Source organism: Nyctereutes procyonoides, unplaced genomic scaffold, assembly GCF_905146905.1.
Source record: "Nyctereutes procyonoides isolate TBG_1078 unplaced genomic scaffold, NYPRO_anot_genome, whole genome shotgun sequence".
NCBI classification, from domain to species: Eukaryota; Metazoa; Chordata; class Mammalia; order Carnivora; family Canidae; genus Nyctereutes; species Nyctereutes procyonoides.
In genome coordinates, this window is record NW_026575124.1 from 3,665,065 (window position 1) to 3,734,774 (window position 69,710).

At 47.6% G+C, this 69,710-nt stretch overlaps 4 protein-coding genes across 4 annotated transcripts; 1 reads left to right on the forward strand and 3 right to left on the reverse strand.

Moving 5' to 3' along the window:
* Positions 1-5,655: 5,655 nt before the first annotated feature.
* LOC129517256 (keratin, type II cytoskeletal 3-like) lies at positions 5,656-11,643 on the reverse strand. The gene is made up of 9 exons (XM_055336929.1): positions 11,242-11,643; positions 10,904-11,124; positions 9,773-9,833; positions 9,158-9,253; positions 8,510-8,674; positions 8,037-8,162; positions 7,121-7,341; positions 6,359-6,393; positions 5,656-6,018 (listed from the first exon to the last, which is right to left on the reverse strand). The coding sequence occupies exons 1-9, from the start codon at positions 11,641-11,643 to the stop codon at positions 5,753-5,755; spliced, it is 1,593 nt and encodes a 530-aa protein (XP_055192904.1). The 3' UTR covers positions 5,656-5,752.
* An 8,859-nt stretch (positions 11,644-20,502) lies between these two features.
* Positions 20,503-20,913, forward strand: LOC129517257 (ADP-ribosylation factor-like protein 2-binding protein). The gene has a single exon (XM_055336930.1). The coding sequence runs from the start codon at positions 20,503-20,505 to the stop codon at positions 20,911-20,913; it is 411 nt and encodes a 136-aa protein (XP_055192905.1).
* Positions 20,914-26,704: 5,791 nt separating this feature from the next.
* KRT76 (keratin 76) lies at positions 26,705-35,449 on the reverse strand. Its single transcript, XM_055337109.1, has 11 exons — positions 35,110-35,449; positions 34,775-35,001; positions 33,269-33,489; positions 31,837-31,897; positions 31,058-31,153; positions 30,256-30,420; positions 30,024-30,149; positions 29,165-29,385; positions 27,585-27,619; positions 27,111-27,165; positions 26,705-26,972 (listed from the first exon to the last, which is right to left on the reverse strand). The coding sequence occupies exons 1-11, from the start codon at positions 35,447-35,449 to the stop codon at positions 26,705-26,707; spliced, it is 1,815 nt and encodes a 604-aa protein (XP_055193084.1).
* A 12,220-nt stretch (positions 35,450-47,669) lies between these two features.
* KRT3 (keratin 3) lies at positions 47,670-53,712 on the reverse strand. Its single transcript, XM_055336999.1, has 9 exons — positions 53,038-53,712; positions 51,755-51,975; positions 51,140-51,200; positions 50,732-50,827; positions 50,273-50,437; positions 49,719-49,844; positions 49,181-49,401; positions 48,806-48,840; positions 47,670-48,329 (listed from the first exon to the last, which is right to left on the reverse strand). The coding sequence occupies exons 1-9, from the start codon at positions 53,710-53,712 to the stop codon at positions 47,992-47,994; spliced, it is 1,938 nt and encodes a 645-aa protein (XP_055192974.1). The 3' UTR covers positions 47,670-47,991.
* Between the last annotated feature and the right edge of the window lie 15,998 nt (positions 53,713-69,710).

A 69,710-nucleotide genomic window follows, 5' to 3' on the forward strand; every position in this document is an offset into this window, starting at 1 on the left:
AACAAAAAATGGCTGTTGCCTGCTCTGGCCTCTCAGACTGCCGGGTCACAGTCCAGCAAGGGAGGCAGACATATCAATACAAAATACCGCAAAAGACAGAGGTCTGTTCAGGGCCTGCTGGTGACACAGATGAGGGGCAGACATGGAGATGGAGATCTATCCACAAGAGCAGATGCCAGAACTGAAGGAAGATGGGGTCTCAGAGAGTATGCCAGCCAAAGGCAAGCATGTGCAAAGGACCCAAGGCTGGAATAGCTCAGAGTATTTAAGAAAATTGAAGCATTTTGCTCACTGGTACAGGTAGTACACAAAAGACGGTGGTGTCCGGGGACAGTGTTGGAGAAATAGGCTGAACCCCTTCGAGAAAGCCTGATATGTCATATGAAGATGTCAGATTGCATCCTCAGGCAGTGGGGAGCATTAAAGGACTTCATGGGGGAACAATAAGGTAAGATTTGTTCTTTAAATGTAATCCAGATGCCCTCAATCCTCCAATCTCCTTTCCTTTAATAATCAACCAAATGTCCAACCCCTGTTCAGTTCTGCAGGGGTTCAGTACCTCCCTATTCTCCACACGTCTTAGAGCCCTGAGCCAGATCTTCCCCAGTCCCCCACACATCTTCTTCCTACCTGTTGGTCCCAGTCCCCGAGACTACTATCCTGCCCCCAGTCCACTCTGGCCCACAGCTGCCCTCTAGCCCTCTTCCTTTGCCAATGATGTACAGTAATGAGAGACAGTGTGGTACGGTCCAGGAATGACTCCGCTTCTTTATATGGCATCCTTGTGATAGAAATGTCATCACCATCCCCTGAAAAATACTTCCCCTGGGAAATGCATCCCTAAATGGCCCCTACATGCGATCTCTTGACATTGCTGCAGGGACCCCTGTTCCTCCCAGAGCCCTCCTCACCCACCTCTTCTCTCCATGGTGCAGCTCTGTCCTTCTCTCCTGGACCTCCCTTGAAAATTCAAAATCCCTCTAACTTTATATGCAGGGTAACAAATGCCCATTTTTCTCACCCTCCCGAGACTTCAGGGGCAGAGGGAGGGAGTGGATCTTGCCTTTCAGAAACAAAGAATCAATGTATTCTTCAAAACAAAGAACCATACCGATACAGATGTCTTAGAATAGCTGAAGTTTAGAAATACTCGCCATTTGCTCTGGAGAATACAATTTAACTGCAATGCTCATATAATGCAAAATGGCACAGCTAGTTTTAAAAACAGTTTGGCAATTTTTTATAAAGTTAAACACACACTTACCCTATGACCAGAAATCCCATTGCTGGGAATTTACCCTAGAGAAATAAAAGCTTACGTTCACACGAAAACATGTACATGAATGCTTATCGCATCTCCATTTATAATCACAAAAAAATTGGTAACAATTCAAATATCCTTCAAGACTTGAGGAGATAAACAAACCATAGCACATCAATTCCATGGAATACTCTTGGCAATAAAAAGAAGCAAACTGTTGATACAACAAATTGGATGAATCTCAAAGGCATTATGCTGAGGGAAAGAAGTCAATCTCAAAAGTTTACCTGCTATGTGATTTGTTTAGATGAGATTCTCAGAAAGACTAAACTGTAGTGACAGAGAACAAATCAGTGGTTGCCCATGCTTAGAGGTGGAGGGAATGTGGCACTATACAAAAATAAGATGAGGGAGTTTTGTGGGACGATGAAAGTGTTCTATACCCTGGCTGTGGTGGTGGCTTCATGAATCTATACATGCATAACTGTGTTAAAATTTATAGAATAGTTCACCCTAAAAGGTCCATTTTAATGGGTTATCATGAAATGTAAAGACAAAGGAAAGAGGAACATGTTGAACAATATCACAGCAGAAGGGTGGAGGTGGGGGGGGGCCACTAACTAAGTAGGACACTAAATCCACAAGACAACTGACCAAGTTTCTTCAACAAATAAATTACAAGGAATAAAAAAGAGGGCTATGAACTAATTGTGATGCATGAACATTATTTGAATATTGAACCCTGATCCAAATAGATGATTTTACTGAAAACATTCACAAGACATTATAGGAAATGTGAACCCAGACTTGATTTTTTTTAAATTTTTAATTTGAATATAGTTGACACACTGGACTGGATTTTTTTATCATATTAAAGAATTAATGTTTATCCTGTTAAGGGTGATAACATTAATATGGTTATATTGTTTAAAGAGTCCTTATCTTTTAGAGAAACTTTAAAAATATGTATGAATAAAATGGTATTCTGTTTGGGACCTGCTTCAACATAATCTGGAGGGGTAAAAGGAGTGAGAAGAATAGAAATGAAACAGAATAATGAGTTAATTGTTGAGCTAGGTGATGGATACAGAAGCATGCATTCATTGCATTATTCTATTCTTGTATTTATTTGAAACTTTCTATAATTAAAAGATTTATCAAAACCTACTTCCCTTAAGATTAAATATAACATCTTTCCCTTCTATTAAAAATAAGTCATTTTTCCTTTATAGCAGCTTCTCTTTCTAGTACACCCAAGCAAGGACAGCTTTGCATATAGCTCACATTCACAACTGGCCTGAACATGGTTGGAGTAATAAATTGGATGGCATGATGGGCAATCCAAAAATAATTTGACAGGTTAGAGCTTGTGCCAAATCTAACAAGAAAGATTTAACAGAGATTAATGTAAAATAAAACCCTACAGATGTATTCAAGCAAAGCAGCTGTGTGGTTCAGCACCGGGAGACAGTTTCCTAATGGCTTGTATAAAATGGCAGCAGCTCAGGATGAGTCAGCGGCAGGAAGGAGCTGCCAAACTCACCTACAAGGTTGGAGGGTACACAACAAGAAACCCCATGACCACCCTTTTCCTGGGCTAGTCTAGTCAGGCCACGTCTGGAAGTTTGGGTTGGGTTCCAGATGTCCAGATGATGCGATGTCTATGGGAAAGCACCCAGGATGCAGGGGGTGCCCCAAAGCAGAGTAGGAAATGGAGGTATTCCACTCAGAGAAGAAATCCAAGGAAGGGAAAAACCATCCTCAAACATTTGTAGATTGTCATGCACAAGAGGACTCAGAATTGTTCCCGATGGTCACAGAGGGGAAAAAAATACTTGGACCGATGAGCGGAATTTACAAGGTAAATGAAGGAGGGGTTAGCTTCCATGGGAGAGAGTGGGCTGCTGACTGCAGAAAGGTGTTTTAGAGAAGACTTCAATATCTAAATGGGGATTCTTTTTCAGGGCCCCTGACGTCATTTCTAGCCTTGAGAGTCTGATTCTTTAGAAATTAATTAACAAAAGTAATCCTTGAAATAATGGTGAAAAAAAAAGAAATAATAATGGTGATAGCTCCCATTTATTGAGTACCTTTCTTTTTCTAGGAACTGTGCTGAGCTCTGGCATGCCTTGTATTATTTAATCAGTCCATCAGTCAACAAGTAAACATTTTTTAGTATTATATAACTTACAAACAATATATGACATAGTTCCTCTCTTTAAAGAGCTTATAATCTACTTGCTAATCAAAATCTGCATACATGTTGCACAATATATGAGTATTTTCATTTTACAGAATACTTTCACGTACATTGTTTCATGTATGCTTTGAAACATCCCTGAGAGGCCGATGTTATTTTTATTACCATAATACTAACAGCTAATATTTTAAATCACTCTCTTCCTCTGTGAGTGCCCAGTTTCCAATGTGCTCATCATAAGCCTAGCTCCAATCGAGAGAAGACTGTCTTCTCAATTTTCTTTATTTGTATTTCCATACCAATAATAAGGGAGTTAAATTAAAAATAATAATCCAGGGGCACCTGCATGGCTCAGTCGGTTAAGTGTAGAACTCTTGATTTCAGCTCAGGTCATCCCAAGGTCATGGGATCAAGTCTCGAGATGGGCTCAGCACTAAGCATGGAGTCTGCTTGAGATTCTCTTTCTCCCTCTGTCTCTGCCCTTCTTCCCCCCTCTCACTCCCACTCTCTCTCATAATCATCATCATCAATGTGTTTAAAAAGGAAGCAAGTATTCTAATCATCCAATGAAAAATATTCTCCAGCAACTGAGACAAAAAAGTAAACATGCAAAATTATGTAAGTTTTATTATCCATAGAGATCTTGAGAGCACCTGGGTGGCTCCGTCAATTGGGTGCCTGCCTTCGACTCAGGTCATGATCCTGAGGGTCCTGGGATCAAGCCCCATGTCAGGCTCCCTGCTCGGTGGGGGAGCCTGCTTCTCCCTCTGCTCTTCCCCCTGCTTGTGCTTGTGCTCTCACTCTCTCTCTCTCTCTCTCTCAAATAAATTAAATATTTTTTTAAAATAAAAAGAAAAGACCTTGAGACTTTTTTTGTTGTTGTTCTTGGTTTTAAAGGTAATAAAACAAAATGGACAAGTCTGGGTCTTTTTTAAAGTTGAGTTTTGAAACAAATGTTTACTTGATCTTAAGCAGAAAATCTGTGAGCACATGCGGTAGTCGGAACTAAAGGTGGGACTGAGAAGTCAAGTTTGGAGTGAGTGATGACAAGTGTCAGCCTCTTAAAATAGAAGAGTCCCCCAGGTATCTGGACCAGATTTCAGAACCAAGGACAGAGCAGGGATCTGCATAAAGTAAGCCTCTGCCTTCAAAGACCAAAGATCACCCCCCAAATCTATCACAAAGGAAAAAAAAAAAACAGAATCACACATGTGGTTACAGGTATGGACTCTAGGGCCCAACTACTCGTGTTCAAACCCCGGCTGTACCACTTGCTAACTGCAACCGTTGGCATAGTGTGATCTTTATGTCTCTGTGGTCCTTTTTCTCATCTGTTAAGTGAGGTTATCATGCCTACCTCATAGGATCATTGTGAAGATTAGATTATTTATGTGTGAAGTTCTCAAAACAATGTCTGAGCGGGTGAAAATTATTAAATAAAACTTGGCTTCATTTATTGATTTTCCAGAGCCTTGAGATCTCAGGATGTGAGAGGGAAAGAGAAGCAGAATGCTGCAGAGTCTTGCTGGGAAAAGGGGCAAATGCCCCCGAGCCATAAGGAATGAGGACATAGGGGGAGCTTCTGACCATGTTCTCCCACCACTGTGGTCCAAAACCCCCAAGGGAGGAGATAAAGAAAGGCTGCCCCCTGAGGTGACCCAGGCTGGGCAGTGCAATTACTTGGCTATCACTGAGCCATTTGGAATTCTTGGCAAGGATGACTGATGCCAGTATGAGAAGTGTTCCAGCCCCAGGGTGTGGCTTGACCAGATATAGATACAGAAAGAGTGAAGCACAGCATGGCAGTTGGGCAAATTGTGAAGTCTGGCCCAGTTGGCTTAACCCCAAAAACTCCCTCGGCACCCTCATTCTCTCCTCATCTCTCACTCACTCCATGCACAGCTGCTAACATAACTTCCTGCAGGCCACATTTTGAGTGTGTTGCCTTCTGATTCAGCAAACGTCATGAGTTCCTATTATTCTGCAAAACTCAGAGTCAAATAGTCAAATCCATCATCACATATTGCAGTTTAATGAAGAAAAAGAAACAGAGAGCCGAGAGGAGGCAAGGCAAAGTTTATATACAAGGGGACAATAGGTAGTAGTGGAATGTGTGATGGGCTCAGGGACAAACTCCTAACTTGACAATGTCTACCTGGGCCCCTTCTTGATTTTGAGCCTCCAAGCGGGTGACAGTATAGTATCACCAACCCTGGGGAGAGAGGAGTGATTGTAGAGAGATGTAGCTAAAGGCAGGGGAAATTTTTATAGTCGTGCATCAGGGCCCAGTCTCAGTATTTGATGCAGGCACGCTGGTCGCTGCTGGCGGTGACCTGCACAATCTTAGCCAAGGAGGAGGAAGAGCTGCCCAGTCTGGGACTCTGATCCATGGAGGTGCTTGTGCTTCTGGACTGGTTGCCTTTCCTCCCGTTGGTGGACTCACTGTCTCCTCGGATGCCCCGGCCACCTCTGTTGCCCCGGATGCCATTGTTGCTTCTGCTGCTGCTGCTGCCCCCAGGACTAATGTTCTTGCTGCTGGATGTATGGTTGACCACAACTGCAATGAGAATGGGCTGCTCAGTGTCCCCCGTCTGTCTAAATGCCCATTGCATGCATTCCTGTCTGAAGAATGAGTGGCAGAGAAAATCAAAAAAGAGAAGGAGAAACCCCCTTCTCATGGGAGGGAGTTCTTTGTCTGAAGGCAAATCCAGGACATACACTCCACAGGACATTAGATAAGTCCTACCCAAATCTGGCTCCCCTTTCGCCCCCCACCCTTTCTTTTACCCTGGCAATCAGGCTGTAAAAAAAAAAAACCAATTTGTGGGTAGAAGAGCTGAAGCAAAGCCATGAGAAATCATCTCACACAATGGAAATGGAGTGCTTATGATACTCACAGATGCACACTGGGCTCTGACACTCCCCAGACATCCTGTGTAGGAAAACAAAATAAATATCATGGAAACCTCATGGTGGTTCCTCTCAGCATCTCTGTTCAGAATTATCCCCTGGGATGTCAGAGTACAATAATATGAGCTGCAGCATCAGGGATTGAAGTTACCCATGAGAAGGGCTTCCAGGGGATGCTAGGATGAGGATGCAGAGAAGCAGAGAGATAATGTATCTCTGGATACTTGATTCTGCTATCACCTTGGCCTGGGTTCCCCTCACTGGAAAAACTGGAATAATATACTCATCAGTTTATCAAAAAGAGTAAATTAAACCATAAAGAATATCTGGCACAGTGCCTGGCCTATACCAAAAGTGATGCAACTCTTTTCTGTGCCAGAGATGGAGAGGCAAAGAAGAGTCACCGATGCAGAGGTTAAGTGGAAACCGGTTTGGACAATAGGAGGAGCAAGCTACTAGGACCCACTAGTATTCATCTGTATCCTCCACCATATCAGGATTGGCTGACAATGGCCTTTGGGGTGCACTACCTGCCTGTTGGGAAGCTCTAAGCTTTCAGCTCTAACAAATAAAGTTGGTGTCCCTGAGCCCAAAGGGGAGAGTGCTAGGTAGTATCATTCTGTTAATCAAGCATTTGTTGAGAGCCTCTTTGTCCCCTGCCACTGTGTCTAACCAAGGACCATACATACAATCCTTTGAAACTTGATTCTCAAATTGTCCTCCTTGCCTTGACCAGAGCCCCTACCCACCTGCACTCCTCGCCATCTAACATCTTCTGGTAGGTGGCAATCTCCACATCTAATGCCAATTTGATGTTCATCAGCTCCTGATAGTCACGCAGGAGATAGGCCAAGTTCTTCTGGGCTTGCTTCAGGGCTTTCTTGAGCTCTGCCAACTTGGCCTGGGCATCTTTGAGGGTCTGTTCACCCTGTTGCTCAGTGTCAACAATTGTTTCCTGCAAGTTGGTATTCTGAAGTGGGAGAAGAAAGAAGGATCGAATCTCTAAAATTACCTGGGCACATGGCAGGTGAGCATAGGTCTCCATCTGTCTCCTTAATGAAAACTCCTAACCTATGTGCTTCATAGTATAGCTACACTATTCTAGGAAATTCCAATGGTCATTTGAATCTTTGCCCAGAGATATTGATCACCTGCTTCCCGACCTCTTTTTTTTAAGATTTTTATTTATTTATTCATGAGAGACACAGAGAGAGAGAGAGACAGAGGCAGAGATATAGGCAGAAGGAGAAGCAGGCTCCATGCAGGGAGCCCGACGTGGGACTCAATCCTGGGTTTCCAGGATCCGGCCCTGGGCTGACGGCGGTGCTAAACCACTGAGCCACCCAGGCTGCCTGCTTCCGGACCTCTTAAAAAAGATTAACTCATGGTATGAGATCCCAAAAACTCAGTCGCACATATTTCATGGAGTCTTGAGGCCACAACCAATGACAGGAGGGAAGACCATTCTACCTTGAAGATGATGGGTGGGAGTAAAGATAACATACAGAAGTCATCACTCTGTATGGTATTACCTGGGGAGTTCCACTGTAGGTTCCAATGGCGACCAGAAAGACTCCAGCTTGCTAGGTTCAGGTGCCCCACTGGCATCTCAGAGCACCACTGTCATCAGAGTTACAATCTCAGGCTTTGGGGAGCCATACCTACCTGCTTCTTGATGCTCTCGATCTTGGCCTGCAGCCTCTGGACCATCCTGTTGAGCTCTGCAATCTCATTCTTGGTGCTCCTCAGGTCATCACCATACATGCTGGCTGTAGTCTGCAGCTCCCCAAGCTGGTGGGTAAGAAGCAGACAGGGAGAAATTATCCCTAACCCTCGAATACATGCGTCTGAAAAGGAGAATAGAAGTGCAGTCAATCCAGAAAGTCCTAAAATAGCATGGAGGTCCGTCAGGCATTTGGAATGGAAAGGATCGCTTAACTAAAAATAACAGTTGCCCTTAAACATATCAGGCAGTGGAATGAAAAACATTGCAAGTTATAGGTATTTGTGAAAGATAATTCAGTGGGTTCCCACTGAACAAAATGTGCATTATCTGGGATGGTGACAGGAGGGGCTAGCGGTGAAGGAGCCCTGGAAAAAGCTTGTGAGTCTAGACAGATCCAGGGACCCATATTTACCTTGACCTGATATAGCCCCTCAGCCTCAGCCTTGCTCCTCTGGGTGATCTCCTCATACTGGGCCTTGACCTCGGTGATGATGCTGTCCAGGTCCAGATGCCGGTTGTTGTCCATGGACAAGATGACAGACATATCACTGGACTCCGACAGGGCCTGGTTGTACTCCTGCACACACACAGGGACACACCATTGGGCAGTGTCACCACCTCTCTAGGATGCCCTAAACCTTCCAAGCACTGGCTCAGGAAAATTGTGGGGTCTAGAAAACCAAGTCTTACTGTAGGGAAAGGAAGAGGACAAGACAGTGATCCAGAAACCAGGCAGCAAAAAAATTCCCAGCAGGCAGTGAGGGATTGTCCTTAACTCTCCTTTTACAGATTTCCCTTGGGATTCTATGCACATGGAAATTCTAAAGGCATGAACTGCAGATTCTGAAAACCCGGGGCCATGGGAAGGAGAAGAGAGAGAGAGCATAAGCAATATAAGTTAAGGAGGTGTAAAATCGAAGAAATGAAGAAGAAATAGGTATTAAAATGGGAAAGTGCTGCCAAATAGATCTCACAAAGGAGACTGAACCCCCAGAATCAAGCAAGTTTTGATACCCCACATCACGGCTTCCACCCTAGAGGAAAATATAAAGGTCCTTACAGCTTCAAAGAGGGCTCTCAGAAAGTTTACTTCACTGATCAGACTTTCCATTTTTATTTCCAAGTCTACTTTGGTTGTGTAGGAAGTATCCACATCCTGAAAGTAAAAAACAGAGAATCCACCTTCTTAGCTTCAATATTATTCTCATTAGTCACCATTGCATTTAATAATGACATTGATATCATGTTTACATAGTTGAGGGAGTAAAAATCACCTAGAGCAGAATTTATACACGCAGTAGGAAGTTTTGATAATTGAGTTCACTTGTTAGAAAAGGTCATTATTATCCATTTTTGCAGCTTGAATAATTATGATGGTCGTTATTAGTAGTTGGCAATAAACTATAAACTGTAGGGTCTGGCTCCAAGCAGTTTTGCAACTGTTGAGCCAAACACGCTGGAGAAATGTCTTAGCTACAGGGAAAACAAAAGATAGAAAACCCTTCGGGCATAGGCCCCAATGCCAGGTTGGCACTGTCCCAGGTTCTGGCCATCCTTCCTGCTCCAGGCAAAGTGTTATCCAGTCTCACATCCCTGGAAAGATGCTACCTTTCCCCCTTTCCCTTGTGCCGTCTCCTTCCTGTGCTGGCTTGTTCTCCCCCACTGGCCTGCTCACCTTCTTCAGAACCATGAAGTCATTCTCAGCCTCTGAGCGCTTGTTAAGCTCATCCTCATACCTACGAAAAAGGAAAGAGGTCATGCCTGAGGGTGGCTGAGCCAAGGGTACGGGCACGTGTGCCCAGGGAAAGGAGGTGGTACGTAACCTGGGGCAGAGCTGCAGGTGACTATTCCCTGGATACGATCAGGGATAAAGCTGGTTGAGTGGCGTGCTTTATTACCATGGTGGGCCTTTAAAAGCACGCCGGCACCCCATTTCTGACACTCCAGGATATTGGAAATAGGAGATAAAAGATGTGGAGCATCTGCCTTCGGCTCAGGGCATGATCCTCGGTCAGGGGATTGAGTCCTGCATCAGGATATCCCCGGGGAGCCCTGCTTCTCCCTCTGCCTGTGTCTCTGTCTCTCTCTGTCTCTCTCTCTGTGTCTCTCATGAATAAATAAATAAAATATTTATCTTAAAAAAAAAGGAGATAAGAGATGTGATGGAATTGGCTCATAACTCCTGGTATCCTTGGGCAGCACACAGGTCTCTGGATTCTCCACTGCAGGGAATCAGTCCGGTCCTCATGAGCAAAAGTCTGTGCTCACTCCCAAGGCTACCTCCCACCTATACCCGAAGGTCCCAGCTGTTCCCTTCTCCATCTGTGTCCTACCTCCCCTTGAATCTCCCTCATCACCGAGCCCAAACACATTGTCTAACTGGCAATATACTGGCATCACCTGAGGCTCTGTAGAAGCTACCAATGCCTGGCTCCCATGCCCGGAAATTCTCATGCAATGAGTCATGAGTGCAACCTGGACATTCAGAATTCATAAAGCTCCCAAAGTGGTTCTGGTAAGCAGCAAAGTATGAGATCCATTGTTGTTAAATGCCAAAGTGCCTCATATCTGCCTCTGTTGGAAGAGGGCCCCCGAGATGCCCACGCTGTCACAGATCTTATTCTCCTTGGCACCAACAAGGAGAGCAGATCCTCCTTTCATCGGACCCATAACCTGACACCCCATCCTGTGTCATCCTTGAGGACATGCACCAACAATTTCCCAGCTGGAAAGCCTCCACACCTCCTGACCTCCCCCACGATCACCTAGACCCAGTGGCTGTTTCCACAGCACCTCCATCACTCACTTCCTCTTGTACTCCTCCGCAAGCACCTGCATCATGCTGAGCTCTTCATCCAGCTGACCCCGCTCACTCAGCAGCCTGTCCAGGTGGGCCTGGAGGCAGCTAATATAGGACTCAAAGAAGGGCTGCAGGTTGTTGGCAGTGGCCCTGGAGGTGGCTGACTGCTCCTGGAGGAGGCACCACTTGGCCTCCAACACCTTGTTCTGCTGCTCCAGGAACCGTACCTGTGGTCAATCAGGGGGCAGGGGTCATGGCCTACCCAGCCTCTGGCTCACGAGCAGACACATTGCCCCAACCTAGGCCTCATGTTCCCAGGCCCCCTCCTCACCGTGGGCCCTCACCTTGTCGATGAAGGAGGCAAACTTGTCATTGAGAGTCTTGAGCTGCTCCTTCTCTTGGGTCTTCACCTCCCTGATCTGTGGGTCGATCCCCATGTTCAGGGGCTGAAGGAGGCTCTGGTTGATGGCCACCTCCTGGATGCTGAGGGGAAAGCCCCCTGAACCTCCAAGGCCCTGAGCTCCACCAGGAATGCCTCCAAAACCACCACATCTCCCCCAACTGCTAAAGTAGCCTCCTCCAGAGCCACCTCTCATGCCCCTTCCTCCAACCCCACACAGGCTCCCTCCAAGGGCACCCGAGCAACTCCAGGCTGAGCTCCCAGTCTGGGAGGCACCTCTGGCCACACTGAACTTGCTCCCCACGACGCTGTGCAGGCTCTGGCTGCCGAAGGCACCCCCTACCATGGCACAGGCTGTGGAGGCACTGCGTCCCCCAGAGCACGAGGCTGACTGGGACCTGCCTGGGCTGATACAGCTCTGCCCAGACACCACAACAGCAGAGCAGCCCCTAGAACCTTTGGTGGCCTGGGACAGCCTGCTGGACTGCGGGCTCATCATTTTCTCTGGCCACAGAAAGATGTCCTGGTTGAAGCCTCTGAGGAAAGGGTATCTTCTGACATAGGCAGAGAGGTGGCCTCTTTTATAGGTCCCAGTGAACTGGTTCATTAATTGGATGATTTCCAGGGTTTCATTCTATGGCTACAACTAATCTCCATACCAATTTCCTTCACTGTAATCCCGGAGTCTCCATTTCAAGTCTTTCCTGTAATTAGCCTCTTGTAGACTTTGTGCACTACCGAACCGGGGCCCTCCCTTAATGAATGAGCTTGGTTCCTGCCAGGCACGGCCCAGTCCCAGGGCCTCAGGCACCGGCCTCTCAGGAGGCAGCTGGTTCTATTAGGTGACTCTGTGGCTTTTTCATTCCCCCAAAACCCTGGGCGTCCACTGGTGTCCCTATGCTGTCTGCCTCCCAGAACCAACGAGGCTGGCACAGACTCCTGTATTTGGGAGAGACAGAATGGAAAATGGGCTCCCTCCTAACTGTAGCACCTCCAAGTCTCACAGTGTGTACCCATGGAACTCACCAGAGAGCCTCTGCTGGCTTGTCCCAAGCTCTGAGACACAAGCAGCCCCTCTCCGATCCCAGTCACCGGGGGTCGATGTCAGGCCAGATGTTCCAGACTGACTCAGAGGCCTGAGTGAATGGACTAGATACTAGAGACATTTATCTGAGCATTGTTCACCATTGGGGTGACCAAGAGAGCTCTAGTGCCCCATCTCCCTGTGTTTCCTGCATGGTTTTATTGCTCCTGTTCAACTCACTGCCTTGGTGTCCCCCACATCCTCTATTTCACTCCCATACCACGTCTCTTCCCCTTTTAAATATGCCTCCTCAGTCCCCTTTTCCAGGAAGTCTCCCCCTTTCAGGCTCCTGTGGGTCCTACTGCCTGAATTCCCTTCCTTCCTCTTCCCTGCATGAAGGCTGCAGCCCAGACCCTTGGACAATAGGCGCCATGAGGACCAGGTCTTATCTGTCTGCTCCAACCCAGTGCCTCCATCATCTAGCACAGAGCCTGGCCTATGGTGGGCTCATAAGTTTTGTAGGATGAATGGTTGCCCAACTTGTCCTAGTTCTGGTATTGCCCTTCTATGCTGGTCCCTGTGTGTGTGTGTCCCACCTCCATTATCACACCGGACAAGAAAGGCTTGTCCCCTAGGACAATTCCTCCCACCCAGACTGTCTCTTATCCCAAGCTTAGGACAGAGCCCTGTACCTACGAGCTCAGGATAATGTTTTAAGACACAGAGTGATAAATTAGCTGCATTTGTGTGGATGACTTCCCTCTTTGCTATAAATGCTACCGGTGTATCAAGCCCATTTTAAGTGTACAGGAAATGCAATGAGAAAGCCCATGGGTAGGAGAAGGGACTCAACTGATCAGAAGGCCTTGAACCTCCCTTGAACTCCCACAGTCTCTTACCCCTCTTAAGCGCCCTCACATCCCACCTTAGATGCTGTGGTGGCAGCCTGACTCCCTTGAGGGCCTGGGAGAGAGGTTGCATTGTCCTCAATATAAATAAACAGAAGAGAGATGATTTCATTAAGAACTCCACACTTGTGGTAATAGCAACAGCCATCCTAGCTACAAGGAGAGATCAGTTTCTAGTGAACACGGGCCAAGGAAAAGGACACACTACAGTGGGAGTGATGTGGAAGGCCTTCCCAACAGAAAGGTTAGGAGAGCTGGAGCACTCCGGGCTGCTGTGGCATCTCCTCTGGAGGGAAAGGATGTCATGATTGAGTGTCAGGCACAAGTCCACTACCATCTGACCCTGAGTGAGGGACTTGAGTACATTCTAGTTACATGTGATGTAAGGAAGGAAGAAAAGAAGGAAAGGTGGGAAGGAGGGAGGGAAGGAGAAAGGGAAGGAAAGAGGGAGGCAAGCCCAGGTGTACTAGAGTTTACAGAGCTCTTCCAGAGCTTACACTGGGCTTGAAACGCACATTTATTCACACCTGAGAATCTGCATGGACCTAACACCATGCCTTGCCTCTGAAGACAGCACCATGAGAATACCTCATGGGATGTCAAGTCAGTTCTCAAAGATTTGTGGGAAACATACTCATTGCAAGGCACCCAGGACAACATGAGAGCTAAAGTTTAAGCAAAAGCAGGTCTATTCCTGCATTATATTGAGCATCTATTAGGTGATAGTACAAGGAGCTCAGAGGAAGGAGATGTGGTCTATACACCTATGTGCTCTATATACCTGTCAACACTCTCACTCAGAACACGAGACAAGCAGGGACAGAGCCAGTAATAGCCACATGTCTACTGCAGTTACAGGAGGGGGCGGAAATGGGAACTGTGGCAGGAAGTTAGCCATGGAAGGCTTCCCAGAGGGAGCATCATGAGCCAAATTGATGAAGAAAGCAAGCAGTACCACATGTTGTGATGAAGAGACTTGCAGGAACCAGGCTGTGCAGCAAACATAGCTTTGTTCAAAACAAGGTACTCAGAAGCTACAGAGGGAGCATGTTACATACACAGATGCAGGGGCGTGTGCCAGCCTGACCCATTGTGTGGGAAGAAATTATGCTGGTCATGGAAACCTGGCAAACTGTGGTGGGTCATGGAATTGGATGTGGTTCACTTCTCCCCCAGAGACTCACCGGAGCCTCTAGTCTCTCCTTGCTCCCTTCCACCCCTACATTGCTGCCAACATGATGTTATGCAAACACCACTTTCAACATGTCACTCTCCCATCCAGAAAATGACTAGGCTTCCTGTTATAGAAGAATGAGCTTCTCTCTTGACCTCCAATGCCCTTCCACATCTGCCCCCTGTTCCTCCCTCCCTCCCCAGCGTCCCACTTTAATGTTAAAGCCTTACCATTCCCTCCGAGCCAATTTCTTGCTATTGTTTGGTAGGAGGTTGGGCCAAACCACTTCTTTTTTTTTTATTTTTTTTTTTATGATAGTCATACAGAGAGAGGGGGGAGGGGAGAGAGAGAGGCAGAGACACAGGCAGAGGGAGAAGCAGGCTCCATGCACTGGGAGCCCGACGTGGGATTCGATCCCGGGTCTCCAGGACCGTGCCCTGGGCCAAAGGCAGGTGGCAAACCACTGCGCCACCCAGGGATCCGGGCCAAACCACTTCTGAGGTTTTTCCTACCCTTCGAGTTCTGGGATCCCATGATGCTCCCTGACTTTCCTTCACCATCATCCTTGGAGAGTTCTGCCTCTGAGAGTGCGACCCACCCCATATCCCTGCCTGAGGAGTGCCTAATCTTCCCAATTACACTCATCTTCTTCCTCCTCCACCTCGGCCACCCACTCAGGGCCATGCCCTGGATCATCACAAGGAACAATTCCCTCTTCGAAGCTTAAACCCCAAATCCCCACTCTCTGGCCATAACCTTTCATCCTTCAGCTTATTTTTGCCTACCTCTCACTACACCTGCTCTTGAGTCTTTTAAAGACTCCCGTTGTCTTCATCCCTTCATTTTCTCCTAGTCTGTTAGTGCTCTCCTGGCCTCTTTTCCTGTTCTTCCCAACCTAAGTATTACTCATTCATCCAACAAATATTTCTTGAGCATCTATTTTGTGCCAGCCATTGACCCGGTGGTAGGGAGTGGCGAACAAAATTAATGCTGTCCCATCCCTCATGGGAAGAGTTTAGTGACCATCTGTCTGAACAACCTTCTCACCAGCATCCTTGATTTCCTTATGTTGCTAATTCTTCCATCATCAGCCTAAAAATGTCCCATGTCTAGGACAAAGCTACAACCTTCCTTCCCCTTCCTATCACAAAGGCTGAGCACTACTGGGGGAATCTGGGGGACAACAGAGTCCTGATCTCCACTTTGGCTAGGTGTTCAATCCCTCCCTTGTCCTGTCAGCTTCTTGTCCATGCCCTTGACTTCTGTCCCAAACTTCCGCTACTCCCCTCCAGCCCCTTCTCAGTCCCCATCTCCCGCCTGCAGAAGAAGATAACTTGACTTCCTACTTCCCTGAGAAAATTCAAGTTGTCAGACGTGATCTCCTTTGGTCATCTCTTCTGTGCCTTCACTCTTAGCTGCCTACACACCCACCTTATTTTTCTTCCTCTTGTACAGGGCTACACGACAACCTCCCCACCTGCCTCCTCTAGGTCTTTACTCAGTCAGTTACCCTCCTCCCCACCAGGTCCTCAATCTCTCCTCTATGCTCAAATCTTCCCCATCCTTAAAGTCCTTCTCTTGACCCCATGACACCTTCTCACTGTTATCCTGTCTGTCTCTTCCCCCTTCTCACCTCAAGATCTCAGTTAATCCAAATTCAGTGTCTATTTCCCCATCACTGGTCAACTCCTAAACCCTTGGAATCTTTCTCTGTACATAATCCCTGTATTATGAGCACCACACTCCTGAGAGTACATTGATTGCTAGCTTCCTAAAAATACCTTTATGGCCTCTTTCTCCCAGATATCCCTACTACAGTTGAAACATGGTGTTATCGTGTTGCTACATATAAAGCATTCGTTTCAGTGTCACTTCACTAACTTTATATTAAAGTTGATATCTATATAATATAATAACTATACTATTATTTTTAATATCTTCATTCCTTAAAGGGTTACAATCCACATAAATAGGTTCCCAGTCTTCATTCTCATGTAACTTGGCAACTCTTCTTTGCTTGTGGTGGATAAACCATGGATAGAGCCAATGTGTCAGGATTATGGATAAAGCATTCCTTGCTGAAGAGAGCACACACCCATCCTTTGCCGGCTGAAGTGAATCTAAAGCCGTAAGATTCCGTGGGACCCTGAGTCACTGGAGAGCAGGTGTTATTACTGTCTTATTCTAGAAAGACAGTGCCAACCCTGGAAATGGAAAGGTACAGAGGCAGGCCAGCTGCAGAGACTACAAACCAAGGAGTCAACAAGAATTAGAGATATTCCCCCCCCTCCCCAGATCTCAGAGCTCAGACACAAAAGCACCAAGGCTTCCATGTACATTTGTGTGGGTTGTATCCTATACAAGAGTTCCAGGTCAAGAGTAAAAAGGCCAAAATCAGACCCATACTCTGGTCACCTATCTATGTGCTATGGCAGGGGCTATTAGCCAGAAATCGGCTAATAGGAGTCCAGAGTGCAGGCATCTTTTACTTTACACAAAGTGCTGTCCTCTGCCAAACCTGTGGAGTTGTATCTGCACAGAGTGGACACCTTTTTCCAATTCACAAAAAGACCAGATAGGCCAAGGAGACCTTGGAACATCAGAGTTGGGCATCATGAGTTTTTGGGGCAAAAAAAAAAAATCTACTGCTAGAAAACCTTTTCTTCCCTTGTATCCTACTGGTCTTTGAGTCAGTCAAGCCATGTTGTAGTAAAAGTACCTGAGTTTGAATTATGACCTCCAGCTCCTAGTTACGTGACTTTCATAAGTTGCTTAACATGCTACACCTTGGTTTCCATCAATAAGACAAGGATAACAATATGATCTCTCTCATAGTGTGGTTGTAAGGATTATTTTTTTTCAAGATTTTATTTATTCATGAGAGACACAGAGAGAGAGAGAGAGAGGCAGAGACACAGGCAGAGGGAGAAGCAGGCTCCATGCAGGGAGCCCAACGCAGGACTCAATCCTGGGTCTCCAGGATCACACCCTGGGCTGAAGGCGGTGCTAAACCACTGAGCCACCTGGGCTGCCCTGTAAGAATTATTTTAGATCAGGTCCTAATGAATAATAGGCATTTGGTACATATTAACTCTTAACTAATGGTGTCTTCCTCTGTACAATAACAGAAAATCATCGCTTGCATATCAAACAAATAACCTAACTACCTCTCACCAGCATCCTCATCAGGTGCATATCTGTGTGTTTACATGTGGTGGTAGGGTTTTGGGGTTTGGGGGAGTTTTTTTGGTTTTGTTTTTGTTTTGTTTAGTTTTGTTTTTGTTTTTTTGTGGGTTTTTTTTTCCTTTTTTTGCTATCTGGTGTGTTAAAAAGAAAAATCACAGGCCCAAAATAGCATCATCTAGGACAAGTCAGCAAACTAAGACTTAACACCTAACTTAACTGCACTTTCGACCTTTAGCCAATCAATGTAGAATTTCCTGGTCAATACCAGGAAATTTACTGATAGACCCCCTTCCACTCCTCTTGGAAAGGTAACCTTGCCTGAACAATGCATTCCTTACTAATAAATCCTTTCTCCTTTTTTTATGCCCTCCCTCTGCCTTTAAAATCCTTTTGTTTGGGTCATTGAGCTCCCTTCTACTTGCTAGATGGGATGCTGCCCAACTCTTGAATCATTTAATAAAGCCAATTAGATCTTCACATTTAGTCAACTGAATTTTATTTTTTTTAACAAGTGCTTCTCTGTTTCAAAAAGGCAAGCATGTGTGTGTGTGTGTGTGTGTGTGTGTGTGTGTGTAGGTGTGTGGTGGGTGAGGCAGGGATTACAGTCATACAGTCAGAAAACTCAGATGCCTCAGCCATGTGCAGATAGAGAAATTGGACAGACCCATTCAACTCTGCTAAAATTTGTACTTGGGGTGCCTTGCTGACTCAGTTGGTTAAGTGTCCAACTCTTGATTTTAGCTGAGGTCACAACCTCAGGATTGCAAGATTGAGCCCTATGTCAGGCTTCATGTTGAGCATGGGGTATGAAGCCTGACTGAGCTTCTTGTTCTCCCTTTGCACCCACCCTAAAAAAAGAAAATTGCACTTCATTCTAACTGAACAGTAATAATTATTCTAAGTTGAAAACAACTGTTAAAAATGCCTCAAGTCCCAGGTTTTCTTTGAATTTCCATCATGAAGGATTACTGTTGGACAGATAAGACCCTACATCGTAATTATTTTCTCGGAGCAAAAGGTACATGAAATAAATTTATGGGCTTTCAAATGTGTACTGTGTAGGCTTTGAATATGAGTAACTGCATCTTTAGTAAGGTGGAACCTGTCTTGAAACAACCAAAAGACTAGTCTAAACAGTAGCACGAGAAAGGAGTTTTAATGCACACCTTTGCCAATCGCTCTCCCCAGTTGCTAGTAAAAGGTAGATTAGGGGAGGTTGGCCCCAGCAGCCTAGCAGCAGGGAAAATTCTTAGGAGTTTATCTCCATCTCTTAGGAGCCAAAGATCAGCTAATAAAGTCTTGACTTCAGTGACCTTGGGCATCACAGTGGAATCCTCAGAGACTCAGCCATGGGTGGGGGGTGGAGTGGGGAGGGAATGTCTAGAATGGACAGACAAGGTAGGAGGTGGGCTGGGGAGACTGACCCAATCAGTTAGCACATCAGTCAATCCCTGTCCCACCCACAGCTCAGCTTTTCTGAATGTCCCAGGCAAGGTTTATAATTAAGCAGATGGCAGCAAGTCATGGGACCCACTCCCTTCCAAATCCCTGCAGAATTTTGTCGTAAATCTTTGGTATCAGCCATGGGCTGCCCACTGCCACTGGCTCTTCACTTCCAGGGTCTTCAAGGATCTCAGGGTCTTCTCTACTCTCCCCAGGAGAACTAGCTCTTGCCTGAAGAGAGGCATCCTCCTCATTCAAATCCCAAATAAGCAGGAAACAGACCCTGAGATAGAAATTGTGGGCAGAAAATGTACTGGAGTGCTTTTAGGATCAATGCTGTAGGGAAGTGAATAAAGCAGGATTAGTGTTGGAGGGCCATCCACAGCAGACCCCTCATCCTATGGGACTGATCCAGCTTCCATTTCTCTCTTAGCCACCCCACCTCCCAACTTCATCATCTCATCTACCATTGCAGACATGATTTTAGAGGTGACTCCCCCCACTTGGAACTTGGCCCCACTTCCCTGCAATCCTGTCAGTTCCCTCTGGCTTCCCTGTCCCTGGGCCAGGTTCTGCCTTCCTCACCCCTACTTCCCCCACAGGGCACTCATCCTGGCCCAATTAAGAATGTTGCCTAGATTCTAGCCTTCTGAGTGGCTCAGGTGCTATTGGAACCCTTGTCTTGGACGAGTAGATTAATAAGAAAAATAAAATGATCATCCAAAGAGAAAATGGACTGAATAAATGGAAACAATTTACAGAAAATGAAAATTAAATAGCTAATATATTTAAAATGTTAATAATTAAATAATATGTACTATATTTATAAGGTTCAATCTCATTAGCAATCAGAGAAATGAAAATCAAACCTAGGAAACTCAAAATTTAAAAAGAATATCACAGGGGATCCCTGGGTAGCTCAGCAGTTTGGCACCAGCCTTTGGCCCAGGGCGTGATCCTGGAGTCCCGGCATGGAGCCTGCTTCTCTCTCCTCCTGTGTCTCTGCCTCTCTCTCTTTCTATGTCTATCATGAATAAATAAATAAATCTTTAAAAAAAAGAATATCACAGAATGTTTGTACAACTGGAGAAACAGGAAGTCCTATATATTATTTGTAAAATTACTAGCTGGTACACTCGTTCTGGACAGTAGACTGACAATATGAGTCAAAATTTTAAAGTGGCCTAGCAACTCCACATCTCGAAAGTTATCTTAAAGAATGAATGGGACAAGTGTCCTGAGACATGTGTGTTTACTGCAGCAATGTTTATTACAGTGGAAAAAACATGCGCAACAAAATGTGTTACATCCACATAATGGAATATTCTGCAGCCATTAAGAATGATGATCTCGGCCACTGTGACAGCTGACGGGCTGTGGATCCTGGAAGTCAGTCATGGGGGCCGGGTGCAGAGTGCAGATTCGCCAGCCCTGGCTGCAGGGAAACCCGCGGGCCAGTAGCCGAGGCCAATGGAGGCCGCAGAAGTCTTGGGAAAAGAGAGCTTCTCATCGTCCATCTCTTCCATCTCTGAAGGCCAATTTGGTGCTGTGGTTGGCTCTACCCAGGACGTTGTCATGGATGCAGAGTTCCAGGTACTGCTGAGAAACCTCATGGACAGATACTACCAGGAGGTAGAGAATGAACTCACCTACACCCTCGCTTGTAATGAATACCTCTCTTTGGTAGAAAAGTACATTGAAGAACAGCTGCTGGCGTGGATTCCCAAATTCAACAAGGCGGCTTCCATAGCAACAGCACAGCACCGTGAAGATGAGGTGGCCAATGACCTATTCAACATGCTGTTCACATTTACGGACTTTCTGGCGTTCAGATGTTTCTGGACTATAGAGCAGAAAAAGAAGGCCAAGGGCTGGCCTTAAGCAGTGGTTTAGGAGTGACTTCATTGTGCAAATCATCTCCCATGGCCCCCTTCCCTAGAGCAATCTCTAGCACCAGCTCCCACCTGCCGCAGTGGCGGCCTCCTGGACAAGGCGGGATTAAGTCAGGAGAGGCTTCTGCTCCCGGTGACTGGAGAACACACCTGGAAAGGCTGGCCCCGTTCTACAGGGGTTATTAACACCAGGTATTGATGGGTCAGAACGATAATTTCCTGAGGCTCCCAGGACGTCTTCTTTTCCCTTCTATTCAGTAAGCCCTAGTTCTCCTGCCAAAACAGACACCTCTCTCAGGTGCTTCTGAGAGTCAGACTGCTCTGGGACAAGACTATGTCAGGCGTTCCACCTAGAAGGCCCCTGCCCCCAGAATACATGCTCCTGTGACAAGTAGAACAGCACAATCACAAACCCTCCCTGTTCCAAGTACCACAGGCAGGCTTTGCATAAATCTTCCCCGTGCTCACAGCTCTGGTTGAGAGTTTCAGTCCTTCAAACCCAATGGCCCACCAGTAAGGAGATTTTATTTAGGAATTTTGTTGTTATTGTTTTGGGCTTTTTTAGATTTTATTTATTCGTAAGACACAGAGAGAGAGAGAGAGGCAGAGACAGGCAGAAGGAGAAGCAGGCTCCATGCACCGGGAGCCCAATGTGGGACTCGATCCCAGGACCCTGGGATCATGACCTGAGTGAAAGGCAGATGCTCAACTGCTGAGCCAGCCAGGTGCCCCTATCCTTAACTGCTTTCAGCATCTATTAAATACATAAACAAAAACAAAACAGAAAAAAAAACCATAAACAGCTGCCCTGGTCTTCAGATTTCTGAAACTCCTCTATATTCAGCCCACCATTATGGGAAAATCAGAACTAGTCTTGGCTGTGGGAATAAACTAAAAAAGGATGTCTTTTACCCAAAAGCTACATATGAAAATCAACTCCTAGACTTAAGTTTGCAGTTCTTTTATCATTTTCTTCTTCTGGTCCTGATGTAGTACCACTGCTGCAAAAGATCTTTTTTTATAAGAATAATTTTTGGGGGAAAAATTTTTTTTTCTTTTAAGTAGGCTTTACACCCAGAGTGGGGCTTGAACTCACAACCCTGAGGTCAAGAGTCACATGCTCTACCAACTGGGCCAGCCAGCCACCCCTAAAAAAAATATTTTTTTGTAGATGAATACTCAGACTAATCTGGTAGGTTTAATCTTAGAATGTCTGTGATTGGGACGCGTGAGTGGCTCAGCTGTTGAGCATCTGCCTTCAGCCCAGGGCGTGATCCTGGGGTCCTGGGATCAAGTCCCATGTCGGGCTCCCTGCATGGAGCCTGCTTCTCCCTCTGCCTGTGTCTCTGCCTCTTTCTGTGTCTCTCATGAATAAATAAATAAAATCTTTAAAAAAAAATGTCTGTGGTTACCTACTTAAAGATCTAAGTATTAAATGGCTGTAGTTTTTAATTGTTGGTGCTATGAAGGCAAAAGTATTTCCTTCTTTGGAGTTACTGTTTTATTGGACACCAGTGAATATATACTGTATGCTGAATATAAACTAAAGTTATCCTTTCCGTATAGCATAGTAAGTATTTATGCAGACTCACTTAAAATCCTTTCTTGTATAAATCAGTTTTTAGGTTTTGGGTTGGAATTAGGGTGAGTTTAGTAAAAATGTGATTCTTCAAGCTGTGCCTTCCCACCTCTATTCTTCTCCCTGCCAAAGTGACGTTCACTGGTCTAATGCAGTCTGAATGGAAGGGGGATTCCAAAAAGCTTTAATAATGCTCCTCTGTCTGGCTTAAGTTTAATAAAAATATTTGGTAGAATATTAATGACCAAAAAACATGTATGCCACACCTCTACAAAGAAGGAAAAAGGGACGCCTGGGGGGGCTCAGCAGCTGAGTGTCTGCCTTCTGCTCAGGGTGTGATCCCGGGGTCCAGGATTGAATCCTGCATCGGGTTCCCTGCATGGAGCCTGCTTCTCCCTATGCCTGTGTCTCTGCCTTCTGTGTGTGTGTGTCTCTCATGAATAAATTTTTTAAATCTTGTTGTAAAAAAGGAAAAAATATAGTTTAATCCCCAATGTGTACCTTTGTGGGGTTTTTTTAAGTAAAAATAAGAAACTGAGGGGCACCTGGCTGGCTCAGTGGGTAGAGTATGTGACTTGATCTTAGGGTTGTGAGTTCCAACCCCTATATTAGAATTGGAGCCTATTTAAAAAAAAAAAATAAGAGTCTGCACTGAAAAGTAAAATAATGATCTCCATCTATATTGGTTGTTGTAGAAAGATACCATTTGGTAAGTTTCTTCCCAGCCAGACTATAAACCCCATGAGAACAGAGACAATACATGTTCTCCTCTCTATTCCTGAGCCCAGCACAATATCTGGAAAACGATAGGCACTCAGTCTAGTTGTTGAATGACTAAATGAATGAATTCCACAATAGATTAGGTGAAAAACCAGTTTGTAAAGCAATATGTATTGTTAAACACCTTATTCTGTAAAAGAGGATACATCTGCCTGCACCTATCTCTACGTATGTGTGTGTGGGGGGAGGGTGTGCACATGCATACACATAGGGAAATGTCACAGGGAGATGGAATTATAAATCACCTTTTTATTTTACTTCGCTAAATTTTATGCATTTTTGCTACAGAGATGTGTTGTTTTTATCATAGAGGAATGATATAGATCTTCCTATAGAGGAAGATCTTCAGAAGAAGAGGGAAAAAGTAAGAATAAAGAATAAAAGATAGGGGCGCCTGGGTGACTCAGTAGGTTAAGTGTCCAATTCTTGATTTCAGCTCAAGTCATGATCTCAGGGTCGTGGGATCAAGCCCCACATTGGGCTCCACTCAGCACAGAGTCTGTTCAAGATTCTCTCTCTCCCTCTCCCTCTCCCCACACTTCTCTCTCTCTCTCTCTCTCTTTCTCTCTATCTCAAATGAATAAATAAAATCTTTAAAAAAAAGGAAGAAAGGATAAAGGATAGAGAATGAAGAAGCAGTTGCCTCTAGGAGACAGATTGTTTAATCCTAAAGACATAACTGGTAGGATTTCAAGCTTCACTTTGGGAAGGCTCCTGTCACCCCTCTGGCCATTCCATAAGGTAAATACCTATTCTGCATATCCTGGCTGCCTTCAAAAGCAAAAAAGTTGCCAGAGCTCTATCTTCACATGGGAGATGAATATGAGGGATTCTTAATGACTCAGAAAGCTCAGGACTGCCAGCTTCCCATATACTTAGTGACATTTGATTCTCTCCACCCTCTAGCCTGGACCCAAAAATGAGGCCCTCACCTTGGAAGCTTCCCTGCTCCACCAGCACATGGTTTAATCCCAGCCTGTGTCAAGAATATAAAACATGATGCTAGTCCCAGAATTCTCCTGGTCTTTGGTCTGGATATCTCTTCTACAACCTTGCCCTTCCTCCAGGTTGCCCAGACAGACTCTTCTTGCCAGGCCTGCTCCAGGCTTCCTCTCCAACACGCCTTGATCAAGCCCTCTCTTGATTCCAAGTATCCTGCAGTCTTTCATCACCTCCCTCTGTAGCCCCCTCCACCATCTCTCCTCACAAGAGCTCATAAGAAGTTGCCAGGCTCTCAGTGTCAACTTTCAGCTTCATCCTGCCTTGGAGTGTGGCCTATTCCAGGCTGCGGGGAGGGAGGTCTGGCTGTCATGACTCTCTTCATTCTTTCAGTTAAGCCCTAAGTATTCGCTGCATGTCCCAGGGCCCTGAGGCAGCGCCCAGGAACAAGCTCTCCACACATGGAATGATGGAAAAGAGACTGAGCAACCATCCCCAAACTCTGCTGCTTCAGTCTGATGAGAGCTGGCTTAGTCCAGTGCACTCAGCCTCTACCCAGGAAGTTAGTTAGGCAACAAAGGAGCAGAGCACCTGGGGTGTCTTCCTAGGGGCTGGTGATGTTTCTTGTAATGTCTCCTGCTGGCTTGTGAGAGCAACAAATCAAAATGGACTGTCCTGCTCCCACAGTACCCAGAGCTGTGCCAAGTGTAAATGGGGAAGGGGACTACCTCCTGCCAGCAGGCCTTGAAAAGATAGGCAAGGATTTATTACACTTTCAAGGATAGGAACTTTAAAATTAGTCTCCTCCAAGGCTTGAGATACAACTGCTGTATTTTGGAGATCAGATGAGGTGAGTGTAGGAGATTGGATCAGGCTCAAGAACATGGAGACCAGGTCCTGGCACTGTTCTTGGCCCATCAGTTAGTGTACAAATGACCCCTCATTAGTCCAGCTCTGATCTGACTTATGGGTGTGGGGAGATAATGTATGATACACAGTGACTTACACACCAGAATGTTATCATGCTCAAAGGCATGAAGATGGGATTGAATTGGGGCATGGGGAAAGGAACAGAGACTCCACCAAAGCTGTCAATTCCCCTGCTTCCTTCAGTGGCTGTCTCATTGTCCCTCTCCTCCCTAGGTTTGGGTTTCAGCTTTCTAGGAACAGCCAGGAAATGCCAGTGTAAGGGCAAGTATGCATCTTCCTCAATCCTAATTTTATACCCATTTGGAGTGAACTCCACTAGTGGCTCTCTTACTCTTTCTCTTTCCCGAAAAGCTAATTTGGAAGGGAGAACTGGGCATGCGTAGTTCTGCCCCTCCATCTCTTAGGATCTGACTGTTCATAGCAAGCTGATGTTCAGCTCTCCTATCTCTCATGAAGGGCCTCACCTTAGGGAAGGCCATGATGGCCCTATGTTGTGTCTGTCCGGGTGGGAAATCTGGCCTAATCCTAAGGTCCTATATTCCTTTGTCTTACTTTTTAGTTGGCTCAGAATCTGGTCAGGGAAAAGAGGGTGTAAGGCATTGATCCCTCCAGACTCTAGGAGCTGTGTTTGCAGCAAGAGAATTCACTGTCTGGCTGACATGAGAGCTGGAGCAAAGGAACCACAGGCCGAGTAGAATCTATTCTCTTGATGAACTGCAAAACCTTATTTTTCCAAGACTGGATCCAAGAGGCCAACTCAGAGGCAAAGAGGATGGATGGGAAGACCTCCTTGGGGGTGGAGGCCCCCACTTAAGCAACATTAACACTCTTGGACAGACCTATCACAAGAACCCAGGCAAATGGATAAAGGAGAAGACACGACTATTGAGTATCCTTTATACCCACCACTGAACTTCTGGAAGACCACCATCCACACCTGATTTCTCTCCACTCTTGAACCTCAGTTTATTCTATGACTCCTTGAATGAAAGCCAAACACCCGAATGTGAAATACAGTGCAATTTATTGAGAAAAGAAAGTGCAACATAATCATCACCAGAGCATCCACAGCTGGGGGAATTAAAGGGGCAGAGGTAAGTCAGGACATGATGCCCAGATGTGGGGAGGGCACCCTGAGAACCAACAGTCCAAGAGAACTTGACCATTCACCTTCTAGCACCCCCCTCCTCAGCGAGGCTGAAACATGCCTGCTTCAGACCATCAACTACCAGTGAGAGAGAGAGATGGGTCAGGGTGGGAACAGACCAGGCTGAGAAGGCCCATAGTTGTTTGGGCTCATGTACTGCTACCATCTGCAGGAGCCATCATAGGCTCATCTAGAGGCACCACCATCTGGGATTAGCAGTTGGACCTCCCTGGCCTAGGAGAGGTTGTGGGAATGGAGGAGCCAGGAAGAAGTTCAGCCCCTTCTCCAGGGAACTTGAAGAAAAGCGAGGTGGAGGTTGGCATTTGTTGATGCCAGGCAGAGTGGGAAGTGCTGTGGGTAGCCCGAGAGGGATGCAGGTGGGCATGGACGCTTAACCCCAGAGGATCACTTGGAGCAGTGTTGGCTGGAGCTGGTGGTCTGAGAGAAGCGGATGTTGGTGCTGCCTCCACTGCCAGACTTATAGCTGCTGCCTCCTGAGGTCTGGATGCCACCAGAGCTGGAGCCAATTCCACTCTGGCTCACAGAGCTGCTTCCTCCGCTGCTGAGCCTGTTTCCACTGCTGCCGCTCTGGTAGCCCCCGCTGCTGCCACTCTGGTAGCCCCCGCTGCTGCCACTCTGGTAGCCCCCGCTGCTGCCACTCTGGTAGCCTCCGCTGCTGCCACTCTGGTAGCCTCCGCTGCTGCCACTCTGGTAGCCCCTGCTGCTGCTACCGCTGACTCCTCCGTAGCCACCACTGCTGCCTCTGCTGATACTGCCGCCTCTGTAGCCACCGCTGCTGCCACCACTGAACCCTCCACGGCTTCCACCAGAGCCACTGCTTGTGCTGGTGACATTGCTGACCACCGCTGCGGAGAACAAGCACTCAATTTAGGCAAAGACCTGGGTTTGGATGACAACCCTACCCTGCTCGGCTGTGCAAATTTGAGAAAGATGCTCAACTTCCCTGAGGCCTCAGCTGGTAAATGACAAGAGTGAGCCTGGCCCTCTAGTGTCCCCCAAGAACAAGAGCCGGTAGCATCCACAGAAATTTCTGGTTCTCCAACCTAGGGAACTCCCCAAGACCACAGGCATTTTAGCTTTGGCCTTAGAGTTTCCCCACTTATGCTAGCAGGGGAGTGTGTGACCATGGCCTGAGACCCTACCACTGTTTAGTGGCCTGAACTCCTTGCATAGGCCAAGCTTTCCTGCTATAGGTCGGTCAGTGAAGATGTCTCTGGTCACCCGTTTTGCAACCCAGGGAGAACATTTTTGAAGGGATACTTACAAATGCTCACAGCACTCTGACATTCTCCAGACATCCTAAAAAGGAAGAGAAGAAGATGTGGGTTATTTCTGCCATGAGTCATTAGCCACGGAGCTGAGAGTTCAAAACCCTGGGAGCCATGCCCCTATGTGCCCCACTAGGAGTCAAGCCCCCAGAGGAAGAAAGGCTATTCCCAGTGTCTTCATGACCACATCTCCCCAGGAAAAGAGGCTGCTCTGGGGGAGTTGAGATGTTCAAGAGCTTCACCAGCCATCCTGTTTCTCCATCTGTCCATCCTCTTCCCCTTAGTTTCCAGAGTATCTGTTCCAGGCTGACTGCTCAACACCTAACCCCCAGTTGGTTAGCCCCTCAGTGGTTTAATTTTTTAATTTTTTTTGAATTTTTTTATTCATTCATGACAGTCACACAGAGAGAGAGAGAGAAAGCCGCAGAGACACACACAGGCAGAGGGAGAAGCAGGCTCCATGCACCGGGAGCCCGACGTGGGACTCGATCCCGGGTCTCCAGGATCGCGCCCTGGGCCAAAGGCAGGCGCCAAACCGCTGCGCCACCCAGGGATGCCCCCCTCAGTGGTTTATATGGGTAAAATGTGAGAAGAGCTGACACTCAACACATGATGAGTCTGAAAATGTCCTGCCCACACAGCCCTTCTTCTTGTGCCTCGTTCTTGTTTATGGGGCAGGCATGTCCACATGCCTGAGCACACATGGAGCATGTCTGTGCACCTTGCCACTGTGTGCCTTACTATTGTCAACCACTCTGTCCTCGTCCCACAATTCCCGACACATATAGCACCATCATCACTCCCACTCCTTTTCATAGAGACTTATATAAAATCCTTAAGTTTCCTTCTCACACCTGAGTTCTGCTTCCTCCCTCAGATTGGGAACTGCCTGAGGACAGAGACAATGCAGGATGCTTAGAGCAACTAGCTAGTCAGCAGAAGGATCTCTCAATCCTTAATAGTTCTTTGGCATTTGATATCCACTCACTAAGCCCTTATCTGCTACTTGATACTGTGCCATTTTTTCCAGAGTATGTGTGCATCAGCCCCTTTCCCTATGGACAACCTCAGGGGTGGAAAGCTGCAGGACTGTCTATACTGTGCTGTCCAATATCCTCATAAAGCTAGCCACATAGAGCTAGCTAAATTTATTAAAATTAAATTAAGTATAAAACTCAGTTCCTCAGTTGTGCTCGCCACAAGTCAAGTACTCAAGTGACTAATAGCTACTGTCTTGGACAGCACACGGAACATTTTGTCATCTCAGAAAGTTCCAGTGGACTTCACTATAACTTTTGTCATAACCCCAAAGCACTTTTCCTTACTTATTGCTCCTAAGGAGGATCAACAGACCTATGTAATACAACATTGATGTCCTGGTAAAATGGAGAATTGGACGATCTTGATTGACCAAAAAAAAAAAAAAATGATGGCACTTGAATCCTAAATTCTGTCATTCAGGAGATTCCTTACTCTTTGTCTGAGTTGTCCTCTCCAATCATCTTGCTCTCTTTCTTTATTGTCAAAGGTCACTCTAAAATCTTATCTGGAGAATGCTGACCCCACATGCTCTCACCTGCACTCTTCACCCTCCAGCAGCTTCCTGTAGGTGGCTATTTCCACATCCAGCGCCAGCTTCACATTCATCAACTCCTGGTACTCTTTCAGCAGCCGGGCCAGGTCATCCTTGGCCTTCTGCAGGGCGGTCTGCAAGCCCTGGAGCTTGGCATTGGCATCCTTGAGGGCCATCTCCCCACGCTGCTCAGCTTCAGCGATGGCTGCCTGCAGGTTGGCATTCTGGGGCAGGGAGAGGTAGGAGACCAATTAGCATAGTGACCAAGAAACAAACAACTGATCTTTCCTGAAAACTCTCTTCCCCGTTCAGCATCCCTCCATCCCCTACCTTAGAAATTGCAATTGCACATGGCCAGAAAACAGAAGTCCATTTTGCAACTGGTCTATTTATCTTTAGCCCATTGAAATTAACTCATGTCTCATCAAAATAAGAACATTGATTTGCTAGTAAAGGTAGTAGTGGCCTAGTAACTGGCTCTTTTTTGTGAGACTGTTTAAAACTCCCTTGCCTAATTAATCACTTTATTCCAGTGATACAAATTAGCCATTGAGGTTATGTGAAGTGCATGATAAATAGTTCGCTGAAGGCAGATTCTACTGAAATTGAGTGTTTAAGGCCATCCCTACAGTTGCAAGATTTGCTGGGAAAGCCAGAATGAGCAACAATATCTCCTTAGGGAGCTTTCCAAGAATCCGATTCCAGAAGGAATCTCTGGGAGAATGGACTCTCCCAGAAACTGCTATCCCACAGTTGACACCATGAAAGGACAGAGAAAGCATGTGACAGAGGCAGTTATTGCTTCTCTTTCTCCCCAAGGCCCAGAAGACCCTCAGCATCTCTCCATTAGGTCCAGACCCACCTGCTTCTTAACATTCTCAATCTCAGCCCGCAGCCTCTGGATCATCCTGTTTAGCTCCATGATCTCACTCTTGGTACTCTTCAGGTCATCCCCATGCCTGCCAGCAGTGGTCTGAAGTTCCCCAAGCTGACAGAAGAGAAACCAATCAACATGGTTTTGCAGTGTTAGAATATTCTTGATGAAGGTCAGCAAGACCTAAACCTAGAGGATGGGGCAAGGAGAGGGCTCTCACCTTGGTCTGGTACAATGCCTCAGCCTCGGCCTTGCTTCTCTGGGCAATCTCCTCATACTGGGCCTTGACCTCTGCAATGATGCTGTCCAGATCCAGGCAGCGGTTGTTGTCCATGGACAGGACCACAGATGTGTCACTGACATGACTCTGCATCTGAGACAGCTCCTATGGGGAACATGATCATTTTCACCATCCCTTGGCCCCAGAAGATGCTGGGAATGAAGAAGTCCAAGAATCTTCTACCAGCAGATATATCCCAACATGGAGCCAGGAATGAGACAGTTAGAAAAATAAGCTTGCATTTCAGGCCCCATCCCGCTATAGCCAAAAGGCTGCTAGAAACCATGTTAAAAGAAAAAGTTAATGTGCAAATATCTACTAGAAACCTTGTTAAAAGAAAAAGTTAATGTGCAAATATAATCAGGTTGTCAGCCTGAGAGTATCAGCCAGTGAGCTCAACTGTGGGGTTTCCATGGGACTGCAGTAGGGAGGAGGAGTCTGAAGGAGCTAGCTATGGTACTGGTTTAGGAGCCAGAAGGAAGGTGTAGAACAAAATGGACAAGACAGAAGGAAAACAAAGAAGACTGAAAGGGACCCTGACCCTATGGCCCAGGTCTATGCAGGCTGGGAGACCTAAATGAGCATTTCCCTGGCAGGGCATGGTTGAGTTCTAAGCCCTGTTGCTGGTTTGGGGGTGTCCTGCTACTTGACTATCCCCTAAACTCCTACTTGGGAAGCATGTCTGGGAAGATGCAGAAAAGAAGGCTCTGGAGCTTGGCAAACCAAGGAATCAAGGAATCACCATCTCATAGAGGGTCCTCAAGAAGTTCAGTTCATCTGTCAGGCTGTCCACCTTGGCTTGCAGCTCCATCTTGGTCATGTACGCCGCATCCACATCCTGCAGGGTATAAAGGCAGGAAATCAGAAACCCAAAAGAATGACCCACTGCCCCTCCATCACTCACAGGTCTTTCCTAAGCCTTTGTCCCTCCTCCTTGTCCCTCCCCTGTCCTCCTCCTAATTTCCACTCCTCACTTTCCCTTTTAAAAGAAAATCAAAGCAGTTTTCTTCCCTTTCGTTGCCTTGACCAATTAAACCCTGATGCTTTAACAAAATATAAACCATATTAGCCAGGCATTGGAGTAAGGGTAGAAAAATCACATTTACTTAACATGTGACTTTGGGTTTGGGATATTATATTACCAACCTTCTGAATAGAAATGAGGGTATTCTTCTCACTACCTCATCTTTATGATGACTGGTTAAGTAAGCTGCAAGTATTGGATGATTGTTATTATTAATGACATCCAGGGTACACTTGTAGGCTGAAAACCTTGATTAATGCTACACATAAAACCTTCATTATTAGCTCACATTACTAACTGATTAATTAATTGCAGTAACATTGCAAGATGTTTTCCTCACCAACAATGTATTTAGAACAGCTTCCTTCATTTCCAAAAACATAAGGAGAAATGTAAACCCTGCACACAGCATAGGGTCCCTGGGCCCCAGGGCAGCTGACTCCATGGGGTTAGTGCCCAGAAATAGAGCCTCAACCTGCTCTTCCCAGTTCTCCTACCTTCTTGAGCCCCACAAACTCATTCTCAGCCGCATTCCGCTTGTTAATCTCATCTTCATACCTGGGACAGAGAGAAAAACACATTTGGACAGTGACATTTCAGAAGTAAAAAAAAAAAAATGAGGATCCCAAACATGCATGTGCAATCCCCTCACCCAGAGACAAGACAGCTTTATGGGCATGTGACCTAGGCAGTTACACGGAGCTCTGACTGAGTTCAGAAGGTCCTCACATTCATTCCATCTAATGGTTCTGCTGGTGCCATCTTGAAATTCTTGATAATTTTTTAACAAGAGCCTTGCATTTTCATTTTGCACTGAGCCCCCAGGATTAGGTAGCCAGTCCTGCTTAGAGGCCTTTCAGAGCTCAGACCACTGCCTCATCCTTCTCTGCAAAGTCTGGGAACAGGCTGAAGTGTGGGTAGGCAGGGTGGGGGAAGACATCAAGGAGGCAGACTACTTGCCTGGCTCTACAGACATGGCAAAGTGCAACGTGTGTATATGAGATCCAGAGAGGTATTTGCTCAGACGAGGTTTTCTGCCTCTCTTCTGTGTCTCTTCCCATTAATTAGAGTTGCTTCTTACAGGAATTTAGGTTAAGAATAAACTCTTGTCTTCCAAATGCATCAAGGTTATGAGACCTCTACTTGTTAATGACTATAATCTCCCTCCCAGGGTCTAGGTCTCATAAAGATTAAAAAATGGAAATGGTTCCAGGAGGAGAGGTTCCTGGGCAATGTCAATCCGAGTTGCCACTGGATTCCCAGAGCTCACCACAGAGCCTGGCACAGAGCAGGTGCCCATCAGGTTTGTGCATTTGAACCAGAATGGGGCCTCCCCAGAGCAGGTGTGCCCACCACTGTGAGTCCTGAGGCTGGGGATGTCTGGAACTTCCTCCCCACCTCGAGAGGCCCTATTTGCCTCTCATAGACCTCAGAGGGTATCAACCACAACCCCGAACATGCAGGAGATTGATGGAAGCTCCAGAAACAGACTATTGGGCACATTGAAAGAGTTCTAGACCATCTGCCAGGAACCCCTGGGAACTACGGGGACTCAGACTCCTGGGACATGCCTCACACCTACTGATTCAGAATATCTAGGACTGACAAGCTTCCAAGGTGACTCCTATGCACAGGAAGTGTGGAGCACTCTCCATCCCAAACAGCTTTTAACTCCGGGAGGATTCTCTCATCCATCTAGGCTAGTATAGAAGGGGGTCTGCCTGGATCCTGAGAAATCTGTCATAATCAGCCACTTAGAAGTCTCAGTCTCCACCCTCTCACCCCCTTCCACTCAGTCACACTTCACTCAACAAATCCATCCAAGAGTATTGACTGAAGGTATAGTCTGGAACAGTTAAAATCTTAAATTGGAGTTACTTCTTCCTGCTAATCCCCCGGAAGGGGAAACTCCCCAGTTGGAGCCCTCACTTCTTTTTGAAGTCTTCCACAAGGTCCTGCATATTCTTCAGCTCTCCTTCCAGATTTCCTCTCTCCCCTAGAGCCAAATCCAACTGCCTCCGCAGGAAGCTGATGTAGGATTCAAAGAAAGGCTCCAGGTTGTTGGGTCCTGAGCCAGCTCCTGTGGTCTGCTGCTGGAGCAGCTCCCACTTGGTCTCCAGGACCTTGTTCTGCTGTTCCAGGAACCGCACCTGTGTTAGGTTAGAAAGAAAAGGAGTTAGCCTCTTGAGTTGAGAAAGGGGAATCACGCATCCCAAAGAGTGGAAATGTGGCAATGAACCTAGTTCAATCTGTAACAGCCTCTGGGTTTTGTTCTGTTTAACTGAGAAGGATGAGAATGTAGACAAGAGAGAGCCACAATGTGTTGTTGACTCTATACCCACTATTTTCACTTATTCTAAATCATTTAATCCTCACAACCACCTATAAAAGAGGTGTTATTATCCCCTGTGTAGATAAGGAAACAGAGTCTCTAACACATTAAGTTGCCCAAAGTGGCTTGGATACTAAGTGACCACGCTAAGAGTCACCGCCAGCACTGCCCTAGTCTATGGGAATCCTTCAGAACACAAGTATAGAAGGTCAGCGTAAATACAGTTATTTGTAATTATTTTTTAAGTGAAAACTTTACCTTCCTACAGGCAGTGAAAATAGTCAACAGGATCTAACTTTTCCCAAGTTGTTTCACATTTTCCCTAGTTGCTTCCCCTTTCAGTTACTCAGCTTATAGCTGACCTGGGTTTACCTTCAAACCCCAGGCTCATTCCCCCAGATCCAGCACACCCTTCCCTGCCCCAGCATAGACAGCTCATTTTAACATCGGCTGGGGCACCTGCGTGGCTCAGTGGTTGAGCGTCTTCCTTCGGCTCAGGGTGTGACCCCAGGGTCCTGGGATCGAGCCCCACATCAGCCTCCACACAGGGAGCCTGCTTCTCCCTCTGCCTGTGTCTCTGTCTCTCTCTGTGTCTCTCATGAATAAATAAATAAAATCTTTAAAATATATATATCAGTCAATATATATATAATATATATTTTTGACATATGTATAAAATATAAATATATCAACTACAACATAGCACCATTTGGAAAGTAAGTCAGCTGCCAACACTCATCACTGAGAGGCAGTCCCAAGATTCTTACTAATGCAAGTTTGATTACCAACTGGTTTAGATTGTCAAGAAGTTGCTTTTCAAGAGAAATTGAATGTTCTCTTGAAAACATGGACCCACACTTAGTTTTCCCTAGTCCTATCCCTAGAAGGAAATCAGAAGTTAAAATCCCTTTCTGTTTCATAGCTGGGAAAACAGGGCCTGAAGAGTAAAACAGACATGCCTGCTGTCTGAGGGGCCCAAGGCAGACCCAGGACAAGAAGCCAATACCCCCGCCTGTAAGCCTGGCGGATCCCACCGGCATCTCCATGTACCAACCCCATGAGCAGCCGAAACCCTCCACGGCACCTCTGAGCTTTGCCCTCACCTTGTCGATGAAGGAGGCAAACTTGTTGTTGAGGGTCTTGATCTGCTCGCGCTCCTGGGTCTTCACTTGCCCGATCTGGGGGTCGATCTCCACATTGAGGGGCTGCAGGAGGCTCTGGTTGACAGTCACTTCCTGGATTCCCCCGGGGAAGCCACCAGGACCACCAAAGCCACCAGGACCAAAGCCACCAGGGCCACCAAAGCCACCAGGCCCTCCAAAGCCACCAGCTCCACCAAAGCCACCAGCCCCGCCAAAGCCACCAGCCCCGCCAAATCCACCAGCCCCACCAAAGCCACCAGCTCCACCAAAGCCACCAGCCCCTCCTCCAAAGCCACCTCCTATTCCTCTGCCACCACCAAACCCACCTCCATAGCCACCACCAAAACCACCTCCATAGCCGCCCCCAAAGACACTGCCACAGCTGCTACGGCCTCCCCCAAAGCCACCAGCCCGGGAGCCACCAGCCACGCTGATGGAGATGCTCTTGTTGCCACCCAGGCTGTAGAGGCTGCGACTGCCGAAGCCTCCCGCTCCACCCCGGAACCCGCAGGCCCCTCCACTGGCTCCCCCGGAGCGGGCCACACTGCTCATCCTGCTGCTGCCTGAGACCACGGCGGAGCGGCCCGAGAAGCCCTGGCTGCCGCCACCAGATGTCTTGCAGACTTGTCTGTTCATGGTGAGAGAGCTTGGAGGTCAGATAACAATCACTTAGCAAAAGCCGAGGGGGATGAAGGGAGAGGATGGGGACGAAGAGGAGGCTGGCCTTTATATACCACGGAGCTAGGCTTGGCACAAGGAAAGGCAGGCAATTAGCTGAGAGTCATCTTGGGTTTGGTTTGCCTCGCAGGCAATAAGTTACTTCTAGATTTGCAACACACCTCAAAACTAATCCTCTGGACCAAAATGACTTTGCTTTTTTAGCTTAATCACCCAAACTTGCCACAGTTGACAAAAGACTGGAGCTCTCCTCCCTTCTTCCCTGTGATTTCCTCAGGGGGCTTAGGGAACTCAGACAGCACCTGATCCAGCAGGATGAATTGGGTTTTGACACCAAGGGATTAGGAGGCGCTGAGTTCCACGACACAGGGGTGAGGACCAGACAGCTTCTTCCATGTGAGCTGGGTCCCTCCCTGCAATGCCAGAAGTGCCACGGCCTGGTAACATGTCATCTGTGCCCACCTTTTGAGAAAAATGTCCAGAGGAGGGCTTGGGGTGGGGGAAGAGGGGAGCAGAGACCCACTCTGGCACCACCTCAGCCAAAGGCTCCATTGGAGCCAGCGTGTCATTGGAGCTGAGCAGCGCTGCTCATAGGAAACAAAATGAGATACAATGTCTGACCCAGGGAAAAGTGAGGGTCATGTAAGAAACAAACAAGTATGAGGCTTGGGAAGTGGGAAGGGGCAGGTACAAGACAGGAGTCTCGGGCCAAGCCCCCACATCACCATCCTTGACCCACAGCTGGCGATTTCTGGATCCAGAAGCAAGAGAGGATGGAATGTGGGGACCCTCAGTTGGCTGGTGGAGTAAGCTGAAAGAGCTCATTCATCTCAGGATAAGGATGTGTGCTGTGTCAGATCTGATGGCCTTAGGATCTCCTACCCCCTCCACCACCTGGCCTGGGTTAGATACCCTACTCTGTCTGCCCACCACACCCTGTACTCTTCCCACTATGTCTTAAAGTAAACTTATATGTTTACTTGTCTGAACCCTTGTAGGCCCTATCTCCTACCCCCTCCACCACCTGGCCTGGGTTAGATACCCTACTCTGTCTGCCCACCACACCCTGTACTCTTCCCACTATGTCTTAAAGTAAACTTATATGTTTACTTGTCTGAACCCTTGTAGGCCCTCAGCTCATCAAGGGAAGGGACTGAGTCCTACTCATTCTGAATTGCCAGCTGCTTGCATAGGGTAAGCACACCACTGACATGTGTTAACTGACCATAACCAGTGTCTAAGAATATAAATATCTAGACCCAGGTCTCAACCGAGTCTTACAGAATGAAAATCTTCAGAGGAAGTGCTTGAGTGCCTATATTTTTAACAAGCCCTTCAGGTAATCCTTATGATCAGGGAAGTTTGGGAAGCCCTAGTTTAGGCTATGCGTGTCCAATCTGGGCCCAGGAGTTAGGGGGAGGGAGGATGGAGGACCCTTGGTGGTGGAGTGGGTCCGCTGACTCATTGCTGTTCTAACTTCTGACAGCTCAACTATCCCCCATCCCCATGCCAACCCGCGTCCACACCCAACCACACCACACATGGCAAGAATATGTTCTCAGGTTGTTATCCACATTCAAGACTCTACAAATATGACAGAGCAGGAGGAGGTGATTCTAGACTCCTCAAGAGATAGGTGGTTGAGGGGCGCCTGGGTGGTTTAGCAGATGAGCATCTGCCTTCGGGCCAGGATCGGGTCCTACATCAGGCTCCCTGCTGGAAGCCTGCTTCTCCCTCTGCCTGTGTCTCTGTCTCTGTCTCTGTCTGTCTCTCTCTCTTCCTGTCTTTCATGAATAAATAAATAAAATCTTAAAAAAAGATAGAGAGATAGGTGGTTGATACATCTCCAGAATTCCAATCAAATCATCAGTGAGCACTCTGTGGGGTGGTTTCCAGACAAGGGATCCTAGGGCAGAAGATAGGTCTGAAGATCCTGAAGTCAAGCAACTTTAACTATTCTACAGCTAATTCTTAATTTTCTGCTCTGCAAGTTTGTCTAGAGCCAGTCTGCCTGGTTTTAATCCCAGCTTCACCACTCACTAGCTCTTTGACCTTGGACAAGTTAACTTAGCTTTTATGTGCCTTGGTTTCTGCGACTTTAAAATGGGTATTATAATAGCAGGTACTTCATGGGCTGTTATGAGCATTATGTTAAATAAATATAAAATGTGTATTGTGGTTTGGGGCACCTAGTAGGACACCGTACACTGAGCTATCATTGCTAGTACTCTATTGCAAGTACTCTAGTACATGGCGGAAGGAAATAACTTAAGTTTAGCCTTGGCTGTTCTCAAAACAACTTTGCACATCTGAGCAACCCACCAAAGGATGAGGAGCAAAAGAAAGCTGAGTGAGGCTGGAGAGTAAGAAACCCAAGCTGGCATAGTAGAGAGCAGGACCTGTGCTGGGAGGGACTTGGGTTGGTGACCCTGGACTTTGATTTAACACACTAAGTCTGTGTTCTAATCTGTCAAATCCTTTTCTACCTGGTGGTTTTGTAGTGAGACTCACAGGATATGACATAAGTGAAAGTCCCTTGAAAATTACAAAATGCCACACTAGAGTAAGGTCATTGAGGTCTAACAGGAAGCCTGTCATCAGGAACTTGAGAAGACCTGGTTCAAATCCCTTGTCTACCTTGTGCTAATTAGTGACCTTGGACAAGGTACTTGCCTTCTCTGAGCCTCTCTTTCTTTATTTGTAAAATGAGGATTCTATCCTACTTGCAAGATTGTTTTGGGATTTTAAACAGGGTCCAGGGAAAAAAAATGCTTGGATTTTTTTAAATCAGCACTATCTATGTGTAGACAATCCATGAAGGGGATCTGTGCTGGGTTCTTGAGACATTTACTCCACCCATCAACTGAATGCCAGTCCCCCTTTGTGAGGTCTTTATTCACATTCTTTGCAGTTCTCCTAAAAGCTGATCAAATGCCTCCCTGGGAGGAAAGCTGAGCCAGGCTCGCTCCAGGTGAGAGCCCAAAGCAAACAAGAACAGACATCTCTGTCTCTGATTCCCTTCCCCTCCCGTGGCTCCTTTGCTGAGGCAGCAGATGGCAGTTTCCCGAGTGTGGTTCATCTCTGCCACCCTGGCATATGCTGCAACGGAGGGATAGAGAGAGGCAATGGGCAGGTCACAAAAGCACAGGTTTGGGTTGGGTTGCCCATCCCACATCTCCTGAGCCTGCCAAAGCATCACCCTATTTAGCCTGTTGAGATTGTTTTCTCAGCAGTTGACTGAAGCTTCTGGAAATAACCAGACTTAGCATCCTCGGCAATATTTCTCTTATTCACTGCAGGATCTTTTAGAGCAGTGGCGTCTAAATGGGCTGCCTGCTGCCAGCAGTCTGAGTTCTTCTAATCCCTCACCTGCCAGAAGCTTCCATGTAAAGGTTGCCAAGTGGCTAAGTGCTCTGGATCCTTATTTCCTCACCCATAAATTAGGAGAAATTGTTACCAACCAGAGTTATTCCCTCTAACCAAATTGTTCTCTGATATTCAACTGCAGTGAGAATGCTTCGGAGTTGCCCATAATATAATTGGGGGTGGAGGAATGACTCGTGAGACAGCAGTCACGACCTCTCGGTCAAAGTGAGAAGACATCCTTCTCTACCTGTGAACCGAGGATGAAGGGGTGATAGTTACATGCCCTGTATACATGCGGATTCACAGATCCAATTTTCAAGATGATCATTAATTTTTCCTCCAAAGAACGAAAAATGAATAGTCATTCTAGATATGCTACTCCTGGACTAAGTATCATCATGTTCCACTCTCTACTATGTTGAAATAAAAGCTTATATTGGACATTACACAGTGTATGAACCATCATTCAGGTAACATCTTCTTTCATTAAGATAACACTTTTTTTTAAAAAATAGGTGATGGCAATAAAGGAGGGTACTTATTATGATGAGCACCAGATGTTGTATGTAAGTTTTGAACCACTACATTGTACACCAGAATCTAATATGACCCTCTATATCAACCAACTGGAATTAAAATAAAAACTTTTTGAAAATAAAATTAAAATATCACTACTGAAATAACTTTAACAAATGAACAGTAAAAATATATTACCATAGAGAGCTAGATCCCTTTATAGCCAATGTGTTTTTTGGGTTTTTTTGTTTGTTTGTTTGTTTGTTTGTTTGTTTGTTTGTTTGTTTTATTCATGAGAGACACAGAGAGAGGCAGAGACACAGGCAGAGGGAGAAGCAGGCTCCATGCAGGGAGCCCGATGCGGGACTCGATCCTGGGACTCCAGGATCACGCCCTGAACTGAAGGTAGACGCTCAACCACTGAGCACTGAGCACCAGGCGTCCCTATAGCTAATGTCTGATAAAGAAGAACAAATCTGTTGAATGACTATATTGTAAACCAGAAGCTAATATAACACTGTATGTTAACTATACTGGAATTAAAATTTTAAACTTTTAAAAAAAAAAGAACAAATCTAAGTATGGGTAAATCTTTGTGTTACTAAATCTTAGTTACTAGCAATCATAACTCATTCTAGTTCTGATCATCTCTCCAGACTTGATTATACTCTTCAACTCACCCCTACATCCTTACCTCACACTAGATTCTCTCCCAGGGCTTATCTGGGGCAAAATTCTATCCTCCAAGATAGATTTGATTTAAAAAAAAAAATAAGTTCTGTGGCCAAATAAATTTGGAAAATGAAAATCCTATAGCTTTTTCTTAGGGTTTTAATAAAGCACATTCACACTTTTATTTTTTTTTAAATTTTTATTTATTCATGATAGTCACACAGAGAGAGAGAGAGAGAGAGAGAGAGGCAGAGACACAGGCAGAGGGAGAAGCAGGCTCCATGCACCGGGAGCCCGACGTGGGACTCGATCCCGGGTCTCCAGGATCGCGCCCTGGGCCAAAGGCAGGCGCCAAACCACTGCGCCACCCAGGGATCCCACATTCACACTTTTAAAGCCCTGAGAAGTCATATAGGAAAAATAATCTACTTTTACTTAGAGTTTCCCAAACAAACCTAATAACAAAACCTTTCTATCTTAACCACTATCAATATACATTTAGAGAAACACTAGTCCAGATATGCATCCAGAATGAATGAGAACATGCCAATAGGGCAGCCAGGGAGTTAAGGCATACAGTCAGAGAGACTTGCCTCATCCCCAGAGAGAAAGCACTTGCTCCATGCGTGAGAGAGGAAGTCGAGAGCAGAATAAAGCCTGCGGGTTGATGAAATCAGGTGAAGAGCTCTGGGATTTTGGAAAATGGAGCAGGTCCCTGAAGACAAATTTTCCCGTCAATGCAGATTTCTCACCGGCTTTGGATCATGCTGAGTCTTTCTGAAAGCCATTGGTCTTCCCTCAGGAAGCACCATGCGGAAGGGGCCTCATCCTTTTCATTGGCATGCTGAATTTTCTGAAGCTAAATGATAGCACTTCTCTCTTTCCTTGCAGGTGGTGGGGTGGAAAACATGGAGACCTTGAGTTAGGCATCTGTTCAAACCCCAGCCTCACCACTTTCCAGTTCCAAGGCCTCGGGGTACTGGGTGGCTCAGTCGGTTGAGTGTCTGTCTTCAGCTCTCAGGTCATGATCTCAGGGTCTGGGATGGAGTCTCACATTGGGCTCCCCACTCAGCAGGGAGTCTGCTCCTCCCTCTGCCCCTCACTCCACTCATGCTCACTCTCTCTCTCACACTCTCTCTCTCTCCAATAAATACATAAAATCTTTAAAAAGGCGGGGGGGGGGGCCTCCAGTGAGTCACTTTACTCTCTGCCCTCAGTCTTCTGTTAGCATAACCACCTCATTGGGTTGCTGTGAAGACTATAGGAAGCAGCATTGGAAGCGCCTAGACAGGGCAAGTAGTCAGCATATGGCAGCCCCTGTGATGATGATGTTGGTGTACAGAGCCCTCCTAGAAGTTACCAGTTTGGAGGCTGAAAAGAGGGAGGAATGCTAAGGAGTAGGTAGCCCAGTTTAAAGTCAATGAAGCACTGCGGTCTGATAATTTTGCATCAGATTGCAAGGAATCACGGCATGGGCATGGCAAGTTCTGTAAAAGCCAGTCTTCCACACCTGGCCAAGCCAGTTTCCCAACAGGGGCTCATCAATAATGCAGTCCATCAGTCGATAAATATTTGAGCTACTGCGTATTTCCCAGAATTGTGCGTACTACGATTTAGTGACAATATTTTATTTCCTCTTTTAAATCTTTGCTCCTTTCACCTATCTGTAAAAAGAATATACAAATGGCTAATGTTGAGTGAGTGCCTGCTGCACACCAGGCACTGAATTAAGCTATTTACAAGTATCATTTCTAATGGTCATAAAAATGCTGCAAGGTCAGAACGTTCACTCACATTTTACAGATAAGGCCACAAGCTTAGTGAGGTTAATTAATTTGCCCCAAATCAATTAGCTGACCGATCCAGGATTTCAGTTAGCCTACCCAAAGCCTATCGTGGATTCATGTGGACTTCAGCAAGTCAAATCACACCACCCAGAGTGAAAAGTCCACTTGGACATTTAAAGAGCCCACCCACAGAATGTGATGGCCAATCATGCCTGGAAGCATCCACTTGTATGAATGAAAATAGTTTTAAACCTTATGAATTCCTCTTTGGCATCAAAGAGAAAGACCCATCATCATCAAGGTGTTTGCCCCGGTTGATCTCTGGCTTCTCTAAGGGAGATCAGAACTCTCTAGAATTGCAGGTGGACCTGCCCCCTCTCCCAGGGCCTGGGAACCCTGGAAAAGCCTATCCTGCTAACACAGGAACTTCAGGTTTGGAGCTTCTGGCTCCTCAAGACTCTGGAGAGCTGTTAGCACACTCCAGAGCTAGTACAGGAGAGGGCATCCCAGGGGCGACCAAATCAGTGGGCCCCATTCGGCCATAGAGCCCAGTGGTTACCAGTGTGGGCTTTGGATCTGAGGCCCAGGTCTGCCACTGCCATGGCTGATGCCAGGTGTGTTACCCTGCCTCTCGAGTCCCAGATTCCTCATCTAGAAAATGAGGATAATTATCACCTGCCTCCTCTGATGAGGATTAAAGGAAATGACACGTGCAAATTGCCCGGTGTACGTCTTGCATCAGTAAGTGCTGAACAACAGTGAGCTGTTTAATCGCGTGGTTTTTGTGAAATATGTCAGGATGGCAATTGCATTTAAGAGCCCACCCTACCCTTTTCCAGCACCTCATTAGCTCAGTAAAATTCACAGTGTCACAGAGGAGACAGTGTGAGCACTGAGAGTCACAAAGACAAAGAAGGTGCATCTGTCCTTCCATTCTAGTGTGAAGAACAGTGAAGTTAGTCATTTTAAATTTTTTTTTATTTATGATAGTCACAGAGAGAGAGAGAGGCAGAGACACAGGCAGAGGGAGAAGCAGGCTCCATGCACCGGGAGCCCGACGTGGGATTCGATCCCGGGTCTCCAGGATCGCGCCCTGGGCCAAAGGCAGGCGTCAAACCGCTGCGCCACCCAGGGATCCCTGAAGTTAGTCATTTTAATATAAAATGGCAAGTGAGAGAAAGGGGTTAACAGGTCTGGCAGGAGCCCAGCAGACCTCAGAACCATGTGGCAGTCCAGGAAAGCCTGCAGGAGGCAGTACCTAAGTGATCTTCAGTGGTAAGTAAGAGCCAGTCAAGGGACACCTGGGTGGCTCAGCCAGGTAAGTCTGCCTTCAGCTCAGGTCGTGATCCCAGGGTCGATGGGATGGAGCCCTGCATTGGGCTCCCTGCTCAGCAGGGAGTCTGCTTATCCCTCTGCCCCTCACTCCACTCATGTGCTCGCTCTCTCATTCTCTCTCTCCCAAAATAACTAAATAAAATATTAAAAAAAAAAAAGAGGGAGAGAGAGAGAGCTAGTCAAGGAACTGAAGGTAGAATGAGTATTCCCAAAAAAGGGAACAAACAGGCTGTCAAAGGCACAGAGGTCTAAAACAGTGAGGTTTATTCCAGAACTGCAAGACTTCACAAGTCATTGGCACAGGTCTAGCAAATACCCATGTAAGGCCCCATTGCTTGCCTTGCTTCTTCTCCCTGTCTTTGTCCAGAGTAGAAGGGCATTTCCATTTTAAAACAAACACCTAAGAATGTCTTCCTCCCTCAAAGTCAGGATGGTCTCTATTCAGCTCACATCTAACCAAGACCGGTATGGCCAAGGATCCTTTCCTAAGGAGAGGGGTGAATGAGATGACCCCTTGCTTGGGTGCAGAGTTTCTCAACAGCAGCCCTATTGACCCTTACAGCTGAATAATTCGTTGTCGGGGGTCTGCCTTGTGCATTGTAGGATGCTAAGCAGCAACCAGTCCTTCACCCTCTAGGTGCCCGTAGCACTCCTCCAGTTGCAACAACCAAAAATGTCAGCAGACATTGCCATGTGTTCTCTGGTAGGGGAGGGGAGATTGCCCCCAATGAAAATCACTGCTTTACTGCCATCTAGAACTATCCTTTCCCGCTCCCATCTTTTCTAGAACTTGATGTCACCATGGATCCTAAGGATATCAGATTGTTCCCACAACACCCCCATCAGTGATTTCCTAGGAGAACCAACTGGCCTTCTGCCTGGGCTGGAAGTATTAGTGGTGATTAGCTTGATTTTAGACCACAAAAGATATGTGCATTGTACAGTTCACATCCCAGAAGATCTCATGAGAGATACAGATAAAATATGTGAAAAGATATTTTCAACTCAAGTGAGTTTTTCTCAGTCTTCCCAAGATTGTTGCAAGATGTCTATATTTCCAGCCTTGGAAGTAGAGGGAGAATGCACAGGTGCCAGGCTGCTGAGAAGACAGAAAAGGGGCAGCCCAAATCCCAACCTGTGAGATTTCTGATGGTTGCCTAACAAACCCCACCCAGCTGTAGGCAAAACAGAGCAGAGTCACACAGAGAGTTTCCTACAAATTACCCAGAACTTTCTATGCAAATCCTGATCATCAGATTCTTGTGGGGTGAACAATCCCCAGGTTCTCTGAGCTGAGCCTTTTGTGGCCGTGTCCCCATTACTGTTAATATTTGCTCTGGCCCGTAGCCTACATCCCAGAGGGAGAAAGAATGAAAAAACCTGAAATCTAAAAACCCATCTTGGTGTCCTTAACATCCAGGAATGTGTGAACCAGTGAGTCAACAAGCTCTTAGAACAGGAAGGGGCTGTTTGCAGCATTCTTCCCAGGTGGAGGGTGGGGAGGCAGTTAGCAGAGAGGAATGGATGGGGACAGGAGTGGGGTGAGGGATAGCAGTTGGGTCCCTGCGTCATCACAGGAGGATGCACCCCTCCACACCTAAGGAGTAAACAAAGAGGAATGAAACAAAGCAGAGAAAGCAGAAGAAATATTCAACCACTGACCAATGGCCCCAAATTCCAGTTTAGGGCATTCAAGTCAGCATTATTCAACCATCTCAGAGAGTTTCCTTTTGGGCAAACAAACATGCCTCAGAGGACAGGAAAAGAATGGACAACACAGCACTAATTGGCTCCTTACTCAACGAATAAAAAAAGTCAAGTGCAAAAGAGCAACCCCAAGCCCAAAGACTTAGGAGCGCCTGAAAAATCACCATGGGATTTCACACAGAAATTCTGTAAAAGCTGAAGCAAAGAAAGAAAAGAAGAGCACTCGGAATCAGGCCAAGTTCCCTGGAAGTGTTTTCATCCCAGATCAGAAATGATCAGGGCTGGATGGAGAGTATCCAGCCAAGCATGGAGTTAACTCCTTCGGTCTCAGGTCTCAGCCCCAAATTCACTGACTTGGTCATTCCTCTGGGACAATGACGCCTTCAAGAAACCGCCCTCTACATGGTGCCATTCTTCCTCAGGCAGCCTACCCCTCTGGGTACTTCTCTCCTTTAGAAGCTGCATAGATTCCCCTCTGCCACCTGAAGACTACTTAGGTGGTGGGGATCTCCTGTAAGCCAGCCCCACCCCGCCCAGGATGCACAGGGGGCAGTGGGCATAGACTAGAGTCCAGGGAGAACAGCAAAGAAAAGAGGCCACCGGCTGAATGTGAACTTTGAAACCCACGAACAGTGTCCCCAGAAAGGCTGGCCCTGTTCTGAGCTTCCCTCGGAGCCCATTTAGAAACCCCTTGACTTCTTAGGGGTAGGCATTCTAGAAAACCTGGACCAGGCTCTACTGCCTGGCTGACTGTTCTCTTCTCCCTGTCTCTAGTTGCTGGAGCTCAGCCTGGGCCCTCTTCTCTTCCCTCCACCTAAGAGAGCGCACCAGTTCCCGGGCTCCAGAAACTACCCTAAATGTCCTTATGCAGACGACGTCCAACTTGAGTCTCCAGTCCTGACATGTGTCCCTTCGAAACCACATTCACCACTCCAGCTGTGGGCCACATGTCTATCTCGGGAGCAGCTCAAACCTGCCTAAAGCCGAGCTCCTGAAGAACCTCCTCAGACCCATCCAACCTTCCATCCCTCCCCTCCCCTCCCTCGGCAGACGGCACCAGCACCACCCAGCTGCTCCCGCTGGCAAACCAGGCAGCACAGCCACATCTTCCTTCTCCTTTGCCCACCCCGCATCCGATCTGCTCACAACTCCTGCCATTTCTCCACGTCAGCCCCCAGGTTCTCCTCTTCATACACTTATCACAGCTTGAAGTTCTTTTATCTGTTCGCTTGCTTCCTTTGTTGTTGTCGTACTCCCTTACTACAACGATGGCAGGACATCTTATTTTTGCTCACCGACGTATCTCCAACATTCACGCAGTGCCCAAGAGTTAACTTAATGAATATTGGTTGAAGGAAGGAATTCATGAACAATGACTTTGTCCAGGGGGAAGCAGCTGTCCCGTCACTAGCCTGGCACCTTCCCACCCGGCCAACCGTCTGAACTGGGGCCTCATCTAGTCTTGTCCACGAAGGGATGCCGGCCAGAAAGGCACCTTCCTGCCCAAAGTTGAAGCAATAACTACCAAATCTCCCCTTCTCCGAAGAGTCTTCCTGGGAAATCAGATAGAATTGGCCCTGGATCGCTCTGCTAAGTGAGAACATGGCATCCCCATATGAACCTCAAGCCCCAGTTTCTGTTTTTCTTTAATTATCATTTCTCTTCTCTGAAAGAAATTCAGCTTTGGTCTAGGATGGAAATATTGCCTCCTCGGCTCAGCTGGGCTAAATGTTTCTACTCCACTGCCTACATGTTCTCTGGGTGCCCAGGCAGCTGGCCACGTCAGGAGGGCAGCAACTGTAGCCTCAGAGACAGTGCGGGACAGGGGCAGGAGCTCCAGACTCGGGATACTTGGGTGCACTCCCTGCTCAGACCCTCAGAGGCTCTAGGACCCCAAGCAGACCACCGCACCTCTCTGAGCCTCAGTCTCCTCCTTTGCAAATAAAGCTCTTGGACTCCTTGACCCTGAGTTTCTTTCAGCCATGACCTTCCAGACAGTACTGCCATGGCCAACTAATACTTTATCAGGGCTTCCTGGGGCTAGAAGCTTCCATGACTGGCACACAACCTGAGGACCCGGAGTGCATGCAGACAGATGTAGGATATTTTCTGAGGGGTGTCCAGAGTTTTTTACCCAGAAGGAGGCCTCTGTGGGAAATGCTGGGTTAAAGACAGCTAACAGGTAGTCTTTGTTACAAGACTTCTCAGAACCTCTAATATGTGCTCCAAAGAGGAAAGATTTAATGGACACGGAATGCTTTTCTGCAGGGCACCCCCAGCAGGCTGGGGTTTGTGGTCAGACTTTGAGATGGGTGGCTCTCGGAAGATCCCTGCCTGGTCCTGGGGCTCTAGTAGCTCACCCCTTCCCAGGTGCAGCTTGATGGGGGGAAGGCTTCCAGGATGTCAGCTGGAGTAGGGACTAGTGCCAAGGAAAGAAATCCTTTGACCCCAAGCCCCCCAGCAACCCAAGGGCCTCTTAGGTTCCCCCAAATGAGAGAAGGCAAGGGGGAGATAGTAGTCCACAGGTTCCACCTTCCTCTCTAAGAACTGTGAGGCCACACGACCTCCTGGAGTGTGAGGGCCCCCATGCCTCCACCCCCACCCCCAATCAACCAATACATGAACCACCAGCTCTCGCCCATCTGGATCCCACACAGTGGACAGTAGGGAGTGCCCGCCTTCAGGCCAGAGCATCAGCGCTCCAGCTGTTGTGCGGATCAGCCGCAAGCCCCCTGGGAGAGGGCGACAGGGGTCAGGCCAGGGAGGAGCCGGGTGGCCAGGACCCAAAGGCCGGATTGAAACACAATGCACTTTATTGGCGACAGAATGGTTGGCAGAGGGGTCCGTGTGTTATGTACATCAGGGCTGGTGACCATTCCCCCCAGGGAGGGGACCCCAAGGGCAGGAGAGGGCGGTGGCAGAGGCCACACCTGGACAATCGGGCACAGAGGGGAGCCCGAGCTGCTGCTTGGCCAGGGGTCCGGATGCAGGAGGAGCCAGAGGCCTGAGTCGTCTAGCCCCCCAGGAGCGGCCCAGGGCAGGGGTCGGTGCAGGGGAGCGGGCTGGGGGGCACCGAGGGCGGAGGGGAGAGGCGGCTGCGGGCAGGGGGTGCGGCGCTCATCTGGAGCTGCGCTGCGAGGACTGAGACAACTTGATGCTGCCGCCCCGGCTGCTGCCCGAGCTGAAGCCTCCGCCACTGAGCCCGCAGCGACCCCCGGAGCCGGAGCTGAGACCGCCCGCCCGGCCCCAGCCGCCACCTGTGCCTCCTCCTGCGCCCCAGCTGCCGCCCAAGCCGCCGCCCAAGCCACCTGCCACCGATGTCCCGCCGAAGCCACCGCCGAAGCCACCTGCCGCAGATGTCCCGCCGAAGCCACCGCCGAAGCCACCTGCCGCCGATGTCCCACCGAAGCCACCGCCAAAGCCACCTGCCGCCGATGTCCCGCTGCTGAGCACGGCTGCAGGGGAAAGGAGGGAGCAGCGATCAGTGATCGGGCCCAGCACCCACCCCCCTGTATCATAACTGCCGACCCCCTGGGCCCGGGATGCTGGGGAGGCCACCAAGGCCGCTTTGCTCCTGGTCCTCCCTGTGATATGTTCTAATGACACAAGGTGCTCGCCCCATGGTGCTAAGTCGTTAGGAATTTTCCAGCAGTTCCTACAATCAATTCTTGATGATCCCGCTGAAGACCTCCCAGAATTTCTCCTCCCATTAACAGGCCCCCTAATGGATATTCCCCATTCCGTCCAGACCTATTAATAGTGTCCTAAACCCAGAACAATTACCAAAGCAGGCCCGCCGCCCCTTCCACCCACAGAGAACCTCTCCAACTTCCCTGAAGGGTTTCTTAACTAAGGTGCTGCTGCCCTGTGTTAGTTCAGGGCACTGATTTCAGAATCAGTTCTGACTGTCGTGGTTGTTTCGGCTACTTACAGATGCTGACAGCGCTCTGGCACTCTCCAGACATCCTGTACGAGAAAGCAAAAGAAAGATAGCTCTGTCACAAAACAAATTTCCAGCAATTTTTCGTAGGTGAAGGTGTCGAACAGGAACCAGAACTGAATTTGGAAGCCAGGCCGATGAGCACCCTCCTGCACCCCTTCTCCGGCCGTAACAGAGCCCTGTGCGCGCCGGCTCCGTGTGCGCTCACGCCCTGCGGAGAGTGGGCTGCTGAAAGCGACGAGGCCTATGGCAGAGGGGGGCCTCTCCTATACAGCAGGCGTCCGTTCCCATTTGCCCCGTCACTTACCTGGCCCTCAGCATGTACCTTCGGTCAGGAAAGGTGAGAAGATGGAATTAGAGGCTCACCTGCACTCCTCGCCCTCCAGCAGCTTGCGGTAGGTGGCGATCTCCACGTCCAGGGCCAGCTTGACGTTCATGAGCTCCTGGTACTCCTTCAGCAGCCGGGCCAGGTCATCCTTGGCCTGCTGGAGGGCAGCCTGCAGCTCTTGGAGCTTGGCATTGGCGTCCTTGAGGGCCAGCTCCCCACGCTGCTCAGCCTCGGCGATGGCCGTCTGCAGGTTGGCATTCTAGGGCAGGGAGAGGCGGGGGAAGAGGTGAGCCTAGGACGAGGGCCCCAGACCCTCTGAATCTTGCAATAGCTTGTCCCATAGCAAGCATCTGAAAGCCAGGCAACATCACTTTCCCCTCTATCTTGTCTTCATCCACCAAGATATCTTCCCTATAGATTACCAGCTGTCTAGACTGGCTTGGCCTTTGAACTCCCCAGAGGCCAGTGCTGCCGGAGATGACCCCAGAAGCCCACCCACTCCAGACCAGGGGTTCTGAGATCCTCACCCCCACCCCCACCAGTCCGTCTCGGTACCAGTATCCATTGCCAGCCTACCTGCTTCTTAACATTCTCGATCTCAGCCCGCAGCCTCTGAATCATCCTGTTGAGCTCCATGATCTCACTCTTGGTGTTCTTCAGGTCGTCCCCGTGTCTGCCGGCCGTGGTCTGCAGCTCTCCCAACTGGAGAGCAGAAGGGAAGATGGGGTATGGATGCAGTTTTGCCTGACGGGTTTCTCCATCCCTGACATCACCCACCCAACCTTGAGGTGCTTAGTAAGCATTTGTTCGGATGACACTGTTTATGTCAGCAGGGACACTTCTGAGGCAGCAGGGAAGAGAAGACCTGGGTTGCCGTGGTACTTCTCCCTCCCTGCAGTCCCTGAGCAAGCTAGAATCTGCCCCATGTGGCCTGGCAGGGGGCAGTGGAACCACTTTCCATGCAGGGGCAGCACTTTCTGCAGCTGAACAACCATTAGAAAGACCTCTCCAGAGAGCAGAACCAAGAGGGTTCACGCAATGACCACGGGGGACTCCCCACCCAGCAGCCCCATAGGCCACAGCCCCCCTGAGACCCTCAGTAGACCCTCTGAGAGGTGCCTCACTCTCACCTTGGTCTGGTACAATGCCTCAGCCTCTGCCTTGCTCCTCTGGGCGATGTCCTCATACTGGGCCTTGACCTCGGCGATGATGCTGTCCAGGTCCAGGCTGCGGTTGTTGTCCATGGACAGCACCACGGATGTGTCACTGACATGGCTCTGCATCTGGGACAGCTCCTGCCAACACAGAGGGGCCTGTTAACTCTTGGGGCGTCTGCAACAAGCACACAGAGGCCCAGAAAGACTCCTGAACAGCAGATCTGTTGTTCTCTGACTCAGCTCTGAAGCTGCATCTGCCCTACCCTGGCCCCCAGCCCTTCAGAGAACCCCATGTCAGCAGTCCATCCTGCGGAACCCCAACAAGGGGCCCTATCTCTAGGCTGTCTTCCTGGGCCCTAGATACTAAAGTGCCCCAGGCCCTGAGAATATCTCACCTTCCCTTGCCCCCCCCTTAGGAGATAGCCTCCTCACCATATCATAGAGGGTTGTCAGGAAGTTGATTTCATCCATTAAGGCGTCCACCTTGGCCTGAAGCTCCACCTTGTTCATGTAGGCGGCGTCCACATCCTGAGAAAGACAGAAGCAGAAAGGCCTCATTCCCCACAAGGAACAAACAACAAACTGCACATGTAGCAGGAAAGAGTCAGGACAGGCTGAGGACTGACTGGTTCTTGTCCAAGGCTGGTCTCCCATCTGGGATGGTTCAAAACAAAACAAAGAAACTGACTCTTTTAGGGATCTATCTTTCCAGACTACGACACACCTGGCTTCTGCTTTTTTTACCCTTCCTGCCTGAACTCGGCAGCTCCTTGGTGGTGGAGTAAGCTCAGCTGGAAACCTGTGCCCACAAGCCCCAGGAACTTCACACACAGCCCTTACCTTCTTCAGGGTCACAAATTCATTCTCAGCAGCTGTACGTTTATTGATTTCATCCTCATACCTGTAAGGATTTTAAAAAAGGAATAGCTGAGTTCAGGTTTTGAGGTAGTCATAAACACCGCTTTTGTCTGAAGCTCTGAAAGTTCATCTCTCCATCCCTGTCCCTCTGCTGCCCCTCTTAGCTGAACACATCCTCCTTACCATCCCCCCTATAAGTTAGGAGGACCGGCCATTCCAGTGTGTCCAAGCACACTGGCCTGGTTTTAGCACTGACCGTCCCATGTCCTGAGAAGACCCCATCCTAGGGAAACTGGGACTGTTGGTCACTACACCATGAGTTGTCCCAGCATCCTTCAGATCCTAGAACCAGAATCTTTCCCAACATGGGTCACAAGGAAGTGCTTCCTCAACCCTAAACTCTTCCTTCTTGCCATTACTTTACTTGTCCTTGGAGAAGGAGGGCGAGTGGAGAGCCCAATGACCCAGCTGCCCTCAGTGAAGGTAAAGAGAGGAAGCCAGGCTAGGTGACACCACTGCCGCCGGCAGGAGGAAGAGCTGGGACTCCGAGACGGGGCTGCCCAGGGGCAACTTCCTACTCATGCCTCTGTCACTCACTTCTTCTTGAAGTCTTCCACCAGGTCCTGCATGTTCCTCAGCTCCGAGTCCAGGCGGCCCCTCTCCCCCAGGACGCTATCCAGGTAGCTCCGCTGGGTGCTGATGTAGTTCTCAAAAAGGGGCTCTAGGTTGTTGGTGCCTGTGATGGAATTTGTGCCCTGCTGCTGGAGCAGGCTCCACTTGGTCTCCAGGACCTTGTTCTGCTGCTCCAGGAAGCGCACCTGCAGGGCATCGGGGGAAGCCGCATCAGGCAGCAGCAGCAGAGGAACAGGGGGGCCTTGGCTCCCTGAACCTCAGGTAGGACTGAGGGTCTGAATCTCCCCATCCCCCAGCACAAAGGCCTAGAAAGGATGCGAAGGTAGGTCCCTACTGTACCCTACTGTAGCTGGAGAGGCTATGGGCAGATGATTGCTCCAGTCGGGCCACTTAAGATGCAGCATGGTTGGGAAGTTACAGGAGGAGGAGAGAAAGGTGGGGAAATTGGAAGTAGCCCCTGTCCCAGAAGCAGAGTTGTAAAGATGACCACCAAGTGCTCTCCAAGGACCTTGGGACTCTACCCCAACTTCCAAAAATAGAGTCTACTCTCTGCAGAAAGGCGCTTGAACCTCAGCGGCATAGCTTCCGCCTAAAGCTCTGCTGACACTCAGCCCTTCAGGATGTGAATCACTGGGAACTGATACAATTGAAATGTCACAATCAGCACTACAGGAGGGCGGCCCGTCGGTGTAACCCAGCCTGGTCTGGAGGGCACAAGCACCCTTCTCTTCCTGACCAGGTCAATTAGAGGTGCAAATTAGTTGCCAGCTTGTCTGCAGCCCTCCAAGGACTAAGGTTCCAGGTAAGCCTCTTTAATCCCTTCTCGAGGGCATCCACCGCCTTTGCCTGGCATGGGGGCATGGAGGCAACAGGCCTCCCGGAAACCCTGAAAGGGCAGCCAGTTCTGGAAAATGCCAAGTTCTGGGTCAGACCCTCTCCTGCCAGTGGTCGTGGCTCTTGACATATGTTGCCAGTCAAGGCCTAGATAAGGCAACGGTCAGGAGATGTGAGCAGGGAGCCAGACAAGCGGGACTTGGGGATATCCAGGACCAAAGAGGGGCCCATTGTCTTCCCACTCAGGTGACCATTTGGGCAAGCTCATCAGCCCTTAACGTCTTTCTAGAACCCTAGAGTGCTACCTAACCATCCCCTCCAGCCTGGCTCATCTGAGATTGATCCTGAGCGCTGTCTAGATGTCAAACTCAAAGTCCCAGCCTAGAAATGGGGCCCAGTAAAAGCTCCATCACCTTGTCGATGAAGGAGGCAAACTTGTTGTTGAGGGTCTTGATCTGCTCGCGCTCCTGGGTCTTCACTTGCCCGATCTGGGGGTCGATCTCCACATTGAGGGGCTGCAGGAGGCTCTGGTTGACAGTCACCTCCTGGATCCCCCCGGGGAAGCCACCAGGACCACCAAAGCCACCAGGACCAAAGCCACCAGGGCCACCAAAGCCACCAGGCCCTCCAAAGCCACCAGCTCCACCAAAGCCACCAGCCCCACCAAAGCCACCAGCCCCACCAAAGCCACCAGCCCCACCAAAGCCACCAGCTCCACCAAAGCCACCAGCCCCTCCTCCAAAGCCACCTCCTATTCCTCTGCCACCACCAAAGCCACCTCCATAGCCACCACCAAAGCCACCTCCATAGCCGCCCCCAAAGACACTGCCACAGCTGCTACGGCCTCCCCCAAAGCCACCAGCCCGGGAGCCACCAGCCACGCTGATGGAGATGCTCTTGTTGCCACCCAGGCTGTAGAGGCTGCGACTGCCGAAGCCTCCCGCTCCACCCCGGAACCCGCAGGCCCCTCCACTGGCTCCCCCGGAGCGGGCCACACTGCTCATCCTGCTGCTGCCTGAGACCACGGCGGAGCGGCCCGAGAAGCCCTGGCTGCCGCCACCAGATGTCTTGCAGACTTGTCTGTTCATGGTGAGAGAGCTTGATGAAAGAAAAGTACAAGAGTTAAGCAGGACACTGAGAGTCAGAGGAAGAGGGAAGGGAACTGAAGACCTGTGCAGAATAAATCCCTTTATATACCTCAAGGAGGTGGCTGGGCTCAAACGAAGGAGAGATAATTAATCCCAAATAGTCATGGGTGGGGTTTGCCTCCAAGGCAATAAGTTTGTTCCAGGCTACCAAACACACCTTAAAAATAATCTGAAATGGTAAAAATGCTAAGGTGGCAGGCTTACGTGGCCGGGAGTGGTGCCTGGCGTGCCCCATGCTTGGGCACGGCCACCTCCTAGCTTTGTCTGACAGGACCCAGGAGGCACACGCATCCCTGCCAGGTGCTCAGTGGCCACCTGCCTGCCCTCCGCTGTGGAAAGAGTGGAGTGGGAGGTAGGCTGCGGGGGTCCAGTTGTCTGGGTTGTGGAAACAGTGAAGCCCACTCCAAGACTCAGCGCAAGTGTCTCAACAGAAGGGCTGATTCCGTTCACCCCGCGGTCAACACGTGGTCATTGAACAGCCACTGTGTGCCCAGCTCTGCGCTGGGCTTGGGAAGGGACTGATGCCTCTCTTCCTCCCTTCCCGGAAACAAAGCTCAGAGCCATGACAAATCTGCCTCCTGGGCCCCCTCTCTGTCCCAGGCTGCAGCTCGGGAGGCAGTGGCATTTGGGTTCATGACGGTCTACTGAGAAAAAGGGCAGTTAACACCTATGTGCTTTGGGGACACCTGGGTGGCTCAGTGGTTGAGCCTCTGCCTTCCGCCCAGGGCATGACCCCAGGGTCCTGGGATCAAGTCCCACAACGGGCTCCCCGCAGGGAGCCTGCTTCTCCCTCTGCCTGTGTCTCTGCCTCTGTCTGCATCTCTCATGAATAAATAAATAAATAAAATAAAATCTTTAAAAAAAAAGCACCTATGCACTCTGATAAGACATTAGCAAAATTCAGCATGAGAAATGTTTGCTTGCTGGCTTGCTTGTTGGTTTTGAAAACTTCCCAGGGAAACTGTACGTTGTGCCACACCTTGGTGCATCTCTGAAGCTTATTTTCTTGCTCTGCACAGTTTTGGCACCTCTCTGGTTTCAGCCCAAGCCCCAGATGACTGGAAATTCAAACATCAATTCTACTACCTGTTCAACCAATATTTTTTTGTTTTTTTGTATATTTTTTATTGGAGTTCGATTTTCCAACATACAGCATAACACCCAGTGCTCATCCTGCCAAGTGCCCCCCTCAGTGCCCGTCACCCAGTCACCCCATCCCCCCGCCCACCTCCCTTTCCACCACCCCTAGTTCATTTCCCAGAGTTAGGAGGCTCTCATGTGCTGTCATCCTCACTGATATTTCCCACTCCTTTTCTCTCCTTTCCCCTTTATTCTCTTTCACTATTTTTTATATTCGCCTAATGAATGAGACCATATAATGTTTGTCGTTCTCCGATTGACTTATTTCACTCAGCATCATACCCTCCAGTTCCATCCATGTTGAAGCAAATGGTGGGTATTTGTCGTTTCTAATGGCTGAGGAATATCCCATTGTATACATAGACCACAGCTTCTCTATCCATCATCTGTCGATGGACACTGAGGCTCCTTCCACAGTTTGGCTATTGTGGACATTGCTGCTATGAACATCGGGGTGCAGGTGTCCCGGCGTTTCACTGCATCTGGATCTTTGGGGTAAATCCCCAGCAGTGCAATTGCTGGGTCGTAGGGCAGGTCTATTTTTAACTCTTTGAGGAACCTCCACACAGTTTTCCAGAGTGTCTGCACCAGTTCACATTCCCACCAACCGTGTAGGAGGGTTCCCCTTTCTCCACATCCTCTCCAACATTTGTGGTTTCCTGCCTTGTTAATTTTCCCCATTCTCACTGGTGTGAGGTGGGATCTCATTGTGGTTTGGATTTGTATTTCCCTGATGGCCAGTGATACGGAGCATGTTCGCATGTGCTTGTTGGCCATGCCTATGTCTTCCTCTGTGAGATTTCTCTTCATGTCTTTTGCCCATTCATGATTGGATTGTTTGTTTCTTTGGTGTTGAGTTTAATAAGTTCTTTAGAGATCTTGGAAACTAGCCCTTTATCTGCTACATCATTTGCAAATATCTTCTCCGATTCTGTAGGTTGTCTTTTAGTTTTGTCGACTCTTTCTTTTGCTGTGCAAAAGCTTCTTATCTTGATGAAGTCCCAATAGTTCATTTTTGCTTTTGTTTCTCTTGCCTTCATGGACGTATCTTGCAAGAAGTTGCTGTGGCCGAGTTCAAAAAGGGTGTTGCCTGTGTTCTCCTCTAGGATTTTGATGGATTCTTGTCTCACATTTAGATCCTTCATCCATTTTGAGTTTATCTTTGTGTCTGGTGCAAGAGAGTGGTCTAGTTTCATTCTTCTGCACGTGGCTGTCCAATTTCCCCAACACCATTTATTGAAGAGACTGTCCTTTTTCCAGTGGATAGTCTTTCCTCCTTTATTGAATATTAGTTGACCATAAATTTGAGGGTCCACTTCTGGATTCTCTATTCTGTTCCATTTATCTACGTGTCTGTTTTTGTGCCAGTACCACACTGTCTTGATGACCACAGCTTTGTAGAACAACCTAAAATCTGGCATTTCAGGTGATGTCCCCGGCTCTGGTTTTCTTTTTCAATATTCCCCTGGCTATTCAGGGTCTTATCTGATTCTACACAAATCTTAAGATGATTTGTTCCAACTCTATGAAGAAAGTCCGTGGTATTTTGATAAGGCATTAAATGTATAAATTGCCCTGGGTAATATTGACATTTTCACAATATTAATTCTGCCAATCCATGAGCATGGAATATTTTTCCATCTCTTTGTGTCTTCCTCCAATTCTTTCAGAAGTGTTCTGTAGCTTTTAGGGTATAGATCCTTTACCTCTTTGGTTAGGTTTATTCCTAGGTACCTTATGCTTTGGGGTACACTTGTACATGGGATTGACTCCTTAATTTCTCTTTCTTCAGTCTCATTGTTAGTGTATAGAAATGCCACTGACTTCTGGGCATTGATTTTGTATCCTGCCACATTGCCAAATTGCTGTCTGAGTTCTAGCAATCTTGGGGTGGAGTCTTTTGGGTTTTCTATGTAAAGTATCATGTCATCAGCGAAGAGGGAGAGTTTGACTTCTTCTTTGCTAATTTGAATGCCTTTAATGTCTTTTCGTTGTCTGATTGCTGAGGCTAGGACTTCCAGTACCTTGTTGAGTAGCAGTGGTGAGAGTGGACACCCCTGTCGTGTTCCTGATCTTAGGGGAAAGTCTCCCAGTGTTTCCCCACTGAGAATGATATTTGCTGTGGGCTTTTCATAGATGGCTTTTAAGATGCTGAGGAAAGTTCCCTCTATCCCTACACTCTGAAGAGTTTTGATCAGGAATGGATGCTGTATTATGTCACATGCTTTCTCTGCATCTATTGAGAGGACCATATGGTTCTTGTTTTTTCTCTTGTTTGATATGATCTATCATGTTGATTGCTTTACGAGTGTTGAACCAGCCTTGCATCCCTGGGAAAAATCCCACTTGGTCTTGGTGAATAATCTTCTTAATGTACTGTTGGATCCTATTGGCTAGTATCTTGTTGAGAATTTTTGCATCTGTGTTCATCAGGGATAGTGGTCTATAATTCTCCTTTTTGGTGGGGTCTTTGTCTGGTTTTGGAATTAATGTAATGCTGCCTCATAAAACGAGTTTGGACATATTCCATCCTTTTCTATCTGTCGGAACAGCATTAGTAGAATAGGTATTATTTCCTCTTTCACCATTTGATAGAATTCCCCTGGGAAGCCATCTGGCCCTGGACTTTTGTGTCATGGGAGGTTTTTGATGATGACTGCTTCAATGTCCTCCCTGGTTATTGGCCTGTTCAGGTTTTCTGTTTCTTCCTGTTCCAGTTTTGGTAGTTTGTGGTTTTCCAGAAATGCTTCCATTTCTTCTATATTACCTAATTTATTGGCGTGTAGCTGCTCATAATATGTTTTTAAAATCGTTTGTATTTCCTTGGTATTGGTTGTGATCTCTCCCTTTTCATTCATGATTTTATTAATTTGAGTCTTTTCTCTTCTGTTTTTAATAAAGCTGGCTAATGGTTTATCTATCTTCTTAATTCTTTCAAAGAACCAACCCTTGGTTTTGTTGATCTGTTCCACAGTTCTTCTGGTCTCTATTTCATTGAGTTCTGCTCGAATCTTTATTAACTCTTTTCTTCTGCTTGGTGTAGGTTTTATTTGCTGTTCTTTCTCCAGTTCCTTTAGGTGTAAGGCTAGCTTGTGTATTTGAGTCTTTTCCAATTTCTTGAGGGATGCTTGTATTGCGATGTATTTCCCTCTCAGGACTGCTTTTGCTGTATCCCAAAGATGGGGAACAGTTGTATCTTCATTATCATTAATTTCCATGAGTCTTTTTAATTCTTTAGGTTTCTGGTTGATCCCTTCATCTTTTAGCAGGATGCTCTTTAACCTCCACGTGTTTGAGTTTCTTCCAAATTTCTTCTTGTGATTGAGTTCTAGTTTCAAAGCATTATGGTCTGAAAATATGCAGGGGACAATCCCAATCTTTTGGTATCAGTTAAGACCTGATTTGTGACCCAGTATGTAGTCTATTCTGGAGAAAGCTCCATGTGCGCTTGAGAAGAATGTGTATTCAGTTGTGTTCGGATGCAAAATTCTGTATATACCTGTGAAATCCGTCTGGTCCAGTGAATCATTTAAAGCTCTTGTTTCTTAGAAGATGTTGTGCTTAAAATATATGTCATTTGCAGATAGCGCCGTGTTGAAGTCTCCCAGTATTAGTGTATTAGTGTCTAAGTGTGTCTTTACTTTGGTTATTAATTGATTGATATACCTGGCAGCTCCCACAATAGGGGCATAAATATTCATGATTGTTAGGTCCTCTTGTTGGATAGATCCTTTAGGTATGATATAGTGTCCCTCTTCATCTCTCACTACAGTCTTGGGACAAACTTTAATTTATCTGATATGAGGATTACTACCCCTGCTTTCTTTTGAGGACTATTTGAATGGTAAATGGTTCTCCAACCTTTCATTTTCCGGCTGTAGGTGTCCTTAGGTCTAAAATGAGTCTCTCGGGATCCCTGGGTGGTGCAGCGGTTTAGCGCCTGCCTTTGGCCCAGGGCGCGATCCTGGAGACCCGGGATCGAATCCCACGTCGGGCTCCCGGTGCATGGAGCCTGCTTCTCCCTCTGCCTATGTCTCTGCCTCTCTCTCTCTCTCTGTGTGTGACTATCATAAATAAATTTTAAAAAAATAAAATAAAATGAGTCTCTCATAGACAGAAGATAGATGGGTCTTGCTTTTTTATCCAGTCTGAAACCCTGCATCTTTTGATGGGATCTTTAAGCCCATTTACATTCAGAGTTGCTATTGATAGATATGAATTTAGTGTCATCATAATACCTATTCAGTCCCTGTCTTTGTGGATTGTTTCTTTGGACTTCCTCTTTCTTTTACAGAGTACTCCTTAATATTTCTGGCAGAGCTGGTTTGATGGTCACATATTCTTTCAGTTTCTACCTAACTTGGAAGCTCCTATCTCTCCTTCCATTCTGAATGAGAGCCTTGCTGGATAGAGTATTCTTGGCTGCATGTTCTTCTCATTTAGGACCCTGACTATATCCTGCCAGCCCTTTCTGGCCTGCTAGCTGTCCGTGGAGAGGCCTGCTGTTAATCTAATATCTCTCCCCATAGAAGTTAGGGATGTCTTGTCTCTTGCTGCTTTAAGGATTTTCTTTTTATCTTTGGAATTTGCAAGTTTCACTATTAAATGTCGAGGGTTGAATGGTTTTTATTGATTTTGGGGGGGGAACCTCTCTATTTCCTGGATCTGAATGCCTGTTACCCTCCCCAAATTAGGGAAGTTCTCAGCTGTGATTTGTTCAAATATGCTTTCTGGCCCTCTGGCCCTCTCGGCGCCCTCTGGAATCCCAATTAAATGTAGATTTTTCCTTCTGAGGCTGTCATTTATTTCCCTTAACCTTTCCTCATGGTCTTTTAATTGTTTTTCTCTTTTTTCCTCAGTTTCCTTCCTTGTCATCAACTTGTCTTCTATGTCACTCACTCGTTCTTCTACCTCATTAACCCTTGTCATTAGGACCTTACAGTTTGGACTGCATCTCATTTAATTCATTTTTATTTTTATTTTTATTTTTAAAGATTTTATTTATTTATTCATGAGAGACACAGAGAGAGAGAGAGAGGCAGAAACACAGGCAGAGGGAGAAGCAGGCTTCATGCAGGGAGCCTGATGTGGGACTCGATCCCGGGTCTCCAGGATCACGCCCTGGGCCGAAGGCAGGCGCTAAACCGCTGAGCCACCCAGGGATCCCCTAATTCATTTTTAATTTCAGCTTGATTAGATCTAAATTCTGCAGTCATAAAGTCTCTTGAATCCTTTATGCTTTTTTCCAGAGCCACGAGTAGCTTGATAATTGTGCTTCTGAATTGGCTTTCTGACATCAAATTATAATCCAAATTCTGTAACTCTGGCAGAGAGTACTGTTTCTGATTCTTTCTTCTGTGGTGAGTTCTTTCTAGTCATTTTGCTCAATACAGAGTGGCTAAAAAGGAGTTTTTCTGGAAAAAGGAAGAAAAAAAGGAGGGGTATCCTCTGGTTCTATATACTGTAAATCCCTCAACTTCCCCTGGAGCTTTCCAGCGCTGCTCGCCCAAGAACTTGCTCTTCCCCTGTCCTTCCAGCTGGTCTTCTGGGAGAGGGGCCTGCTGTGCTGATTCTCAGGTGTGTGCACCTGGGGGAGCTACCCCACCCCCTGCCAGGTGCATGGCTCAGTGGGAGCTGTTTACCCCGTGAGGCCCCTGTTCCCTGGCAGCCCACTCTGTCCCAGGCACAGGGTGACACCAGGAGGAAGAACAACAGTGGCAGCAGCCAACTCTCCAGCTCTGGAGTCAGCTCCCCCAGTAACCACCTGTAGCTCCCAGTCTGCACTGGCCTAGGTGCTCCCGGGGCAGGTGTGCTGATCTGCACAGCTTGGGGGCGCCCAGTGGCAGGAGGGCCCTCACTGTCCTGGGCCCTCCCTGCCTCCACCTGTCCTGGGGGGAGCACAGGATCCTGGGATGCAGCCCCCTCCACCCGGAGCCCCCCTGGCTTCTCCCGAGGCCCCACCGAGTGCTCCAGCCCTTTACTGAGCTCAGCCCATGGTGTGGGTGCACTCTCCCCGGGGCACCCCTCCTCTATTAGTGACCCCGGGAACCTGGAGGTTCCACTGCCCCCCTGCACCACCACCCCCCCTCCCAGTTCCCTGCTGAGCACCTTTCCGTCTGGGAAGAATCCAGTGTGGATTTTTAAAGTTCCCACGTCTCCAGGGCTGGGCTTTTCTGTCCCCATGGCTCCCACCGCCCCCCTTAGCCTGGCGGCTCCTCGTGGGGGCTCCTCTGCCACTGGATTCTTGTTTATTTTTTTCCCATCTTCCTACTTTGTTAGAAGTGCAAAGCCTTCTCTCTGCAGCGTTCCAGCTGTTCTCTCTTTAAATCTCAGGTCGAATTCATAGGTTTTGGGGATGATTTGAAAGTTACCTAGGGAAGTTGGTGGGGACAGGTGACTTGGAGACCCTACTCCTCTGCCATCTGGCCCCACCCCCCTGTTCAACCAATATTTACAGACTGTCTGACTCGTGCCAGGCACTGTGCAAGTTAGAGACTCGGTGGTGAACAAGACACACGGGACCATTCCTGGATCGCAGGGCTGTGCTCCCAGGAGTCTGTGGGCTCAGGATCCAGACCCCACACTCGCCCCAGGAAGCCACACCTGCCAGAGGCATGGTACTGCCATACATGCCTGACTCCGCAAGCCTGAGAACCTGCCAGCCTGGTGTTTTTCACAGGCTTAGGGACTGGGCTTGGCTTGTCCAAGAGGAAAGTCTTCCTGCCTGCCAAATTAGCCGCTTATCTCTCCAGGACAGGTCTTTTTTTGTCCTGCCTGCTGCAGGTTAGGCCCTGCTAAGGGTGTGGCCTGTGCGGCATTGGCAGAGCAAGGAGGAAAGGACAGGGGGTTCCTCAACGGTGGGTGAGGCTGGGAATGACCCAAGTGCAGAGGAAATGAAATTTTCTCCTGTGACCTGGTTCTCCCATTTTGTCCTTCTCTCCCTCATTTGTTACCCCCAGGCGACCCATCATCTGGGCCCCCTCCCCAGAATAAAGCCACAAGCTTTCCAGGAGTTTACAATCTTGTTAATGTACAGGATCCCTTGGTTCTTAGCACAGTGCTGTGCCAATAGTAGGTGCTCATAAAAGTTGTTTGGTTGAATGAGTCAATCAATTAATCAACTGATGAAGTAATGAATAAATTAAGCCTTTGCTGGATTACAACCAAATAAAACCGGTCAAAAGTGGGTTCAATTCCATTTGAGGTAGCCTAAGCTAAGACCAACTTAACTTGAGGAACCAGACCTCTCAAATTTGATGTGCAGCTTAACAAAATATACATGTAAAATGAACGTGTCCTCCTTTTCAGCAGAAAAAAAAAAGTTGTAGACTCACAGTTCAAGAACCAATCAATCAAGAATCACTCAACCAGAAGGGTCGGGGGATGGGCAAAATAGGTGAAAGGGATGGAGAGGTACAAACTTATATGATAAATAAGTCGGGGCGCCTGGGGGGCTCAGTGGTTCAGTGTCTGCCTTCGGCCCAGGCCGTGATCCCAGAGTCCTATGATCGAGTCCTGCATCGGGCTCCCTACAGGAGCCTGCTCCTCCCTCTCCCCATGTCTCTGCCTCTGTGTGTGTGTCTCTCCTGAATAAATAAATGAATAAAATCTTTTTAAAAATGAAATAAAATAAGTCTCAGAGATGTAAAGCACAGCATAAGGAATATAGTCACTGGTATTATAGTAACTTTGCATGGTGGCAGATGGTAACAATGCTTATCATGGTGAGCATGTTTTTTTTTTATTTAAAAAAATATTTTTTATTTACTTATTTGAGACAGAGAGAGAGAGAGAGAGAGAGAGAGAGAGAATAAGCAGGGGGAGCTGCAGAGGGAGAGGGAGAAGCAGGCAACCCACTGAGCAGGGAGACAAATACGGGGCTCGATCCCAGGACCCGAGGATCAGGACCCGAGCCAAAGGCAGACACTTAACCAACTGAGCCTCCCAAGTGCCTCATAGGCACAGCTTTTAAAGCTCAGCCTCAGTTTCCTCATCTATAAAATTCAGTTATTAACGATGTCTCTCTCATAAGGTAATTGTGATGCCTAGAAAGTACCTAGCACACCACCTGGGGTCAGGCAGTCTTCCTTATCAGTGTTAACTACCTTCGTCTGCAACTCACACAGAGAATTTCAGCTTTCATACCTGTCAAAAGAATCAACCCCATAAAATGATGATTCCATTTGCATTTATCCATGGAAGTCCCACAGGGAATGGGCGCACAGCTTGGGGCTGGGTAGACAGAAATCATACTAACTTTGTGACTTGGGATGAAGGGAAGCGAGCTCAGCTGCCGGCCTACCACGGAGAAACCAGTGGACGAATATGAGGAGTGTTTACTGAGCCTTGACTCTCAGTCTCCATGTGATAGGACAGTTTTCAAAGAGCTCACAGTCTAAACAAGCCAAACAGAGCAGGACTGTAAAACTGTGTGCTGTGTGTTGGGTGCTGTGAGAGGTGGAGAGTCAGAAAACAGGGAATTACGCAGGAGGCTTCGTGAAGACACGTGGGCCAAAACTTTCGAGGAGGGCAGGATTGGACAGAAGGGAAGGCTTCCCAGCCCAGGGGCTCACGAGCCAAGGCTCAGTGTGAAAACAAGCATGGTAGGATGCAGAAAACAGAGACCGTGGCGGACTTTTGTCATTTGTGTCTGCACAACATCTGTGAACACCATTCCTACATTTTGGCCATTTCCTACATTGATCCCCACGTTCCTAGGGCAAAAGCTAGAATACACATGCCCAGACTCCTTTACAGCTGGAGGCCAGGCCTATGGCCTAGAATCTTCCAATGAGGTAGACCCTCGTGAGACTCAGATCCTGTTGCAGAGGATGTAGGGAGATAGCCATGGACGGACAGAACAATTGAGCTTCCTGAGGAGCACGATGATGGACACATCTGGGCCTCCATGGGCAGAGGTGGGATGTTGTCGTTTCACCCCAAGCATCACAGGCACAGCAGCAATGGCCACGTCGTTGTCACCAGAGCAGCCCCCAGGTGTGGCTGAGCGTGGTTCCAGGTGACCCAGCCCCCAGAGGGGCCATGAGCAATAATGTCCTTTAATACATTCTTTTCCATTTATGTTAGACAGAAAGGGTGTTCATGTTTGCAAAATATGAACCCTAATACAATGATGAGCTAGGCCTGGCTAGGGTGGAAAGGGATTGGAGGGTGGAACAGGAGGGAGGGGCTGCCTTTTGTGCCAGACAGAATGAGGCTGCTGTATGGCTGGGTGTGGGCCCTAAAGTCCAGGGAATGAACCCCTAGGATTCTTCAGCCCATAGTGAATCAAGATATGCAACTGTCCCCCAACTGGAGCAGATTCCAGCCATCGCCAGAGCCCACTTATTCTGAGCCATACTTGCCATTCCCCTGGAGGGAATTAGCTTGGAGAAGAATATTTGAGAAACAAAGTCACAACCACCATTGTTATCACCCACGGCAGAAGGAGTAGGAGGAAGGACTTAATCTATTCTTGTTCTGCAGCCAGGATTTCAGAGCAGACATTGCCCACGAGGGAACAGGAAGCAAACCAGGGATTGGGAGTGTGTTAGCAGGACTAGAACGTCGATTCTGATTGAAAAGTCATGAGTGATACAGGTGATGAAGGGGAGAAAGCAATCCTGGGTTGAAATTCATGATGGTCTGGCCCAGCCCTCTGGGACCAGTGGGACCCAATAAATATTTGGAGAAAGCACAGTTGGCTTACAACTCATCCTGAACATCTGGATTATTTGAAGCTTAACTAAGTATCCTAATTTCTTTCTTCCCTAGATAAATGAGTGAGTCACTGTGTTACAGTATATAAAATAAGAGCCTCATAGGGTGCTGTAGCCAGGAGGCATCCCCTCTCCTTCCCCGTAGCCTCTCCTCGTCTTCAGGATCCCCATGGAAGGCTATTTGCCAAATCTTCAGCTTGTCCAGCTCACAAGTCACCACCCTAAACTGAGGAAGTGCTGCTTGGATCGAGCTTCCATGCTCTCTACTCCAGCGGGAGCCTACCTCTTCTTCATGGGATCAGTGAAGTTGGGGTCCACAGGAGTCTTACCTGACCTTGATGCCTCCATGGCACCCATACCTCTCCAGATCTGAAGGCCCATTTTCCACATTAAAAAATTATATTGAGGGCAGCCCGGGTGGCTCAGCGGTTTACCACTGCTCTCAGTCCAGGGCATGATCCTGGAGTCCCAGGATTGAGTCCCACATCGGGCTCCCTGCGTGGAGCCTGCTTCTCCCTCTGCCTGTGTCTGCCTCTCTCTCTTCTGTGTCTCTCATGAATGAATGAATGAATGAATGAATGCCTTTAAAAAATTATATTGACCTTCATTTTGGTTAGAACTTATATTTCCAGTATCATTTGAGAACCTATATTTATACTATGAACTCAAAAATGCTTTTAAATAAAATTACATTTTATAACTGCATACACTTCAGAATGGTAATACACATGCATGAAAGACATTTGATGGGACCCTTGGGTGGCTCAGCAGTTAGGCGCCTGCCTTCAGCCCAGGGAGTGATCCTGGAGTCTTGGGATCGAGTCCCACATCAGGCTCCTTGCAGGGAGCCTACTTCTCCCTCTGCCTGTGTCTCTCATGAATAAATAAATAAAATCTTCTTTAAAAATAAAAAAAATTGTTTGTTTCTTTGGTGTTAAGTTTAATAAGTTCTTTATAGATTTTGGAAACTATGTTCTCACTCATTTGGGGAATATGAATAATAGTGAAGGGGAATATAAGGGAAGGGAGAAGAAATGTGTGGGAGATATCAGAAAGGGAGACAGAACATAAAGACTCCTAACTCTGGGAAATGAACTAGGGGTGGTGGAAGGGGAGGAGGGCGGGGGGTGGGGGTGAATGGGTGACGGGCACGGAGGGGGACACTTGACGGGATGAGCACTGGGTGTTATTCTGTATGTTGGTAAATTGAACACCAATAAAAATTAATTTATTAAAAAAAATAAAAAATAAAAAGGGACACAGAACATAAAGACTTCTAAAAAAAATAAATAAATAAAAATAAAAAAAAATTTAAAGGTGTGGTGATGCCATGTGTGGCAAAACTCCTAGGAGGACCCTTACTATCTGTGCTGTGGACACTGAGTGCTTCTTTCCAATGCAAATTAAAAATCTGTCTCCTTTCACCTTGGCCCACATGGGTCCTGCCTGGGGGAAGATGGAGGCTTTCCTCAGGTAAGCCAGGCAGTCCTGGGCTTGAATCCTGGCTCTGCCTCTCCCTGGCTTGTGTTCTTGGATGAGTTTTCAAACCTCTCCAAGCCTCAGTTTCCTCATCTGTAAGATAAAATAATAACAGATTAACCTTCCGTAGCTGTTGTGAGAATTGAATTAAATAATACACAGCAAACACTAAGGATGGTACCTAGACATCCTGAAAACCGAGAAAACATTCGCTATTATTTTGGATTTGTCATTTTGCGTCACTCTGGGATGTGCTTCTGTCGTCACATGAGAATGAGCGCTAACATGAGCACTTCTGTTGTTCTCGAACAATCACAGGTCAATTCAATGAATTAATTGTTCCAGTAATGACCCAAACATCCCATTTTCTTCATCAATTTTTTTAGAGATTTTATTTATTTATTTGGGAGAGGGCATGATCCAGAGGGGAGGGGGAGGGGGAGGGGGAGAGGGAGAGAATCCTCAAGCAGGCTCCCCACTGAGCGCAGAGCCTGACCTGAGGCTCCATTCCAGGCCCCTGAGGTCATGCCCTGAGCCGAAGTCAGGAGCTCAATGGGCTGAGCCACTCAGGGCCCCCTCTTCATCACATTCTTGAATAATGTCCTTCTTCTTCCACAGATGCAAAACATCAGGCCTGCTCAGCCTTCCCAGGCTCTGTCTATTCATGAAATGAACACTTATTGAGCACTTACTGTTTACCAAGCACCATTCTAGGCACTGGGAATGCAATAGGGGACAAAACAGATGACATCCCTACTCTTCTAGGGTCCACACACCAGTAGGAGACAGACAATAAAGAAATAAATACACGTGGGTCAGGTCATGAAAGGCACTACCAGATAAACGCAGCAGGAGAAGGAAGTAGGCATGACCAGGGGGTGCTAACTCAGAGGATGATCTAAGAGGACCTGAGCCAAGAATCTGAACACAGTGAAGGAACAAGGCATGCAAACAAGGCAGCAAAGGGCATCCTGGGCAGTGGGAACCACAAGTGCAAAGGCCCTGAGGCAGGAGTGTGAGGAGCATGTGAGGACTGGCTTGGGGCAGCACATCTGAAGCACACTGAGGAAGAGGAGTGGCCTCAGAGACGAGGTCTGGGGCAGCTGAGAGGCAGACCATGGAGGCTTTGGGACACTGAAGAAGGCCAGCCTTCACTCTGAGAGGAGAAGCCACTGAAGTGTCTCAGCAAAGGCCAGACATGGCTGCTGTGTAGAGAGTAGACTATGCGGTCAACGGAGAAGGCGTTGAGACCCACTTCTTCCTTACCTTCCAGGATGGAAACTTGCCTCCTGATTTTAAACAACTCACTTCCATATCCTGCTGTAAGATTAAATCGAAGGAATAGTGCACTTATGGAAAAGATAAATAGGACCATGAGGGACGCCTGGGTGGCTCAGCGGTTGTCTGCCTTGGGCTCAGGTCATAATCCCAGGGTCCCGGGATTGAGTCCTACATCGGGCTCCCTGTAGGGAGCCTGCTTCTCCCTCTGCCTGTGTCTCTGCTTCTCTGTGTGTCTCTCATAAATAAATAAATAAATAAATAAATAAATAAATAAATAAATAAATAAAAATATTTTTTAAAAAATAGGACAGTGAAACTGAGAGGGAGGCTCGCCCTCAATAACCTTTTATCAGTGAGGTTCCTCTGCCTGATAGAGCTCTCCTCTGTGTTGGTGCTGAGTCGTTTGTCCAGTGTGCTCCTCAAACTGCAGCTTGTCAAATAGCAGAAGCCTCATCTTGTCCTCACCAGGAGGTTCCAAACACCAGTTAGGAAATGATGAAATAAATTGCTTGAAACAAAGCCTAAAGGGGGAAGAGGGGAAAAGTGTCAAATGATCATTTAACCTGAGGAAGAGAAAGTGAACAGGAAACTTCAATTGCTTTTTCCACCACGTTTTGAAAAGCTGCGCTCTCACTCTCTCCACTCTCTCCACTGCAGACTTCGAGGGAATCCAGTTGGACATAAAGCAGAGGGTGTGATCACAGTGGGAAATAAGGTGACCACGGGATCCCATGGAAATAGTCCCAGGAGATTTAGAAGCAGTGATGGACAGCCCGCAACATATGGAAGTCAAGAGACTTCCTGAAAAAAAGGATTTCTTTTTAGAGGATGTTAGAATCCTGCCCTCTGTCACATCCATTCCCCCCACCCCCTACCCCAATCTCTAACATCCAGGCCTACCTACCCTTCCAGACCCAACTTCAATGCTACCTCCTCCACGAAGCCGCCTGTGATTGACGGCTCCCAACCAAGACTGAAAGTAATTTCACCCTTTCCTGGACTCCCATAGGCAGTTCCCAAGAGCATGTCTATCTGGTTACCAAGTAATATATGTTCGTGTTTTTCTCTAGACATTAATATTCCAATTGAAAACCCCTTGAAAGAATAGTCTAATTCTTTTTTTTAAAGATTTTATGTATTTATTCATGAGAGACACACACACAGAGGGAGAGAGAGAGAGAGAGAGAGAGAGAGGCAGAGACACAGGCAGAGGGAGAAGCAGGCTCCATGCAGGGAGCCCAACGTGAGACTCGATCCCAGGTCTCCAGGATCATGCTCAAGGCCAAAGGCGATGCTAAACCTCTGAGCCACCCGGGCTGCCCAAGAATAGTCTAATTCTTATTACATTGCCTAGGATGTTTGTTCATTCATTAAACCAACATTTGTTAAACATCTACGATGTGACAAGCACACTGGCCTTGAAATATCAAAATGAATAAACCATTGTCCTGTCTTTACAGAATTCAAAGGGTAATGAATGGATGGATGGATGGATGGATGGATTGAAAGATGGTGGATGATGGATAGGTGAATGGCAAATGTTAATCCAAACACTTTCTGCCAAAAACCTCTTCCTAGCTCATCTAACTTCTCCTTTGAATTTTTGAGGACTGAATCCACACTTCAGGTAAAACAACCTGAAGATACAGAACAGTTTTACCTTGACCCCAAGTCAACCAAGAAACCATGAGCAACAACCAGCCTGAGTCCTGGGCCCCATCCCAAGACCCTTCATAGCCAAAGCCCTACACTTCCAGCCTTCTCCCCATGGGCTGCAAATATAACTCTTAGGTCTCTACTTTCAACACAACAAAAAGATGGAGCAGATGCTAAAATGACTTCTTCTCTCAGCCTGCTCCTTCCCTTTGTTCTGGGCTTCCCACTATTACCTTGCCCTAAGAGGTAGTAAAAGGGGACATATCCTCCATAGTTATTTCCCTAGATAGCTATCTCACTAAACCTTGACCATCACCCAAGACATGGTAGTGGACCTGCCTTATTTTGAGGTCCTCTGGTCTTAGAATCCAAAGCGTAGGTCCCAACAGTAGGCAAAATCCACAAGAAGCAACACTAAATAAACCCCTCTTTGCCTTATCCTTCAGTTTCTTTCTTTTTTTTTTTTCAATATCCTTCAGTTTCACTAGTGACAAAGGAGAGAGACTTCAGAAGTGTTGGCAAGAGTTTTCTGAAACCAGGAGGGCTAGACTGAGAGAACAAGGTCTTGGTAAAGGGAGAGGGACCTATGCAAATGAGGTCATTGCTTGGGAGTCTGGGAACCTGAGCCAAACCACCTGTGAGGTTATAGCCAAGGCTGGAAGT

What these genes read in the sequence shown, in the direction of transcription:
- LOC129517256 (XM_055336929.1), bottom strand. Translation starts at nt 11,643, where the DNA reads ATGGTAGGGGGTGCCTTCGGCAGCCAGAGCCTGCACAGCGTCGTGGGG. An exon ending in TTGCCTCCTTCATCGACAAG is followed by an intron (nt 11,125 to 11,241) that starts GTGAGGGCCCAC and finishes GATTGACCACAG; the next exon opens with GTACGGTTCCTGGAGCAGCA. An exon ending in ACTTCATGGTTCTGAAGAAG is followed by an intron (nt 9,254 to 9,772) that starts GTGAGCAGGCCA and finishes TTTTACTTTCAG; the next exon opens with GATGTGGATACTTCCTACAC.
- LOC129517257 (XM_055336930.1), top strand. Translation starts at nt 20,503, where the DNA reads ATGGAGGCCGCAGAAGTCTTGGGAAAAGAGAGCTTCTCATCGTCCATC.
- KRT76 (XM_055337109.1), bottom strand. Translation starts at nt 35,449, where the DNA reads ATGAACAGACAAGTCTGCAAGACATCTGGTGGCGGCAGCCAGGGCTTC. An exon ending in GTGGAAGACTTCAAAAAGAA is followed by an intron (nt 31,898 to 33,268) that starts GTGAGGGCTCCA and finishes TCTCTGTCCCAG; the next exon opens with GTATGAAGATGAGATTAACA. An exon ending in TGAGGACCCTCTATGAGATG is followed by an intron (nt 30,421 to 31,057) that starts GTGATTCCTTGA and finishes TGTTCCCCATAG; the next exon opens with GAGCTGTCTCAGATGCAGAG.
- KRT3 (XM_055336999.1), bottom strand. Translation starts at nt 53,712, where the DNA reads ATGAACAGACAAGTCTGCAAGACATCTGGTGGCGGCAGCCAGGGCTTC. An exon ending in GTGGAAGACTTCAAGAAGAA is followed by an intron (nt 51,201 to 51,754) that starts GTGAGTGACAGA and finishes AAATCCTTACAG; the next exon opens with GTATGAGGATGAAATCAATA. An exon ending in AATTTGTGACCCTGAAGAAG is followed by an intron (nt 50,828 to 51,139) that starts GTAAGGGCTGTG and finishes TGTCTTTCTCAG; the next exon opens with GATGTGGACGCCGCCTACAT.